The 63,568-nt window shown below is 37.6% G+C and overlaps 5 protein-coding genes across 8 annotated transcripts in view; 3 read left to right on the forward strand and 2 right to left on the reverse strand.

Moving 5' to 3' along the window:
* The first annotated feature begins 8,453 nt into the window (after window positions 1-8,453).
* On the forward strand, window positions 8,454-12,053 carry LOC117704057 (olfactory receptor 1J21-like). The gene is made up of 2 exons (XM_034496025.2): window positions 8,454-8,587; window positions 10,758-12,053. The coding sequence occupies exons 1-2, from the start codon at window positions 8,555-8,557 to the stop codon at window positions 11,700-11,702; spliced, it is 978 nt and encodes a 325-aa protein (XP_034351916.2). The 5' UTR covers window positions 8,454-8,554; the 3' UTR covers window positions 11,703-12,053.
* Window positions 12,054-14,694: 2,641 nt separating this feature from the next.
* LOC117703788 (olfactory receptor 1J21) lies at window positions 14,695-21,731 on the forward strand. The gene is made up of 3 exons (XM_076928623.1): window positions 14,695-15,012; window positions 16,474-16,708; window positions 17,253-21,731. Exon 3 carries the CDS (start codon window positions 17,266-17,268, stop codon window positions 18,202-18,204), a length of 939 nt encoding a protein of 312 aa, XP_076784738.1. The 5' UTR covers window positions 14,695-15,012; window positions 16,474-16,708; window positions 17,253-17,265; the 3' UTR covers window positions 18,205-21,731.
* A 10,669-nt stretch (window positions 21,732-32,400) lies between these two features.
* On the reverse strand, window positions 32,401-34,395 carry LOC117704032 (olfactory receptor 1J1). The gene has a single exon (XM_034495991.2). It carries the CDS (start codon window positions 34,208-34,210, stop codon window positions 33,269-33,271), a length of 942 nt encoding a protein of 313 aa, XP_034351882.1. The 5' UTR covers window positions 34,211-34,395; the 3' UTR covers window positions 32,401-33,268.
* Window positions 34,396-59,524: 25,129 nt separating this feature from the next.
* On the forward strand, window positions 59,525-60,463 carry LOC117703614 (olfactory receptor 1J4-like). The gene has a single exon (XM_034495355.1). The coding sequence runs from the start codon at window positions 59,525-59,527 to the stop codon at window positions 60,461-60,463; it is 939 nt and encodes a 312-aa protein (XP_034351246.1).
* Window positions 60,464-63,450: 2,987 nt separating this feature from the next.
* LOC117703615 (olfactory receptor 1N1-like) overlaps window positions 63,451-63,568 on the reverse strand; it is a 3,612-nt gene continuing 3,494 nt past the window's right edge. For all 4 annotated transcript variants that reach the window (XM_076928624.1, XM_034495356.2, XM_076928625.1 and 1 more), the window contains one exon: window positions 63,451-63,568. This exon is cut by the window's right edge and continues 1,414 nt beyond it. The gene's annotated coding sequence lies outside the window, so the exon portion shown is untranslated.

Below are 63,568 nucleotides of genomic sequence, written 5' to 3' on the forward strand. Positions count from 1 at the left end.
GAGTTGGCATCTCTAATCTTGATATTATCAAATCTTGTATTCTCTGGACACCCATGTGGGAAGAGCAGTGAATCTTCTGAAGTATGTGTAATCTCATTTCCTCTGGTATATTGAGTTTATAATCTGCAGTTCTTTACCACCTGCCATAACATGAGGACATGGGCAAATTTCTAGTCTAAGTTATATCGTCTTTTGAATACTTAGGGTGGTCAGAAAGCATAGGCTCCCCTGGATATAGGGAAATCAAAGGCAAGGATTGTTGCCCTCTGAAATTGGGTCCCTCCATCTCTGTTGTCCTGAGTAATGAATGATGACCAGCTTCTTCGGCCCCCATAGAGCCCTTAGTAGAGAGAGGATTTTTTTAAATTTTTGATAGTCCTTCCTTTTTCTGTTATAAGGCCTCCTTTGCTATAAGTAGGCCCATGAATATGAGTGGTAGTAATGGCATTGCATCTTTTCTTGGCCCTAATGCCTTGGTTAGAGCTATCAGTTTAGCTTTCTAGGAGGACATTTCTGCCAGGAGTGGCTCCACCCATATGTGTTTGAGACCACCTCTGACCCAGCATACCTCTGTCTGTCTTGAATAAAGCTGCTGTCATTGGCAAACCATATCTCTGTATCCATCAAGGGAGTATCCTGAAGATCTGGTGTGGTTCAATGAATGTGGTCCAAAATGTTTGACCCATCAAGGTCTGGGTCAGGCAGAAGGGAAGCTGGGAGCATCTAAGAGGAGAGACTAGTAATGAGTTATTCTGGCATTGGTGATGGTCAGGCTTTGGCCCAGTAACATTTTCTCAGCATCTTTAACCACAGGGGCCATGGGTTCAGTGATGTGCAAACATGGGGGTGGGGGGCAGCCTCTGGCACCTGAGTTTCAGATCTCTTATCCACAAAGAAATGAAAGGGTTAAGTCACTTATGGCAACCCCAAAGCTAGTGTAGACATTTCTTTCTGGCCTTGTAGAGTCACCTTATCCCAGATCTAGGGAGGTTCTTGTCATTAGCAGCGTAGGGACTTCTTAGTGGAGGCTTGATAGTTCAAATTTCTCCAAGAGATCCTGAGTCTCTTCTGGCATTTTTGTTTGGAAGTCATTTATAAACTGCTGAAAATACTTTATCTTCAGATTTTAGCAAGAAAAAGGTTAAGTTTTATTAATGATAAGTTAGCTGGTGGGCTTCCCCTTTATTTTTTAGGTTTACCCTGAGCATTTTTTAAGCTTGGGAACTTCTGATCTTTAGGGCCCCCTTAACTATTTTTCTAGAAGCCATTTGTTGTTGATATTTCCTACACAAGTAGGCCACTGGCCGAGTGCCAGGACCTGAGTAAGCACATTGGTTTCTAGAAGCTATTTGTTTTAGATGTTTCCTACAATCCTCTGGTTTGGCCATGGCTGCCAATAGGATCTTTGCCTGGTCTCAAATCTGTTACCTCTACTCTTTTACCTGTCTTTTCTACATTTTCTCTTTTATTAAACATTTTCTCTGCCAGTATCATTAAGTTAATCTCTCAACCTTCCATCTGGAGGTTGTTTTTTTTTTTTTTTTAATGTCTCTATGACCCTTTCTAAGAAAGCTATAGAACTTTATTTTTATTTCTACGACTGATATCTTGTTTATCTTTGGCCAAATTGGTGGGCTGTCTTACAGCCACTTTGAAATTTGCCAACAGAGACTGGGGGTAAGACTTAGGGTTGTTCTTATCTTTAGTAGTGTTTAGTAGTACCTTTAGTAGGAGCCCCCTATAGGGCCTCTGTCTGGAGTCTCTCTCTCTCTCTCTCTCTCTCTCTCTCTCTCTCTCTCTCTCTCTCTCTCTCTCTCTCAAGAGATTCTGCAAAAGATGTTGGTAGTCATCCCAGGTGGGATGGTCTCTAAAATATTTACTAAAAAGAGAGTTTTGAGTTCTCCAATTATGAAGGTCACTAGAGGCAAAAGGCCAGTAGTGATGAAGTTGGTTTCTTCTATCATCGAGCTGCCCTGCTGCCCACAAAGGGCTCAGGCTGAGGCTCAGGTGGCAGGCCCTGGCAGCTTTGTGTCACTGCAGCAGAATTTTTCTCCCTGTGACTGCAGTGGGGCTGCTTGTGGCAGAGGTGCTTTTCTGCCTGAGGGGTTGAATAAGGAGGGGCTGCCAGTTGTCTGGAGAGAAAAAGTTTTCTTAATGGTCCCCTAGTTTTAACATAGTGGAGTTGAATGTATCTGTCCTATGTTAAATGTCCATCATAAAGTCGCCTCATAACATAGACAACAAAGACAAAATGTAAGAGAAAATTCCAAGCACTTTGCACTGCAACATGCTACCTTTAAAACAACCAGAAAGTGGTGCTCATATACAAGAAAAAAAAACTCATCCAGTCCTCTTTGTCAGGGAGAAACAAAAGTAATCAGATCAGTGGGGTGCCCTTGGCTCTCTGAGCTTATTCCCACCCTAGACCAGGACTCAAAACTTCTTTTTTTTACTGAGCGGCCATAGGCCCCTAGCACATCTTTCTTAACAGCACCCGGCCATAGATACAGATTTAAGGTGGCCAATGGGTGGGTAGGGAGACAGAGGTAAGACTTTTAGAATTCCTGGGAAGGGACTGAGGAAGAAGGAAGAAGAGATTCTACCATGATGAGGGCATAGCAGAGGACCACACTGGAAAGGTGCAAGGGGAAGAAACAGCCAACATGTAGATACAGGAGAAAAACAGCCTCAGGAGGGCTGCTCAGCAGGGTTCAGAGCAGCAAAGATAAATTAATAGATTTAGTAAGTGTTAACTCAGTAATATCAAAGGGGAGTGTGTGTTAGCCACGTGGAGTTAGGGAGTGGCCGAGCTGTTGAGCTGCTTAGGGCATATTAAAAATAAGGCTGTATGTGTGTCTTTTATTCATGGATCCAAAACATTTGGGCTAGTGGTGAGAAGCATGCACATACCACCAGGGAGTTTAGAGTGGATTAACTATCTGCCACTACAGGATAGAGCCCACAGCTTATAGGCTTTCTGGGGTCCGTGCAGACATGGAGACTGGGGCAAAGGGGTGTGTTTCACTGTGTATATCAGGTTAGAGCTGGCCTATTAGGAGACAGGCAGAACTGTGGGGTGGGGTACAGTGTGCTCCTCCAAAACTGCTCTTTGTGTAACATTTTATCTGTGAAGTAATTTTATAAAGAATTTTTGTCAAAGAAGGTATAAAAAGGCTGAGAGAAAAAAATAAAGTGTGTCTTTTGGAGCTCTCTCTCTCCATCCACCAAATGTATATATGTCTGTCTATATTTATGTCCAATATGTATATGTGTATATATGTATATGTGATGTAGGTATATATGATGTATATGTGTATATATGTATGTATATATGTATACCCATAAGAATGTCAGTATATGTGTATGTACATAGGTATGTGTTTGCACTTGTAAAATTGATGCAACAGGTAGTTGGGCCTGGCTAGTGTGTGTGTGTGTGACCTTCTTTCTATACTTTTCTTTCTTGCTGGCCTCATAAGAGTTAATAGAGGTAAGAGTTTCTTACCAGGCATTTCTGCCAGATCCGGATAACTACATTTTCTTCCACCAGCAATGCTGACCCCATAAACCATATGCTGCTGTCAGCAGCACCACATTGGCTGCTGTTAGCACTGACCTAATCACCAGCACCACACTTAGCTGCTTTCCTCATTTACCTAGATGTTGAAACGGGTTTTCAACAATAAAAAAATGGGACCTTATGAATCTGAAAAGTTTCTGTAAGGCAAAGAACACTGTCATCAGGACAATACATCAGTCTACAGAATGGGAAAGGATTTCCACCAACTCCATATCCAACAGAGGGCTAATATACAGAATATAAAGAAGTCAAAAATTAGGCATCAACAAACTAAATAAACTTAATTTAAAAATGGCATACAGATTTAAAATGAGAATTCTCAACAGAGGAATCTCCAAATGTTGAGGCATTGTCTTAGTCAGGGTTTTACTGCTGTGAACAGACAACATGCCCAAAGCAACTCTTATGAAGACAGCATTTAATTGGGGCTGGTTTACAGGTTCAGAAGTTCAGTCCAGTACCAAGGCAGCAGCATGGCATCTTCCAGGCAGACATGGTGCTGGAGGAGCTGTAGAGTTCAACATCTTCATCATAAAGCTCTTTTAAGAAGACTAGCTTTTGGGCAGCTATGATGAGGGTATTAAAGCCCACACCAATTGTGGCACACCTACTCCAGCAAGGCAAAACCTCCTAATAGTGTCACTCTCTGGGCCAAGCATATTCAAACCATCACAGGCACATTTTAAAATATTCAGCATTCTTAAGCATAAGGGAAATGCAGATCAATCTACTTTAAGATTCCACCTTACATATATCAGAATGGCTAAGACTGAAAATACACATGACAGCTCATACTGGTGAAGATATGGAGTAAGGGGAACACTGCAAACGTGTACAGTCACTATGGAAATCAATATGGAGTTTCCTTGGAAAATTGGGACTCTATCTGCCTCAAGGCCCAGTTATACCACTCCTGGACATATATCCAAAAGATGTCCCATTCTACCAAAAGGACACTTGCTCAATATGTTCATAATAGCTTTATTTATAATAGCCAGAAACTGGAAACAATCTAAATGTCTCTCAATGAAAGAATATATAAAGATAATATGGTATATTTATATAATACAGTATTTTTCCCTTGTTAAAGACAATGACAACATGAAATTTGCAGGCAAATGGATGAAATTAGAAAAAAATCTTTAGTGACATAACCAGACCCAGAAAGACAAACTTGGTGTGTACTGACTTGTATCTGGATCTTAGCTGTTAAGTAAAGGATAAGCATGCTACAATCCACAGATCCACAGATACTAAGTAAAAAGAGGGCTCCAGGAGTGATCCATGGATCTCTCTGGGAAGGGAAAGTACATTGGACTTTCTGGCTGCTTGGAGATGGGAACAGGAAGGTTTATGTGATGGTGGAAAGAATGGAGAGATATAAAAAATAGAGAGATAGATAGTACTCAGAGAGGCAGCTGAAATTGGGGTAAGAAGTAGAAACCTAGTACAGTGGAAATACCCTGGAAACTAGGAGAGTGACCCTAGTGAAATACCCTAGTAATGGGGGATACAGAGCCAAAATTGAGTACCTTCTATGACAAGGTCAGTCTCCCAGGGTAGAACAGGAACGTTGACCCAGGCTGATAACATTTAACCTTTAATATGTTGTGCCTGAAAGATGCACTGGTGTAATGATGGCAAAGAACTTGTGTGAGTTGCCAACCAAATACTCGTTCCTCTTGAGGCCATGTATGGCATTTCATGGATGGCCAGGAACCAGAGGCTGGTCTATCCACAGACCCAGGATGCATCCGGATATGTCTGGCAAGAGAAAGTCAATAAAATGATTCCTAATGATATTCTGCTATAGTAGTAATTCTGTGCCTAGACCAGTTCTCTTCAGAGAGGCATCATCCAGCAACTGATAGGAGCATATGCAAAGTCCCACCACCAACCACTAGGTGGTGCCAGGAGAACCCAATAGAAGAAAGTAGGGAAGGATTCCAGGAGGAACGGAGTACACTACAAAAGAGCAATGCTCTAAGTAGGGTTCAACTAAGTAGGGTTCATAGAGTCTCACACACACTGTACCAATCAACACAGAGCCTGTATGGGTTTGAGCTAAGTCCTCTGCATATACCTTGTTGTGTAGCTTGGTGTTCTTTTGGGACCCATAACTGTGGGAGTGGAGTATACCTCTGGCTCCTTTCTTTGCTATGCTTTGGACCATCTTTTTTCTACTGGGTCACCTTGTCCAATGGTGCTATGAAGGTCTGTGCCCAGTCTTAGTCAGTCTTATTCTAACTCGTTGCTGCTCCAACTTCAGTTGATGTCTCTGGGAGGCCTGTTCTTTTCTTAAGTGAAACTGAGGAGGAGTGTGTAGCTTATCTTTGCCTAATTTGTACAGTTTTTCTTCCACCCTTATCCACACCTTTTCCACCCTTTCAATCCCAACACTAGATAAGAGAGAAAAAAGGATAGAGAGGAAAATAAAGAGGTCCCTGAATAAAGTGAGGAGTCAAAAGGGGATATCATTGTCATTATATTCCTGCTCTTTAGAGGCAACAAATTCCTTGGGGCAAGTTTGATCTTCACCACCAGAAAGTATAAATTCTTCTTATTGTTTCTTCTTTGTACATGACTACTTAGCAACCCAGAGTCAACAGCAACCAACCAACAGCTTCCAAACAACCCACACTGAATGACCAAAACCAACCAATTCTGCCCCTTGGAGCTCTAGCATTTATATATCCTCTGAAATGTCACCAGAATCCTGACCATAACACAACCACAGAAACTATCATGTCCTTGTTAGGGCAAAAAGAAAATCACAGTCAGCTGCTGTAGAAAATCTGAAACAGCCCTATATCCCACCCCTGGGTTTAAAACAAAAGCATATTCTTTTTGAGACACTTTCTAGGAGTCAGGTGTGTAATGATGAAACTGAATATCTTCTGCCTAGTCACTCCATGTCAGAAACTCATTGAAGTGGACCATGTATGAAAGGTTTGTACTTTCTATAATAAACACATGTCCACAGAAGGATCTGCTGATGCTCTGGGTGAAGCAGAGAAGGGTTATGTGGTCCAAATGAGTGGCGTGTACAACAAGCATTATCTTTCCCCATGGAGCAACGTGTCTTGCTGTCAAGTACTGGGTATGTTTGTTATAAACCAAAGAGATCTGGACAAAGTACAAGTCTATTCAAAGATGCATTGTGGATTCCAGCCTGGTTACTATATTTAAAAAGAGTAGAGAAAGATTCCTGGGCTAAGAGATACTACTGTGTATTGGCATTTGGAGCCCAAACATTAGTAGAAATCTAAAGCTTTTCAATCTTTCTAAAGAAGATGGCATCTGCCAATATGTTCTTGGAAAGCCCTCAAACAAAGAAGGTTCAAAGGCATCCAAGATTCAGAGTTTTGTTACTCCACAGAGCCTACAACACAAACATCAATGTATTTCTCTGAAGAAACAATGTACTAAAAAGAAGAAGAGGAGGCTGAGGCAATACATACTGTAGGACATGATTAAAATCACCTCACATCATGGCATCCAGGAAGTAGATCCAGCAAAAGAGGGAGGGAGGGAGAGAAGACATAAATCCAAGGATTGGATCATATTATTCAAAGGAATTTATCCAGTGTCTTATTCTTCAAATTATGCACCTCCTCCACTTTCTATCACTTCTTAAGGCTTATTAACATTGTGATTTCATTCACTAATAGACTCAGAGCCATTATGATACAATTGTATCTCAATCATTGGCTCAGTAAGCTGAAGACAAAGCCATAAACAATTAGTTTAAGGAGATATTTCATATCCAAACATATACAACAATAGTGAAGTTTAGGGCTAGAACATAAATTTCAGTATGGGGCACAAATTCCATGTGAAAAAAACCATACAAGGGGGTTTTGTTGTTTTATTTTGTTTTACTGCAATTTATGCTTGTTATGGCCTGTAATTGATTCCTCCAATTTATTATGCCATGAGTCCCATGAGGAACTATTGACAGTTGGTGGCTTTGTGGGGAGGGTAGATCAGGGTTAAGTTATGTGAGTTAAGTGTGTTGATTCTGCTGTCCCACTAGGCTCCAGTGGATAGTGTCACACACAGGAGTACATGGACAACACAAATTAGAACTGGGTTATAAAAATAAAAATAGAGGGCACAAAGTAGGAAATGGTGGGAGTGAATCTTGGAGTAGTTAGAGCAGAGGAGTGGATGGGGGCACCAATATAATCAAAATACGTGGTGTGTATTATTAAAGTCTCAACTCATCAATAAAAATATTGTGTGTGAGTAAAATATCACACCTTATAGAACCTAGATTTCCATTTTCTGCTGATATGAACTGGGGATGTAAGGACTGATTTGGATAGCTATTCCTGGATATGCAAGAACTGTATCCATGAAACACTAATCCCACTGATTTTGATGAAATGACTGAGATTTATAGGGACTGGCTCTATTCCCCTTGGTCTGAGTGATGATGATACATAAGCATCTCACCCTTTTAATTCAGGGTGATGATTTTAATTTATTTCTCTCATTGTTACAGTGCCATGGGGTTCCAGTGTTTGGTTATCACACTCAGCTACAAGTTTAGTTCATTACAGACTCTCAGTCATATTTCCTCCAAAATAAATAAGATGCTAAAGAGATTTGTGGACCATAAAGTTCCTAGTGGCTTCCTTGATGGTTTTACCTTTATTCCTCCATGGATAAACAAACTCTCCTTTACTACTTGTATAGGTAATTGTGTTCCCCAAGGAGACAATGGAAACTTAACAATTATAACACACCTTTAATTTAGACTCAAGATGGAAGTCTGATCCCCTGGGGTCCTCTCTGTCTTTTGTAGTATTAGAGTTTATAGCAAATTCTCAAGAGCTGCAGGCAAATGTTTATCAGTATATCTAATCTTGTTTTGTTCTGAGCTGATGAGGCTTCTGACTGCCACCATGAAATGTTTTGTGCCTTAGAGACCTTACTTATTATACTGTCTCTCATGCCTTCTAGAGAGAAATGGAGGGACCTTCTTACTCCTTGAAGTTGAAGGTATCGGTTTTTATTATCTAAGGGAGTATGTCAAAGCAGGAGTAGGGGGAGAATTTGCACTCAGTCATATGAGAGTATGTGCTTGAGTGTGTAAGTCTATTATCCTTAGGCTCTACTTTTCCACACCACAGTCCTATCTACAGTTTTTTTTTATCGTGAGTTGAGTATTTATCTATAGTTTGAGAGGGTAGGATAGCACAGTATCTCCATGTAGACTAATTTATCTCATATTCATACAGTATTTAATTTAGGAGAAAAGAGGGATGCATAGTTTGTTTGTCTTCAACCTCAATTAAGTCTTGCTATGTTTCTTTCAAATTTTATGGCAAATCTCTAACTGTATTCATTTCCTCTGACACACTCAGGTATACCAATGAGTATATTGTATTGAAACTGCTGAAACAATCTGTTGTTTACCTCCCTTTTATACTTGGTTTTGCTGTAATTCTCTTTTACTCACTAAACAGTATAGTGTTTAAAGCAAGCTCCTTCTTTTCTCAAATATTTTCTTGCGTGTAGAAATGCTTTGAGCAGAGAATTAAAATCTTCTATTTGAGCATAAAAGGTCGTATACACCCTGGTTCTTTAGTAATACTCCTGCTACATAGATTTTTTTCTAGACTGACCATGGTCTTGACTTTCCTGTTCCTCTAGTTCTCAAACCTTGCCCTCTCCAAACACTTAACTATCATGACTGTATTCACATAATGTTAAAATTAGTCTTCTTTGTCAACTGCAGTTTCTTCTGTTTGGCTGTCTATCAAAATCATAAATACATGCCACTAAATTCCATTTCTGAGAATTTAGCATATATATGATATACTTATCATATATATATACATATATATATATATACATATATATATATATATATATATATATATATATATATATATAATGTTAAAAGGTATTAAGTACTGCTATATATTATAATATCGGGAATAACAATACTAAATAAAACTCAGTGTCCAAACAATTGCTAACTAGTACTTCATTATGATAAACTAACTATTACAAACATAGTGATGGGTGATATAAGTCTCTGGTAAGAAAACCAAATTAGACAATTTAGGATAGTGGACTGAACAATGCAGAGGTTTTTAAATATATCTTCAACCACTATAGCAGTAGTAATGAGAACGTTAACCACCAACCCCACCAATGAGCAACTAGTTCAAAGTTGAGACTTTCTCAGCATTCAAACACAAAGACATTCAAATTGATTTTTTATGGAACATGGATCTGTGTTTTAATAGACAGATCAACATGTTTTATTTACTACTATTTGTGATTGCTCACATGAATAGTTCCAATTTCAACTGATAAAGAGAAGAGCAATAGTAAATGAAATGTTAGAAATATAACAACAAACAAATCATTTAAGACTCCTTAGCAAAAGAAATCTGGATTAAAACCTGTGAAAATGGAGAAGGTTATGTGATGACACTAGACAGACACCAAGTACTTCCTCAGGAGATTTCAGGTATAGCTAGAAAAGCCAGATGTTTCCTGGCATTCTACAAACCTAAAAAGGCATCATTAGCTTTTGGTTGAGAGAACACAGAAGAAAACTTGAAACAGGGACGTTTTTAAACATATCTCATGAAAACTTCTCTAGAGTGACAGAAAGCTGGAAATGTTGGAGTGGGGAAGATGTGAAGGGCATGTACAAGGCATATCATCTGATATTTCAAGATATTAACATAGATCTGTGCCTTTAAGTCTCTGAGTCATACATTGGAGCATCATAGCTACTCAATAGGTTCTTTGAGTTCCAGTACAGCATCAGATATAAAACATCAGTTGATATGATTCTAGAACTAAGATGTTCATCAAATGGCTAGCAAACTATTCTATATCATTGAATAGCTTTGCTATTAATTGATGACCGATCTGACTTTTCACCTCAGTCTGTATCTCAAAATACCATTATGGATTCTTAGACTTCTCAAAGCTGATGGTTTTTTTTATCTGATAATTGTTATAATACTTCCAGGTTTCTCAAAAATACGTTGAACTGGTTTCTAAGTCACCAACCTCCATTTAACATTCTAAAAGTTTGATATTTTTAGAAAATGTGAATACGCTAATTAAAAACACTGGCAGCATTATGCCTTAATGACAATGCCTCCCATTCTCACATTGCTGTTATTTTTTTCATATTGAACAGAAGATGAAAAACACAAGGAACCAGAGCAGTGCATCTGAGTTCATCCTCCTGGGGCTCCCCATCCGACCAGGGGAGCAAGGCATGTACTTTGCCCTGTTTCTGGCTACATACCTGACAACTGTGCTGGGGAACCTGCTCATCATCCTGCTCATCAGGCTGGACTCTCACCTCCACACCCCCATGTACTTCTTCCTCAGCCACTTGGCCTTCACAGACATCTCTTTCTCATCAGTCACAACTCCAAAGATGCTCATGAATATGCTGACACACAGTCAATCCATCTCATATGCTGGGTGCATTTCCCAGGTGTATTTTTTCTTATTTTTTGCTGATCTCGACAGCTTTCTTCTGACCTCCATGGCCTATGACAGATATGTGGCCATCTGCCACCCCCTCCACTACACCAGGATCATGAGTCAAAGTGTCTGTTTCTTACTAGTCATTGCATCCTGGTTTTTATCTTTTGCTGGTGCCCTTGTGCACACTCTTCTTCTAGCTCGTCTCTCTTTTCTTAGAGGTAACACTCTCCACCACTTCTTTTGTGACCTGTCTGCCTTAATTAAGCTGTCTAGCTCAGATACCTCTGTCAATGAGCTGGTCATCCTCGTTGTAGGATCACTGGTCATTACTGTGCCATTCATATGCATCCTAGTTTCATATGGACGTATTGGAGCCACTATTCTGAAAACTCCCTCCATCAAGGGAATCTGCAAAGCCTTTTCCACGTGTGGCTCTCACCTCTCTGTGGTTTCTCTATACTATGGAGCTATTATTGGGCTATATTTTGTCCCCTCATCAAATGACACTAATGACAAGGATGTCATTGTGGCTGTGATGTACACTATGGTCACACCCATGCTGAATCCCTTTATTTACAGTCTGAGGAATCGGGATATGAAAGGAACACTGAGAAATACACTTGCAAGAGCAAATTTTTCCATGTAATTAGCTTTTTCTGCTGTACTAAGGGAAGTTGCAATCTCCCCATTATCTCAAGAGTTCTTTCCTCTGGGAAATGCTGTTTTTTAGTGATTTGGAGCATTGTCTGGCACACTTTACAATACATGTAGCTTTTAATTGCCACTTTTCTTTCTCTCATTTTCTTTCTTCCCTTTTTTTGTCTTGATGATCCTGATAGTCTTGCACAAGTTTTCTTTGCAAACATATCAACACATTTTCCTTTTTATACAGAACCCTTTTCCCAGAATTGCAATTTAATATCCTCATTAATTTCCTTGTTTTATCTTTAATGCGTTAAATCCTTTTGTAGCAAAAATTGATTTCTCTTTTCTTAAATATGCCAATGTTTCTTAAGGTTGGTTAATTCATGATGTTACTTGTGTTTAATTTTATAATTTATCTATATTTTTTAAAAAAATTAATTCAAACTGTAGCTATCTTTTTATTTTAACCAATTTCCACCTATTTATTTTTAATTTCAATTTACATCAACTGGTGTATGAGTACTGCATACCTTGTATTGTTCCTTTACATGTATAGAGTTCATATGTTCAAATCATGTAGGTTATGTTTATTTCCTCATTTTACATGTTTATGGCAAAAATACTCAGAATTCTTTTTCTTAACATAAAAACACAAAATTTTCTTCTCATCATACAGAATCACCATCCTACCATGTAATGAGAAGCAATTTTTCAATTGAACTATTCTTTACCCATTGACCAACTTCCCTCTGATTCTGTCCTTCTATGTCTACCTTCTGTTCCGTTCCAAACAGGTTTTAGCTGTATTAGTGTGAACTTAGCTAGTACATAACTTTTTCTCTCTAAGTGTCTGAGCCTGTTCTCATATTGAAACAAGCTTGGCTTTCTGTAGAAGGCCACAACAGAAAAACCAGGATCAAAATGGTAAAGAAAACCCCTTTTGGAGATATCTAGGTCCTGGGAAGGTGAATTCCGGTGAAACAGTAGTGAGAGATATTTCAAAATCATTCCAAAGAATGTTGTGCTTGTGCATACTCTGTGCCTCATGAAGTTCAGCCTCTTCAGATGTGAGCTGAGGAGTGGCTGGCAGATTGCCAGAAAATGTAGGCACTCTGAATTGATTCAAACATTATGAGATGTACATTAATCCAACTTTCGTGTATAAATTTTAAAATGAAAAAGATAATTCTCTGCCCTTCACACAAATCCATTGATTTCTATGCTCATTTATATAATGCATCTTGAATTTTAGTCCTTGTGAAACTACATTTACTCAGGGCAATGGCATTTAACTTCATTTCTATGAGCATATTGCTGCAACACACTTATTTTTGTTAAACTATTAAATCATCTCTATCACATGGCATGGGTGAGAGGAAGACACAAAGAGACTGGTGCACAACTGCATGTCCCACCTGCAGTACAACGTATTTGGTAGAGAGTTGGGAGAGAAAGAGAAGTGGAATGATTTGAGCACTATGAATAGAAGCAGAACTGAAGACACAATGGGGAGAGAAATAGCCTGATTTGAGTAGCCCACTCTGCCACTTGAGGCCATGGGTGAAATCCTGGCCCATGCTGAGAGCCATGTCTGGGTCCACAGTTATGCAACAGTGGGGCTTTGTGTTGATGTCTATGCCTCACTTGTATTACCACCAAAAGCCATGGGGACATCTCTGGTCTGGGCTGACACTTAGGACTATGTCAATGTCCAAAGACTGTGCAGAGGTGACCCTTCTCCTTGGTAGCTGCAGCACTCAGAAGAATGGGTCCTGTATCATACCTGGGTATCACAGAAGAGCTGATCCTCATGGCAGGTGGGCTGGTGAGCTGACTTCAAGAGTGGGAGTGTGGAAGGGCTGTCCCCCACCCCTTGTTTGTCATGTAGTAGTATAGTTGAGGGAAATATGCTTCCCATTGCCACCTCAAGGGATTTGTCCTTGAGGTCATAAGAGTGAAAGAGCTGTCCCTGACCCTCACAAGCTACAGCACTTAGGAAAGCAGGTCCAAACCTTATCTTGACAGCATAATAGAGCTGGCTCTGGTGATGTGGGTGTAGGTGAGTTGGCCTGAGGATATGAGAGCAGAAGAGCTGGTTCAGCCTATTGCTAGTCATGACATTGGCTGAGCTAGATGGAACAGTGTTGGAGATCTTGCCCTGGTGATGTGAGTGCCAGAGAACTAGCCAACTAACCAACTCAGCAACCACCCAGGCCCATAACTAGAGCTTTTAGTGGATCCACCCCAACATCTACACCATCTATGAACTGGTGGATCTAATCCTACAGATCTAAAGCTGCATGATCTCTATGTCATAGGGAAATGGCAGGATGTCTGAGAGGAGTCCCAGTGAGAATCCAATATTGATAGTGTAGCAGATGCCAGAGACCTTGAATCAGACCAATGACTCATTTCAATGAACATTTGCAAGTAAAAATGTGTGGACAAAGGTAAATTTTGTCACACTGTGATATGCTACAGCTTTCGCAACCAGAATTTTTTTATTTTTAATTATTTTTTGGGTTTTTTTTGGGGGGGGAAGTTGCAAAGGAGAAAGGTGGATATGAAGTGACAGGAAGATGAGTGAGATTGGGTTACATGATGGGAAATTCATAAAGAATTAATAAAAAGTTAAAATACATTGAACCACAACAGTGTACAAAGCAGTGGGTTTCATTGTGACTTTGTCTTACACACATATAGACTTGATCAAGTCAGCCTGCTCTGTCCTCCCCTTTTACCATCTTTACTCTATCTCTTTGCTCTCTTCCCTAGGAGACTGTCTTTGATTTTCAGGATATCTTTTTCTTTCAGTTTTCACATATGAAAGAAAACACAATACTAGGCTTTCTGCTTATATTTTTTTCATAGCAGGAAAAACTCAAATTTCATAGTTTCCCCCTGCAAATGGCACGTAATAATCTTTGTACATAGCCTGTGCAAGTTACCTTACTCTGATTATCATAATTGCTCCAAGGATGAACTCTCTTGTGTCTTCTTCAGCAAACAGTTCTACCCCAGGAGAAAGCTGAGGTAATGATGCAACCATATGATGTATATAATGATGCATGCTTAATCAGGAGCCAGGCATAGGGGAATGCCACGTCATTATGATTTGGAACATTATAACCCACATCAATTTCTCAGAGCCATGAATAACCATATATGCATATATCTGTCACAGAAGGCTACATGCTGAAAACCTGTTGTTCGCAGTGGAGTATTGAGCTCCTCAAAGACTCTTCCAGTCTCACTATATTCTCTACATTTCATAAAGAAATGGAAGAAGCTTCCACAGCTTGTAGATCAAGGTATCTCTGCTTATCATCCAACACTCATGTCAGATTAGAAATAGAAGTTACAAGAAGTGGAATGATTGTGTAACCTTGGATGGCCAATCCTATTCATGACATACTATGATAGACAGATCCTTGTATAACTTATTTTGTTCACCTATCCAAATTTGAAAGAGTAAGGAGACATCAAATTTGTACTCAAGTAGACTCTCTCTCATTTCAAATCTAATTTTGAGATGAAAAGCTAGGGCATATACCCTTTTGCTTTTCTTCAATTTCCATCATCTTTTTGGGCATGTTTTAACAGATTTTTCACTGAATCAGTATAATTTCATTCTTCTGTGCTTCAATAATTTATACAATAATTATAATAATTTCAATAATTTATTCAATAATTTAGAAAGTGGAATCATTTTATACCTAACTTAGTATTCTATTTGGATTCCTATTGGTTCTGTTTTAATCACTACCAACATCTCCTAAAAACCTTTACTTAGAATTTTACTCTGTGCTTTTTCTGGGAGTATAATGAAGATTTTTAATGTGGCAAAAAGATCCTCATTATTCAGGCTCCCATAGCGTTCTCTAATCCATAGCTTTTCCAGTTAACTAGAACCTTGAATTTTCTTTGTTCTTCAAGTTCCTCATTCTGTGCTCTTCAAACATATTTTAAATAACATTCATGAGATAAAGTTTTACATCAAAAATTGCATTAAAAACACACAAAATGGAGTTCCTTGTCATCTTGTTTTTTCATAACTGGACAACTTTCATTTTTAGAAATTCATTCTGTATACATGTTTTATATATATATATATATATATATATATATATATATATATATATATATATTAGTGTGCAAGAGAATTTAATAACTTTAAAATGTTACTTATTGACATGTAACAAACTATTAGAAACAACTCAAATATCTAGCAGATAACTATCATTTTAATTGAGATATATTTGTTTTTATTATTATAAAAAAATTAAAATAAATTATAGTCCAACTCCATAACAGCATTACTTAAAAGACTTTTACTATGGTAGGATAAATAATATGTGAATTTTAAACATACTTCATTCAAGTTAAAATAATTTTTATTTTATATTTATTTTACTGTAATCTTTAGTTAACTCTTCAAATAATAGTAGATAGGATGATTATGTAATTTTCAAAAACACCACATTCAGAATGGATAATTCTTTTGAGAGTATATGGAGTCTGCATTTTAGTAGAGGCTTCACAAGTTTTCTTCCCCAAATATAAAAGAATTGTAACAGAAAGTAGGCCTAAAGCAAACAGATTTGCATGAGAAAGAAGAGTAATTATATTTTCAAATTATAAGAAATTATTAGAATACAACAAAAATTAGTTAAGAATTATTACTTTGAAACCAAGCTTATGAATCACAGTTAAGAGTATTTTTTATTTGTTTATGTCAGACAGATATTAAACATCAAACTTTTCTTTGGTAGATTTTTGATGTGACTGGAAAAGTAAAACAAGTCTGGATTTCTACAGACTGGAATAAGAATGATCCAGCTTGAGCTGAAGGACTATGTACAGAGGACTCTGTAAGTGTGTATTGGAAGAGGTATAAACTTCCTTTTCCATGTATCTGGTACAAGGTCCTGTAAGAAGGGAGACAGAAAACTCAACTGTTGGATGAGAAAGAACTGTCTTAAAAGAAGAATTGATGGAATATCTCAGGTATGTCACCATCTTATGAGATTCCCAAGACTTGCCTTGCTATATTTACCATTCACATCAAATATCTAGATTCTGGTATTTTGGAGCTTCAAACACTTAATAGTTACTCTCATATTAAGTATATGGAAATAAAGCATATCTGAGAGGTGTTCTGGTAGTCTCAACTATAATTTAGGTCACACCTACAAGCCATGAGAATTCATCTGCTAGATTTCAATTTATTACTTACAAACTTGGCCTTATGCTCTCATTTGAAATCTAAGATTATTTTCATGGATTTTTGTTTCCTATGATCTTGAAGACATATGATGATTACTCTGGTGCTTTCTAATTTTTTGCACAAAGAAATTTGAGTTGGTTTCTAGGCAGACAAATAGTACATTTTAGTGGATGTTTTGCCACAATATCATTAACCCAACAATGTGGCAAGAACCTTGAAATATTTCTGTTAGAGAATACAAGCTGACTAGTTAAAAACATGCTATTATGATGTAATACATGTAATGTCCTCTGCTTCTTCCATATCATAATTTTTCATCTCTAGCTAAATACAGAGAATGATGAAGTCTAATCAGAGCACTGTGTCTGAGTTCATCCTCCTAGGGCTCCCCATCCAGCCAGAGGATCAAGCTCTGTACTCTGCCCTGTTCCTAGTCATGTACCTGACCACAGTCCTGGGGAACCTGCTCATCATCCTGCTCATCAGGCTGGACTCTCACCTCCACACCCCCATGTACTTCTTCCTCAGTCACTTGGCCTTCACAGACATCTCCTTCTCATCAGTCACAGCTCCAAAGATGCTCACGAATATGCTGACACATAGTCAGTCCATCTCATATGCTGGGTGCATTTCCCAAATATATTTTTTCTTATTGTTTGGGTGTATTGACAACTTTCTTCTGACTTCCATGGCCTATGACAGGTATGTGGCCATCTGCCACCCTCTGCATTATACCACCATCATGAGTCCGAGTCTCTGTGTTCTGCTAGTGATGGTGTCCTGGGTATTTTCCTCTACTAATAGCCTTGTACATACTCTTCTCTTTGCTCGTCTCTCTCTTTTTAGAGACAACACTGTCCACCATTTCTTCTGTGATCTCTCTGCCTTGCTGAAGCTATCCAGCTCAGACACTACTATCAATGAACTAGTCATTCTCACTTTAGCAGTGGCAGTTATCACTGTACCATTCATATGCATCCTGGTTTCTTATGGCCACATAGGGGCCACTATTCTAAGAACTCCATCTATCAAAGGTATCTGCAAAGCCTTGTCCACATGTGGTTCTCATCTCTGTGTAGTTTCTCTGTATTATGGAGCCATTATTGGGTTATATTTTTTTCCCTCCTCCAATAATACTAATGATAAAGATGTCATAGTGGCTGTGATGTACACTGTGGTCACACCCATGCTGAATCCCTTTATCTATAGTCTGAGGAATCAGGATATGAAAGGAGCACTGAGAAATACACTCAGCAGGAGACTGCGTTCACAGTGATGGGTGTAGTCTTCCCTCATTCTTTATCTGAGAACTTCTCAGTCTTGCACTTAATGCTATGACTTGGTGCTTTTCATTGTGTCTTTAGGTTGTAATTTTTCATCCTGTTTTATCTCAGCCCTGCATTTTGTTTCTCTTTAATGGTTTTGTTCATCTTTGGAGAAGGTTTTTATTTTTTTATTTTTTTTTCTGAACACTTCCACACTATTTTCTTTTCACACAGTACCATAACTTTATGTACATAATTTTTTTCTCATTCCAATCATTCACCTTTTATTATCTAATCTTATGGCCATCTATACAAAGTATTGTTTTCTTCTCAAGTAAACAAACACTCCTTTGTTTGTTTTTATGAGGAACACCAATTCAAAGTCTAGTTTGTTTTTGTTTTTAAATACTTTCAGTTGGTACAAAAATTCGTACATAATACTGTCAGTCTGGAAATCAGTTTGAGTGTTTCTCAAAGACTTGAAATAAATCTTCCATATGACCCAGCTATACCCCTCAGGGGAATATACAAAAAGGACTTCATATCTTACTACAAAGACACTTTCACATTCATGGTCATTGATGCTATATTCATAGTAGCTAGGAAATAGAAACCACATAGAAATCTATCTACTGACAAATGGAAAATGAAAAAGAATGTGGTACACATACACAATGCAATATTCATTAGTTGTAAAAGAAAAAAAAAACATGATATTTACAGGTAAATATATAAAAGTAAATGTGCAAAAAAATATACTGAATGAGGTAACCCAAGTTACAAAAGATAAATGCTTCATGTTATCTTTCATATGAGGTTTCATATTCTAGATTTACAAATTGTGTTTTGCGTGTTTGGCATATATTACAAATGGAAACTAAGTAACTAGAAATGGCCTAGTAAATAGAAAATCTATTTTAGTACTATTTACTAGTAAATAGAAATCTTAGGATGCATTTAGGGAAAGGGATATTAGAATATAGGTGATGTGAAAGTCATGGGGTGGAATACTTGGAACAGAATTCTTCAAACACATAGTGGAGTGAGTGATAAGTATGGGGAAATTGATGCCAGGAGTATATTTAGGCTAAATGAAGTGTGCACAAAAGGTACTTGGGAACATGTGATCTTGCAATCCAAGTTTATTCTAATAAGAAGGGATAGTTGAACATATGTAATATGAAAGATCGGGGAGAATAGTTAGAGATAAAGGGCTAAGGGAGAAGAAAGGAAAAGAGGGGTGAGAATATGTCAATTAAAACAAAAGATGTATGGTAGAGGAAAGAATGTGAGAACTAAAAATTGGAGAGGAGCAACTGTGTAATGCTCTACTCTGAACATGATGTGGCTATTGCAAACAAGAACTCACAGCAACTATGGTTAGCAATACAAGGCCTTACAAGATCAAGAGAGTAGAAAATCTTGTATAGAAGGTGAGAAGCTCATATGGTGCACTCCTTGCTGGTGAGCCGTTGGCAGTTTATGGTTACTAGAGAAGAGAGAGTCGCTTTTCTTCAGGAGTATGGCCACTAAAGGGTTCAGCATTTTTCACTAGGCAACCCCATGTCCACACACAAAAGGGAACATTATTTGATCTCAGTGGGATAAAAATAAAACTAATAAAAAACTACAAAAGAGAGGCATGGGGGAAGACATGATAGGGGAGTCCTAGTGCAAGTTGGAAGGGGTAAATATGATCAAATGCATTGCTTATATTTATGACATTTTCATGAAAGTTAAAATTTAAAATTACAATAAAAAACTGACACATAATGTCAAGTTTCCATGTATGTGTAATTTAGGTAATATTTAAATAAAGGTAAGTTCAATGTTTCTTCATTATTCATCTTGCTTCATAGGAAACATTAATGCTACTTTATCTTTTGCTTTCTTTGATGCATGCAACACATAGTTATTATGTTTGGCCACTGTGCTGCTTACCTTTTGTCAACTTGACACAAACCCAGACTTGTCTGGGAAGAGGAAATCTTAATTAAGAAAATAAGAGTAACCTGCAGGCAAGTTTGTGGAGTATTGTCTTGATTCATTAGTGATGTAGGAAGGCCCAGCCCACTGTTGGTGGGACCATTCTTGGATGGGTGGTCCTGAGTTCTATAAGAATGCAAGGTGAGGAAGACATGATGAGTAAACCATTAAACAGCACCCACCCATGGTGTTTGCATCAGCTCCCACCTCTATATTCTTGTTTGACCTTCTTGAATTCCTACCATTACTTCCCTCATTTATGGACTGTTACCTGGAAGTGTAAGATAAAACAGGCCCTTTCCTTTCCAGGTTGTTTTTGGTCCTAGTCTTACCACAGGAGTGGAAACCCTAACCAGGACAATGGCCTTACTATCTAGACTTCACAGCTCCTGAGTAACTTTTCTCCAGCTCTCCTTCCCTCACATTCTAGATGTTTACCATTTCTTAGCATGCATTTTCAGCTATTTTTAAATTATTTTACATGCCTTTATTTATTTAGTGTGTATTCTTATATCTGGAAGTCAAGCATTTTGGAATTGCTGCTGTCCTTTTATTGTGTGGGCCCTGGGGCTAAGACTTAGGGTATCAGGATTGATGGAAAGTGTCTTTCCTCTAATTAACCATCTTACTGGATGTATTTTAAGCTGTCTTGTTGCTGCTGTTCTTGCTATTTTAAGAGACATAATAACCAAGCACATGACTTTCCCTCACCCCCTTAAACACAATTAGCTGGTCACAAATTGGAATTGATTTTATGTAAAGTACTGTACGATGATGTACATGACTGGAAAGTTTAATTAACACATAATAGAGAAGCAAAGTGACATTATGATTTACCACTGAAAATGTGAACTGAAATGGATCATGTAGTTCTGATGTCAGATCACTTGTGTCTAACAGATGATGTAGATTAAAAGGGTCATGGAAATATCATTAAGGTTGAAATAAAAGTATAGTAATAAGATAAAAAGTTAGGCATAGCAAAACACATAAACACAAAATATACATTTTATAGACGACTCTACCAAACCTAAGGTTTATATATTGAAACTATTTATGTCTAATAATTAATGCTAAATGAAGTCATTGGTACCTCACTAGATATTCATGATGTCATAACAACAGTGCACTGATCAAAAGAATTGAGGGATAATTTGCTTGTTCTCTCTCTCTCTCTCTCTCTCTCTCTCTCTCTCTCTCTCTCTCTCTCTCTCTCTCTCTCTCTCTCTTTCTCTCTCTCTTTCTGTCCTTCCCTCCTTCCCTATCTGCTTCCCTACCTACATAATCTTTATTTTGATCTCCCTTGATCTTTATGTCCTTCTGCTTTCTGTCATATGAACATATAGAAAGAAAGCAGTTATTAACATTTGTAAATCATGAAGAAACTCTATCACTGTAGACTTCTAGATTTAGGCCTCTATGTAATTGAATTTCTTCTGCTTATGACTCTCAGTTTCATGTATATTGTTATAGCATTCTCAATCAAAGAAGTCATGTGTGTAGATGAATAGATCTATGTATTTTAGAGATTATTACATGTCAAAATAAAAAGTTTATTGAGGAATAAACTAAGTTAAATGGATAACATTTAAATACAGCACCACTATTTTTGTCTTTAAAAAAACCACACTACCCTTACTACTGTACCCAGCAGACCCATTTGATCTCTCTAGCACCTAGAGGGTTTCCATAAAATTTCAATTCATGGTTTAGATAAAACTGTGGTCAACAAGAGCTACCTCAAACCCTTTTATTTTCTTTTTTTTATATATAACTATTTTTCTATTTATTTGAAACACAGTAAAAAATGGTACACTTTGGAAATTCAGTGACACAAAGTATACTGCCATTAACTTGAAAAATATTATACAGTTTTAAAAAAGTAAATGAAAAAAAATTTTCTTCTGTCAAACTTTTTTCAAATACCATGACACAAACTGACAATGTTTTGGCTTCAGTTTGATCCTCTGTGTGTGTGTGTGTGTGTGTGTGTGTGTGTGTGTGTGTGTGTGTGTGTGTATTCACTATGGTAAATACTGAGACAACTAAATTGTTAAATCCAGGAAAGAAAAGGGAAGCATTGCTACAAATCAGACTTCTCTTAAAAATCCATCTCCAACTGCCAACATTTTTTCAAAGGAAAAGTAATTTTTCTACATTGGAATATCAGTGGGTATGTAAACCACACTTAAGTGTAGATCCCATGCCTAGAAGTAGATGACCAACACAAAATGAACTCAATGGTGTTTTGTAGATTTTTTAAAAATATTACTTTGTTTTATCTTACTGTTCTTTTGCTTATATACTATAGTTTCCAATTTTTTATTTTTATATTGTATTTTTCTGTTTGTGTTTCTTTTTGTAATTTTGGTTTGCATTTTTACTTATCTGATTGTTTTCTTTGAGGGGGCATGGATTTTGATGGGTATCAAGGTGAGGAGAATCTGGAAGGACATGAGGAACACAGTGATCAAATATGTTTTAAAGTTTCAATAGAAAAAATAAGCTAGTCACCAAAATAAAAGATAATCTTGAAACTAAAACTATTTTTTTGGTTTTGTAGTCAACAATTTTCAAACAGTTTTTGGGTTTTATTTTTTGTGGATTTCATACCAGATACAAGATATTCTAAGTATATCTACCTCAGCTCACCTCTCGATATCTTCCTCAAGCCTTCATCCAACATATCCCCACCCAACTTTATGATGTCTTTTTAACATTCTTGAAATAGTATGAGTTTCTGAAACAAGACACTTAGGTTATAAAAGTAAACATGCAGCTTGGTTCATTACCAACTATGAGCCACAGTTCCCCCAGGAGAACTAGAAAGCAAAAATCTTCATGAGGTGCCATGTCTGGAATCATTGTCTGTGGTTATACTATAATTTTTTAAAGACAAACTTGCCCATGTCTGTGCTAACATGGGGTGGGGACTACTGGTGGAACCAGAGACAGTGTAACAATTATATCCTGTTTGCTCTAATTTGTGACAGTTTATTGATACATTGTCCCACAGATTCTCTCAAAGTTGTTGAAAAATTAGAACTCACACCAATTTCTCTGGAGCTTTTACCCAAAGAATATTGATACATTGATCTAGAATTGTTTGTTTGTGAGGTTACTGCTCTTCTGCTTGTCACAATGCAATAGAGACCTTAGAAGGTCTCTAAGGACCTTCACAATGAAGGTCCTTAGAGACACCTTTGGTTTTTACTATATTCCATGTATTCCAGAAAAATAAACCAGAAGATTCCTCACGTCGCATGTTGCTCAAGGTATTCATCATCTTAGATGACATGTGAAAGTAAGTGTTAAATGTAGACTTGGTGGTATGGTTGTATGTGTTTGTGTGTTTCTTTGTCTTCAGTGTTAAGTATCACCAGCATATCTCCTTCCTACAATATGACAATGACTTTGTAGACTACTTTATCTTTTTTCCCTTTAATTAAAAACAGATTTTTCATCACATACAATATATCCTAATAACTCTTTCTCTCCCTCTCTCTCTCTCCCTCCCACCCCCCCTCTCTCTCTCCCCTCCTCTTCCTTCCAGTTCCTCCCAATTATGCCCCCAGAAACATCAGAATCCACTGTCTTTCTGTCTCTCATTTAGAAAATAATAAACTTCTATGATACAATAGCAAAACATAATAAAATACACTATAATCAGATACAGTAAAAACCACAACAAAGTTGAATAAGGCAAATCAATACAAGGAAAAGAGCCCTAAGAGAAGTCCTATGACTCATACAACTACTTGTACACATCCTCAAGAATCCCAAAGTTACTAAATTGAAAAATGTAAATAGACAAGCTCATGTATGGCACAGACCCACATAGGTGCCTGTACTTGCAGTATCAGTCTCTGAATTCATGTAAGCTTTGCTCATGACATGTACAGGGCCTTGTTCTCCAGGTGTTCTTCCTCTCTAACATTCACTCTGCCCCATCTTCCAGTGTTTCCTGAGGTTTGGGAGGAAGGATTTGTTGGAGATATCTCATTTAGAGTTACACATTTCAAGGTTTCTCTCCTTGCCTGATGTCTGGCTCTGTGCTTCCATATATGTTCCCATTTCCTGCAAGAGGAGGTTTCTCTGGTGATGGTTGAACAAAGCACTGATTTATGAGATAGTAGAATATCATTAGGAGTCATTTTTCATTAAGTTATTCACTTTGGATCCTGGTCACAACCTCCATCTCCTTCGTTTCCCCTCACACAGCTCTTCCCTCCATCCCCACTCCTATCTCCTCTGAGAAGAGGTGGTTCTCCCCCAGGCACCTCAATCACTGCAGGACTAGGTACATCCTCTCCTACTGAGGCCAGACAAGGCAGCTCAGTTAGGGGAACAGGATTCACTGTCCTGGCCAGCAGGGCATTAAACAGGAGTCTGGGGAGATCACCTAAAAGAGAAGATGGGGAGGCAGGCAAACACAAAGTGCCACAGCTTTTCTATAGGCTGATCAAACCATAATTTTACTTTTTCCACACAGGGGTTATATACACAAAAAATGGAGATTACAGTTAAGTGACTGGATGAATCTCAGAAGAGACTTTGAACTTTGAATTTTTAAGTTTGGTGAAGTTGCTATAGATTATAGGGACTTGGGAAGTTGGACTAAATGTACTTTTTAAAATGTTATGTCTAGGTATGAGCCCCAATAGACTCATGTGTTTGACCAACCCTATGGGGGTCAGGGAGTGGAATGTAATGATTTGAATATGCTTGGCTCAGGAAGTGGCACTATTTAGAGGTGTGCCCTTGTTGGAGTAGGTGTGTCACTGTAGGCATGAGCTTAAGATCCTCATCCTAGATGCCTGGAAGTCACTCTTCTACTAGCAGCCTTCAGATGAAGATGTAGAACTCTCAACTTCTGCACCATGCCTGCCTGAATGCTGTCATGTCCTTGTCTTGATGATATTTGACTGAACTTTTGAGCCTGTAAGCTAGCCCCAATTAAATGTCTTTTGTAAGACTTGCATTGGTCATGGTGTCTGCTCACAGCAGTAAAACCCTAACTAAGACACTAAGATCCTATCTGTAAGCACATCATAGCATCAGTAATAGTCTTAGGCCTTGGTGTCTCCCCATAAGATGTATCCCCAATAGGGCCTATCACTAGACTGCCTTTCCTCAATCTAACTTCCATTTTTGTCCCTGTAATTATTTTAGACAAGAACACATCTGGGTCAGAAATTTTGCCTGTGGGTTGGTAACATAGTCCCTCCTCTTGAGACCCTGTCTATCTACTGAAGGTGGACCCTTTGTGTTCCTTCTCCTCATTGTTGGGTGCTTCATGTAAGGTCACTTCCATTGAGTCCTGAGAGTCTCTCAACTCCTTGGTCTCTGATACTTTCTAGAGAGTCTCCCCCACCTCCCACTTTCTGAGACTGCATATTTCCATTCCTTCTGCTGAATTTCTGGGCTTCTCTTCTGTCTTCTCCATACCTAATCCTGTTCCCCCTTTTCCCCTCCTGCTATCCTCTCCCACCCAAGTCACTCTCTTCCTCTGCCTCCCATGATTATTTTCCTTACTCTTCTAAGTGGGATTGAAGCATCCTCACTTGGCCTGTCTGCTTGTTAAACTTCTTAAATTCTGTGGGTTGTATCCTAGGCATTCTGTACATTTTTGGCCAATATCCATTTTTTAGTAAGTAGATAAAAGGGTCTTGGTTACCGCACTCAGGATGATGTTTTCTAGTTCTACCCATTTGCCTGCAAAACTCATGATGTCTTCCCTCTTAATAGCTGAATAGTATTCAACTGTGTAGATGAACCTCATTTTTGTATCCATTCTTTGGTTGAGGGACATCTGAGTTGTTTCTAGCTTTTGAGTATTACAAATAAGGGTTCTATAAACATTGTGAAGGGTATGTCCTTGTGATATGATGGGGCATCTTTTGGGTATATGCCCAAGAGTGGTATAGTTGCGTCTTCAGTAGGTTTATTTCCAATTTTCTAAGGTAAAGCCAGATTAATTTCCAGAATGGTTGTACCACTTTGAAATCCCACCAGCAATGGAGGAGTATACCTCATTTTCCACATCCTCACCAGCATCTGCTGTCATCTGAGTTTTTGATCTTAGCCATTCTGATTGGTATAAGGTAGAATCTTGGGGTCCTTTTAATTTGCATTTCTGTGATGACTAATGACTTTGAACATTTAAGAAGGTATTTTTTGTTTTAGGATGAAATATTCTGTAGATATCAGTTAAATCCATTTTGTTCATAACTTCTATTATTTCACTGTGTCTCTATTTAGTTTCTCTTTCAACTACCTATCCATTGGTGATAGTGAGGTGTTGAAGTCTCCCACTATTATTGTATGAGGTTCAATATGTGTTTTGAGATTTAGTAAAGTTTTTTTCATGAATGTAGGTGCCCTTGCATTAGGTAACTTTTGATAGAAGGTCTATTTTATTGGATATTAGAATGGTAACTCCCACTTTTTTCTTGGGACCATTTGCTTTGGAAACTTTTTTCTAGTCTTTTACTCTGAGGTAGTGTCTATCATTGTCACACACTTGTACAACTACTCTAAATGTCAATCTGCTGATTTCTCAGAAAATTGGAAATACTTTTACCTAAAGACCCTGCTATACCACTCCTGGGCATATACACAAAAGATGTTTTAACATATCACAAGGACACATGCTCCCCTATGTTTATAATAGCTTCATTCATAATTTTCAGAAACTTGAAGCAACCTAGATGTCCTTCAACTGAAAAATGGATACAAAGAATGTGAATCATTTATACAATGGGATACTATTCAGCTACTAAAAACAAGAAAATAATGAATTTTGCAGGGAAATGGATTAAAAAAAAGAAAACATAATCCTGAGGGAAGTAACCCAGTTCTAAAAGAACAGGCATGGTATATACTCACTCGTAAGTTGACATTACCCATAAGTACAGGATACCCACAATACACTCTACAGACACAAAGTATCTAAACAAGAAGAAAGGCCCAAGCAAGGATGCTTGAATTTCACTTAAAAGGAGAAATAAAATAGTCATAGGAGGCAGATGGAGGGAGGGAATTGGATAGAAGAGGGGATAAGTAGGAGAATGGGGTTTATTAGTTACTTGAAGATTTTATACATTATATTTTGATCATATTTACCCCTCATTTACCTCCCTCCAGAACTACCATTCATTCTATTCCTATCAATTTCACATCCTCATTTAAAAAAATCCAGTCTATTTATTGCTGACTTGAATATACACTTAGAGATGTGGCTAGCCACTAGAATAGTGGTTCTCAACATTCCTAATGCTGTGGCCCTTTAATACAATTTCCCATGTTGTTATGACCACAACCATAAAATTATCTTCACAGCTGCTTCTTAACCAAAAATGTTCTACTTAGTCAGTTATAATGTAAATATCTGTGTTTTGTGATAGTCTTACATTTGACCATCAAAGGGATCTCAATCTATATGTACTAGAAGGTGTGTGTGTGTGTGTGTGTGTGTGTGTGTGTGTGTGTGTGTGTGTATCAGGGGCCACCTGCTTAAAGAAAACTAACTCTCCCTCTCTTGAAAGCTGCCTATTGCTATCCTTTTCCCCTCTTTGTGGGGATTTTGAGTAATTGAGCTTGCACAGGTCTTACTCATGCTTTTATAAATGGTATGGTTTCAGAGGTGCAATAGTCTGGTTGTGTCACTATTTCATTGTAGTCATCAACCATCACTGATTCTCACAATTTCACTCTGTCTTTCATGATGGCTTCTCAGTCTTAGGGGGAGGGGTGTATTATAAATATCCCATAGGCTGTGTTGGGGATTGCTTCTAACACTTTGTCTTAATTCAGCTCATACAATCACACTGGAATCTTCATGTCCAGATGCTGAGGGTCCAATTCTCCAATTTGTTTTTGATTGATCAATAATAAAGAATCAGTGTCCAATGGTTGAGCAGAGTGAAAGAGGCAGAACACTTAGGATTCTCAGGCAAGAAACACAAGGGAGAAAAATGGGGATTTTGCCATGAGAGGGATGTAAGAGAACCCATACCGTGACAGGGAAGCAGATAGATCAGAATTAAGAGCCTGCCAACATATAAGAGTCAGGGAAGCACCCCAGGGTCTACTCTGCTACTTGGGGCAAAAAAAGATAAAATATGGATTTAGAAAGTATTAACTAAGGAATACAGGAGAGAAGTGTGTGCTAGGAAAGGTGGTTTGGAAATACCCAGACATTGAGATAGTCAAGACATATGGAAATTAAGCTGATGTGTGTATGTCTTTAATAAATGTATCTAGAGATCTATGGTGAGTGGCTAGAAGTACAATCACCCACTGGGAGCTCAGTGCATATTAACAATTCACCACTACAGATATCATGCAACATGGTAGACAAGAACTCATTATTAAAAATTATTTAGAGATTCTTGGATGGAACACACACACACACACACCATTATGGAAGATTAGGAACTGGGGAGAATTTGCTTCTTAACACACTACAGATTTGGCTTAAGCCATGTGGTGATTTCTTCTTGTGGTTCAAAACTGTATGAACAGTTTGGGCTCAGAAATGCTGAGAACACATGCTTTGAAAAATGAAAGGCTGCTCAAAAGTCTGGCAGAGACAAACAGTAGAAGCTGCCTGCCTCCGGCAACCAGATAAAGAATAGATATGAATGAAATTTAATTGAATTGTTTTAAAGGATAAAGTGGAGCATACTGATAGTTGTTTAAATGGTTTTAAGTTTACATGGAATAATAAAATCCAGGCCTTTGATCTCAAATGTAGGAAACAATAGCATACAGATAGAAAGGAGATTAAATAAAAAATGCTTTAAAGAAAAATTGGAAAAGTCAATGCAAGGGCAAATACTTGGATACTTTTGAACATGGTCTACATGGGAATTCTAGGATTTTTCAGCCTGATATTACTAATTTAGAGCCTGGAAATGGGCTTATATAGTAAATAGAAGGGAATTTAGTTAAAGTTAAATATATAGATGAATAAATATTTTGAAACTTTTGATCTCAAATTGTAGGTCAAGAGCAGGGGTTAATAGAAAAAACTTATCACAGACAGATAATAGAAGCTTATGTTAATTCAAATTATATAAAGAGAAAGGGGACATATATACCCACAAAGATATTAATCTCCATAAAAGAAAGTTTTTAAGTATGCAGATGAATAAATAACTTAGGCCTTGGTTTCATGTAGGTCTGGAAGGTGATGGTGGGGGAGTACTATCTCAACAGGTAGGTTCACCTGGCCTTTCAGTCAGAATTTCAGTCAAGACCTGAGCCTTCTATGCATAAGAGATGGATAACAAATGCTAAAGCTAGCTTTCTTAAGTCTAACCAAATTTTCTAATTTTCATACCACTCCACAACCCTTTAAATTTTTTTTGGTCCTGTCTATTCAGCAGGAAAAAGTTGTGGAGAGTTGTCATAGCAATCACTTGGGTTTGGGTGTCTCATTATGGTTATTTTATAAATTATAGATAGGTTGTCATTTTAATGGATAATTTGGAGATGGTCATAATTTGGTGATGAACTACTAATTTTATTCTTAAGCAAAGCATTGTAGAGCCACAATCTTACATTTGTAGAAATCTTTATAATTGGTACAAACTGAAGTTATAATTTTTACATTGGTAGAGAATTTATAGATTGATGCAGATTTAAGGTTTTTATTGGTATAAAATTCTTTTGTATAACAAAAGTTGAAATTAATACTGTTATTCTTAGATAGGCATTGTGCCAGGGCAACTCATTTAAGAATACAAGGTTCAAATTCAGTCCTTGTAGTAACTGCTATTACAAGTTGTTTAGGATGATTAAGTAACAAAACTTAAGGCCCAGATAGTAAACTCGTGGTTATATTAGATTTTGATCTAATTATATTAAGGTGCTTTCTACAATATTTAAATAAAAATGGGTAAGATTAGTCAAGGTTTAACAATTCAATACTTTACAAAAATACTCTTCAAAAACATCAGAAATATACAGTATATGACATTTAATATTAATTCATTATTAAAGATTATTTGACTAGAGACATGTCTGCTCCTGACAGTACTCCCTTCATGGTTCAAAGAAGAAATTGAGCAACAAAACCTCCATATGGAGTTGCTCCAGTTATGGCAATATACCTACTGGATAAGAACTGCCCTAATTAATCTACAAACAAAAAAATCACTCAGAAATCTATGTGTCCAGATGCTGAGGGTTCCTGTCCCCAGTTGATTTTTGATTGATGAATAAAGAGCCAGTGGCCAATGGTTGGGCAGAGTGAAAGAGGGAGAACTCAGAATTCTTAGGCAAGAGACACAGGGGGAGAAGAAGAGTGGATTCTGCCATGAGAGGGGTGTAAGATGGACCAGGCCATAACGGGGAAGCAGGTAGATCCGAATTAAGAGCCTGCCAACATGTAAGAGTCAGGGATGCAGCCCCAGGGGCCACTCCCCAACTCAGGTCTGGGGAAGTAAAGATAAAATGTATATTTAGAAAGTATTAAACAAGGAATGCCAGAGGGGAGTGTGTGTGTTAGTTTCAGGGAGGTTTGGGAGTGTCCAATGATTGTGAGAGTCAAGGCATATCATCAACCTGACCTGTGTATATCTTTCATTCAGGAATACAGAGAACTCTGGTGGGTGGCTAGAAGTATGAACAACTCGCAGGATCTCACTGAGAATTGATAATTCTTCACTACAGGCTGCACTGCACAGTCTTATTTTCTGCACTCTGACTAGTTATGAGTCTCTATGTTAACCCCAATCTATTGCAAAAAGACAATTCTGTACAATTTTGAAAGATATGCTAATTCAATCTTCTTGTAATATGAAAGTTAAAAAGTGAAGTGTAAGAAGTAAATATATTTAATAAGAATAATCTATAACAATTAATACCTAGAGTGTTGACTATGTATTACTCAGGAGAATAAGATTTCTTTGTGCTGTTTTTTTTCAAGCTTTGCTTATTTGGGGATGTAACTCATTCATGGATTATTGCCTAGCTCATATAAGAATCAGAGGTAGAATCTCTAGCAGAGAAGAGGAAAAAGACTTAATTTTAAAAGATAATGTAAATTTTACTTGTTTGAGAAATTTCCTCTTATGCTGAATAAAATGTATTTGTGCATAAATATATATTTAATAATATGTACTATGAATATAAATATGTAATTAATATATAATAAACTCCTCTAATTCTTGTGTGACTTTTAAAAATTAAAAAAAAGAAGTCATTTTTACCACAATGACTAGCCTAGAGATTTTCTTTCTTCTCATTGGCTCTCCCTCTCTAAATGCAAGACTTGAAATAGAGAAAGAAATTGTAAAATGATAACAGATTACTTCTAATTCCCTCACTTTTCTAAGGTTTGACTTTAGTTGGGAGTCCAGTTTCATGGCATGGAGCACATCAAGGAGAAAGAAGTCAAAAAGCAAGTAAAACAATGCTTCTTTGATAGCTACTGCATTAAAGAGAACTTTTACTTCTTAAGAATGATTGGTGGTTAATCTGGTTAAGAAAAGCTGTGGGTGTAACTCCAGTAGAGTATTTGCCACCATATCTAAGACCCTAGATTCAGTCCCCAATGCCACTTAAACCCAAATGAGAATAAACATTAACAAATGGTTGCCTTCCCTGCACTACTTCTTGATCAGGGATATTCAGCCTCCTAGAATGCCTCTTCATAGCCCTATGATATGGCCCAGACAGTTTTTCTTACTATTTCCCTCAAGAGCTCCCAATTTCAGTACTAGATTTCATGTTACCACCTCATGCTTTTTCCTGGAACCTCATTGAGCTTCCCAACAGTCTTTGTGGACAAGCATTCATGTTCTCTTGGCATCCTTACTTATAACCTCCTTGTGCTCTTCAAGCATACTTTAAAATTTTATTACTCTCATTTTAAAGTAAAAGTTATGCTTGAACACGACTCCATCATACCCTGTACCGCCCTCTTACCATCTCTTTTTGGCCATTGCTCTTTTATAAAAGAAACATATCAAGCTGTTTAAGTGTTTCTTTTGAGGCCTCTGTTATTTAGCTGGGCATAAGGAGGAAGTCACCTCCTTCCCTGTTGGGAGGAGTTGGGGCTTATAGCACAGCTTTATCTAGAGAAATCACAAGACTGTTTTTTCTTCAATGTTCAAGTATTTTTACTTGTACATTAGATTGAGATAGTCAAGACTCAGATGATGAATAACTTGGCATTTACCATCAATTCTTCAATTTGAATGTTACAATCTTTAGTCATATTGGTATATAGGTCAATCCTGTCTTATGATGCTCCATTCTGATCAGCACCAGAAAATGAAAATTAGTATGTCTGAAAATTTCCTATTTAAGGTGCAAGTAAAATACACATTGCTGAGAATATTTTTTTATCCTGTTCTACCAGAATATGTTAATAATTCCTTCTTGGACTTGTATAGAATTCCATATAACTGTTATAGACCTTGCTCCAAAGAATTGCTTTGGAATACGAAAGTTCAAGCCTTCTTTTTACTAACTTTATGGTCGTGAGGTGTTTGTTACATCTCTGAACTCAAGCTTTCCTAAACAACCATTAAATGTTGTTGTCTAGATGAAATTTGATGATTTTATTGCATATTAAATTGTTAGACAAAACACCAGACAACTGTGGTGGCATTTGACGCAAAATATCTTCATACGCATGTGAAGTGTTGACTGTATTCCCAAGGAAAAGAAAGCTGTACACTGATTATTAGGCAATTGGAATTAAAATTCTTGGAGAATTGTAAAAAAAAATCAAAGTTCTTAGGTATCTGGGTGCTTAAATACATAAAAGTAGAAATTTTCAAGTAATCATAGAAAATCTAGGCACATTTTATAATAAATTTAAAATTGGAGGAAGAACTAATCACAACAGCTCCCATTTAATGATACCAGCCCTAATACTTCCCAGTTCCAACATCCAATAAACTAATATAACAAAATCATAAAATACCTGTTTTGGTATTCTCACAGGTACAGAAATAATGTCAGAAAAACATTTTGAGTGAGGGCAGTAGAAGAAAAACTAATGAGATATATTTTTAATAATCTGAATTTATGTTACTGAGGACAAAACATAGTATGGAAGCAAAATAATCATCAGTTGGAAAACTCTGTCTTCTTACTCAAGAGTTTTCTTAAAGCCCCTTTCATGTCTTTATTTCTCAGGCTGTAAATGAAAGGGTTCAGCATGGGAGTGACCACTGTGTACATCACTGAAGCAACTATGTTATTGCTGATTGTACTGTTGGATGGGGGAAGAAAATAGAGACCAATAATTGACCCATAATAGAGAGCCACCACTGAGAGATGGGACCCACAAGTGGACAAGGCCTTGCAGATACCCTTGGTTGTAGGAACCTGGAGGATGGTGAAACCAATATGGCCATAAGAGATGATGATGCATAGAAATGGAAGCATAATGGCGGCCAAACCTGCTGTGAAGATTACCAATTGGTTGAGTGATGTGTCAGAACAGGACAACTTGAGCAGGGCACCCAGGTCACAGAAGAAGTGTGGGACAGTGTGGTCAGCACAGAAGGAAAGCTGATCTAGGAGGAGAGTGTGCAAAAGAGCACAAGCAGAAGCTATGACCCAGGACACAGCTACTAGCATGGTGCAACGGCTCTGACTCATGAGGGTGGTGTAATGGAGTGGGTGACAGATGGCTATGTACCTGTCATAGGCCATTGAAGTGATAAGAAAACTGTCCAAGTCAGCAAAGAATATAAAGAAATATGTCTGTGAAACACACTCCTCATAGGTAATGAGTATGTGCTGGTTCTTTACTTTTGTTAACATCTTCGGGACAGTGACAGATGAAAAGGAAATGTCAGTGAAGGCCAAGTGGCTGAGGAAGAAGTACATGGGGGTGTGAAGGCGAGAGTCCAGCCTGATGAGCAGGATGATGAGCAGGTTCCCCAGTACTGTAGTAAGGTACATTGTCAGGAACAGGAAAAAGAAGATGCTCTCCTGCTCTGGTCTGATGGGAAGCCCCAGAAGAAGCAATTCAGATACACTGCTATGGTTCTTGAGCCTCATGCTTGTGTAGCAGCTGGCTACACCTACTGCTTGGGAAGGCTGAAGAAATAAATGATTGTGACATATGATGATAAAGATGTTTATTAGACCTAGGGAATATCTTCCTTTACGTGTTTTTCTTTTATATTTTCCATATGTCTTGCTGCAAATATTGTGGGGGATAAAAATATAGATTTAGCTATAAAGCCACGTTCTTTCTCAGTCTGATCTCAGTCTCTGTAAACAAAATAGTTACAGCCAACATTTACTAAATGTTTTCCTTATATATGATTCTAGCATTATGTGTGCACTAACACATTCAATACTTGTAAATAGATGACCTATATATACACTGTTACCTATAAAAAAGATATGGTTAAAGAAAAATAGTCTTATAGCCAATGAAGTACAACAAAGAGAAGAGGAGTTGTGAACCAATGAGTTTTGACTCTAAGTTTGCTCTGAAGCACAACAATTACTTGGTGTCGAAAATCTAATTACCCTTTATAATTCTGCTTATAATGGTTTTCTTACTTCTGTAAGTCCTGTGTTTCTATGCTTATAGTTAGTAATTAATTGGTTACTAACTGTGGTCTAAACAGAAAACACAATTAATGCATACATAATACCAATAAACTGCTTGATGAGACAGCTGTCACATCCAAGTAAAATCACTAGCGTAGCTTCAGTAAAATGCTTATATCATACCTAGTTCAGCAGTTAGGCTTGACTTTCCTAAAAGTATCTTTTCCAATTGCAAAGAACCACAATGAAAAAATCCAAAAGAAAATTTTAAAACAAATTTTAATACTTTAGTATCTCAAAAATAACCAAGATTTATTTTCTAACATATGTAAATATAAAAATCTATACCTTTAAAGAAGAAAAGGGTTTATGATAGTGTATAAGAGAATATTATTATACCACAGTTATTATAAGAAACAAAGGTAGTTACAAAGGTAAACCAAAAAAGCAGTGGAGGGGAAGAGGGAGCCTAAGCCAAAACAGGCTTTTAATAAAGAATTTGTAATGGATAAAAATTGTCTTATAGATCAGTGTGTAAATAAAGAATGGACTTCTCTATAAGTGGTTCTGAGACAGTTTTCTATCCATATAGCATACAGACAGTATTTTTTTTTTACCTCACATCATACAAAATTCACAGATGGGTTAAAAGATTAAATAGAGAAGCAAAATTTCAGAGGTCTAGAGAAAAGTAGCCTGGTTTCCTCTGCTATGACCAAATGAAAGGAAGAGTATATTTATGAACCAACATAGTTCACTCAGAGAAAATTCATGTCAAAGGATAAGTCCAATGATGTCAGTAAGTAACCAACAGGGTCTATATGTCATTTGGAAGCAGATTCAGAGTATGTGAAACACTCCCATTTAGTCTGCCAGAAACATGTGAGTGACATAGTCTGTTACTTTGTCCTAACGGCTAAACACTGTTCTGCACAGATTCTCAGATCTAGGGCTCAAATCTTACTGCAGAATCTTAACTAATTATAAAAAATGAGTAATGGGGCATTCTTTCTGTTTCTTTCAATTCTTCAGAGGAGTCCATTTTTACCCTCAAAGAAACATGCAAAATCATGCCCTGTGTTCTGTAGTTTCCACTACAGCCTTGAGACTTCCATATCCCAATCCCAAACACCACATCCAGTAGGATGTTTTTATGCAAAATTATTTTAGCAACATAAAAAGATTTTAAAGTTCCAAGTGAAGATTAAGGTTAGAGCAAATATTCCTTAGAGAGAAGCAGGCTTATAACCACATTGTTTCTGAGATGGAATAGATGAAAGTGGTGGAGGGCACCACGAATGAAAGAAAATGGAACTGCGTTTCCCAATGTATGCAGAGTGGAGAGGAAGGAAGAGGTTACAGGCAGAAAGAAAGCAGAGGCTACAGACAGGACAAATTTGCCATCTTAGTTTGGCTCAGATGATTGCCACAGAACTGAGCTGTAAAACAGTTGCACTGATGATAAAAGTATAACAAACACATAATTTACAATAATTTCTATTAAAGTCCTATTCACTTGTTTCAGAAAGAACACTGGTACTTTTTCTTGCATTATATTACAGCAATAGACTGTAGTGAACCTGTGATTCAATTCCAGGACTGTTTATATTCTTTCATCAAAAGCCTCCAGCAAACACATCCACAAGTATGATCATAATTGCCACCTGAAAATACTAAAGAACTTCAGTAAATGTTCAAAGAATTTAAGATTCAGCCACAAATCTGATTTCAAGACTGTTGCCTTGATGATGATATTAATACTAATAAATTGGGTTAGCAACCTTACTCATTAATCGTATAATCTGTTTACTTAGTATATATAGACCAGCTTGTATGATGTATAGTCTCCATCATAGCTTAACATGACTACAAAAATATGTGAGAACCAGAGAGATAGCTCATAGAATAGGATCACTGGGGCTGCCCTTCCAGAGGACCTGGGTTTGAATCCCAGAAGCAACATAAATGTTCACAGCTGTCTGTAACCCTAGTTTCATGGGATCCAACCTCATTGTTTAACTTCTTTAGGCACATGATACATAGATATACATACAGTCTATATATATATATATATATATATATATATATATATATATATATATATATGTATAATTTTAAAATATACAAATTTTAGCTTAACCAATTGACAAATAAGGCTGAAAGAGTACAAGTCATTTACATAAACCCATATACCATGGAAAAGACTGAAAATCATTTAATCCAAAACTTGTCTAATTAAAAAAAATCCATGCTGCCAAGCATTATACTTGATCACTTCTAGAACAGCATACACTGATTAAGAATAGAAACTCCTTTTAAATAAGGGCATTGTATTGATGCATTTGAGGTAATCATAGAGTTTAAGATGTCCACTACTTGACTTATAAATTTTGATGACTGAGAGCTGAAATTTCCTGGTATCCAGACTAAAGGAGATAATATTCCAGTCAATCAAAAAAAACATTTTTATTAACTTTTATTCGTATGTGTACATCTATTTGTATGTGTGTCACATGATCACAGTGTCTATGAGAATCAGAAGAGGGTGTTTGGTTCTTTGTAGCTTGAGTTATAGATAGTTGTGAGCCACCTCATGTTGGTCCTGGGAACCAAACTCAAGTCATCTGGAAAGTCAATAAGAGCTTTTAACTTCAGAACCACCCCTACAGCCTCATGACAAGTTTTCGTAATGGGCTACCTAGTTTCCATCAATAAGTTTAAAGACAATATAAATTCACTGGAAGTAATATGTAGTCACCAAAGTAAATATGTGAAAAGTTGTGGTAAATGTAAGTCACTATATGTTGGTATGTTTTAATTATGCAAAAATCCAGATTATTAATTATTGATGTTCTTACAACTGGGATGTAGATGAAATATTTAAGAACAAGTGGAAAATGGTAAAAATGTTATGACAGAAAATATAAACTTCAAAGAATCATGTTTACTGAAGTTACTTGAGAGTCAGAAAATTTTTCTTGTTTGATTATATTAATCATGCACAAGATTTTATAACCAATCATTAACACAACAACATATATTTTAAATTTAAATTTAACTGGAATTACAGATGATTATGAGCTAAAAAGATAGATTATGATCTATCTTTTTAACCCCAACTTCTTCCACAGGTCTGTATGACTAGTTACAGATAACACACACACACACACACACACACACACACACACACACACACACACATTGTAATGTTCTTTGGTAGAACATCCAAATACTGCCCTTACCAAGCTCAGTGACAGATAATCAAATGTTGCCAATTCCACGAATTTGTTATTTATGTTCTTCAAAAGACTTAGAGCCAGAGTGGACAGAGAAGTCATAATATCATGTCTAACATGAGGAAGAGGCACACTCTCTTTTCACCAGCTCCAAGGCAGTAACAGAAGGATTTCTCTTTTACAGTTGGTTTGTGAACCCAGGAGAGCACTGACACAGTTTCTGGTGAGAAACAATTTGGGAGCAATCACTGTGTTCTTCTTAGTATTCCCTGTGGACATGAACATTTGCTAGATACAAAGATAACCAGTTTCTTTGGGAATATAGATATGTATCTAATCATTTTCAGATTAATTTAGTCAATAATTTTTTATCCATTTGTTTATTTACACATATCCATCATAACAATTCTTGAGGTGGATATTTGTCAAGATTTTACTGAGCTTGAGAATGGTTCAAAAAACTCTCAAGTGAGTTTTCAAATCCAGACACATCAACTTCAGAGTGAAAGGGTAGATACCGTTATAACACAGTAACTCCCCTTTAACCATGGGCTCTAGAGCACATGAGATCATTCTTCCTACGTTTAATCTGGAACTGGGAGGAGAACTGCTACTAGTCTATAAGGGATCACAAACACTTGCCAAAAAACAGAATTTTTCTTACTAGAGAAACATTTGAATAAATGTAAATAGTTTTCTCTCTTTTTTACCTTCAATTGTTAACATATTTTAATGATGCATAGATTTAATTCTCAGGAATTAATACATAAATATGCATATTGAAGACTACATGCTTAATTTTTCTCCATAATTTTTATTTTTATTCATAAATCATCCCAATTGCAGCTTCTCTCCCTCCTTTTCTCCCAGCCCCACCCTTTCTAATCCCTTTCTACATTACCCCGTTCACATTTTCTCAGAAAAGGGGAAGCCCCATTTGGGTACTACTGAACCCTGGACAGGATTAAGCACCTGCTGGCCCATTGAGGCCCAGCCAAGCAGACCAGTTAGGGGAAGGGGATCCAATGGCATATAACAGAGTCAGAGACAGCCCCAGCTCCAATTGTTAGGGAACCCACATGAAGATCAAGCTACACATTTGCTACAAATGAATGGGGCTTAGGTCCAGCCCCTGAAGTCTCTTTTGTTGGTGGTTCAGTCCCTATGAGGCTCCATGGGCCCAGGTAGGTTGATTCTGTAGTTGCTCGTGTAGTGTCCTTGACTACTCTGGCTGGCTCTTCCAAAGGATTCCCCTAGTTCTTCCTGATGTTTGGCTATGGGTCTTTCCATCTGTTTCCATCTGGCATTGGATAAACTCTCTCAGTAAAAAGTTATGCTAGATTCATCTCTGCAAGCATAGCACAGTATCATTAATAGTGTCAGGTGTTGGCTCTTGCTCATGGTATGGGTCTCGAAGTTGGTCCAGACATTGGTTCGATATTCCCTGAGACCATGTTCCATCTTTATTCATGCACATCTTACAGGAAAGACAAATTTGAAGATTTTGTATGGGTTGATATTCCCCTCCTTCCAGTCTAAGTCCTACCTGGCTACAGAACATGGCCACTTCAGTCTCTATATCCCATGCTGGAAGGAATCTCAGCTAGGGTCACCCACATAGATACCACATAGCATCTCTCATCCCAGGTCTCCAGATGTTCCCAGAGATGCCTCCCCACCAACATCCATTTTCACTCTCAGCCCTCCCATGACTCCCTCCTGCTATGTCTGATTGCTAGCCTCACACCCTTCCTTACCCATTCGACCATCCAGTTCCCTCTCTTCATCCACATATTAGGATATTTTATTTTTCTTTCTGATTGCCATTCACACATCCTCCCATGAGACCTCATTATTACTCAGTTTCTTTGGGTTTATGAGTTGTATTATGGTTATCCTGAACTTTATGGCTAATGTCCAATTATAAGGTTGTACATATAATATGTGTCGGTCTGGGTCTGTGTTACCTCACTGAGGATGTTTCATTGAGTTGCCTGCAAAATGCATGATGTCTTTATTTTTTAGTAACTTAGTAGTAATCCATTTTGTATGTGTGCCACATTTTCCTTTATACATTCTTCAGTTGAGAGACATCTATTTTTGCCATTATGAATAAAGATGCTATGAACATAGTTGAGTAAGTATCCCTGTGATAAAGTGAGGAATGTTTTGGGTATATTCTCAGAAGTGTTATAGCTGGGTCTCAGGGTAGAACTATTCCCCATTGTCTGAGAAACTGCCAAACTGATTCCAAAGTGGTTGTACAAATTTGCACTCCCACCAACCATGGAGAAGTGTTCACCTTGCTCCACATACTTGTTAGCACATGCTGTCACTTGAGGTTTTAATCTTAGCCATTCTCATGGGTGTAAGATAGAATCTCAGAGTGGTTTTGAATTACATTTCCCTGATGTCTAAAGAATGTTGAATATTTCTTTAAGTGTTTCTTTGTCATTCCAAGTTCTACTGTTGAGAATTCTCAGCTTAGTTCTTTACATCATTTATTTATTTACTCATTCATTCATTCATTCATTCACTTTATATCCTGATTGCTAACCCCCATCCTGGTCCTCCATCATGCAGATCCTCCCCTCATTTCAGCCTTCTCTTCTCCTCTGAGAAGGAAGATGACCTGAGTTTCACCCCCCCCCCTTAGTAAATCAAGTCACTAGGATAGGCACATCATCTCCCACTGAGGCCAAACAAAATGGCCAAGTTAGGGAAAAAGGATCCACAAGCAGGCAACAGGGTCAATGACATGCCCCATTCCAGTTGCTGGAAGCCCACATGAAGACCAAGCTGCACATCTGCTACATATTGTGCAAGGGGTGTAGATCCAGCCCATGTATGCTCTTTAGTTGGTTGATTTTTTTTTTGGACTTCCTGTGGTGTCCTTGTCCTCTTTGGGTCTCCTCAGTACTTCTCTAATCTTTACCTCAAGACATCCAGAGGTCCATCTAATGTTTGGCCAAGTGTAGGTCTCTACATCTGCTTCCATAGGCTGCTGGGTAAAGCCTGGGTAGAACTGTCAGAGGACAGTTATGATAGGCTCCTGTCTGCAAGCATAACACAGTATCATTAATAATGTCAGAGATTGTTTCCAGCACATGGTTTGGGTGTCAATTTGGGTTGGTCATTGTCTGGCCATTCCCTCTGTCTCTCCCCTGTCTTAATCCCTGCATATCTTGTAAGTAGAACATATTTGGGCCAAAGGTTTTGTGAGAAGGTAGTTGTCCTTATCTCTCTACTGGGTGTCCTGTCTGGTCACAGGAAGTAGTCACTTCAGGATCCACATCCCACATTGCTAGGAATCTTGGCTAGTGTTGCTCCAACAGACACCCTGTTTGCATGAGTATGTTGGCTTTCTGTTGTTTCTTTTGATTTTGAAGTCCAGCTTCAATCTATGGTAGAATTGAGATGAAAATTTGGTTGATTATTTCTTTGATAAATATAACCATCCCTCCCCTTCTGCTTTGATTAATTTTGGTTGAAAATCAATTTTATTATATATTATAATGGCTACTCCAGATTGCTTTTGAAGTTTGTTTCCTTGAAAACCTTTTGTCCAGCTCTTCTCTATGAGGTAATATTTATCTTTATTGCTGAGATATGTGTTTGGCTCTTTGTTTGTTTGTTTTTGTTTTTTATGTAACATAATGATAGATCCTATTTTTGCATTTATCCTGTTAGCCTATGTCTTTTTACTGGTGAATTGAATTCATTGATGTTGAGAAATATTAATGACCAATGATTATTAATTCCTGTTGTTGAGATGGTGGTTGTGATGATTTAAATATGCTTTGCTTTTGAAGTGGCACTATTTGAAGGTGTAGCCTTGTTGGAGTAGGTGTGGCTTTGTTGGAGGAAGTGTGTAACTGTAGACATGAAATTTAAGACCCTCATCCTAGCTACCTGGAAGTCAGTCTTCTCCTAGTGGCCTTTAAATGAAGATGTAGAGTTCTCAGGTCCTCCTGCTACAAGTTCAGTAGACTGAACCTCTGAACCTGTAAGCCAGCCCAAATTAAATGTTGTCTTCATAAGAGTTGCCTTGGTAGGAAGCAACAATTATTTTTACTTAATATCTCTTAACATCAATAGACTCAATTCTCCAGTAAAAAGATGTAGACTATCAGACTGGATATATCAAGAGGACCAAGAATTTTGCTGCATACAGGAAACACACCTCAATGATAAAGACAGATACTAACTCAGAGTAAAAGAATGGAAAACAAATTTTTTAAAGCAAATGGTCCCAGGAAACAAGCTAGAGTAGCCATCCTAATATCAAATAAAATCGACTTTCAACCAAAAGTACTAAAAAAAAAAAAAAGATAACGAAGGACACATCAGACTTATGAAAGGAAAAATGTACCAAGATGAACTCTCAATTCTGAACATCTATGCCCAAATGCAAAAACACACATCTACATAAAAGAAACTTTATTAAGCTAAAAGGACACATTTCACCTCACACAATAATACTGGTGGGGTTTCAACACCCACTCTCAGCAATGGACAGATCTAAATGAAACAGAAACTAAACAGAGAAACAATGAAATTAACAGAAGTTAGGAAGCAAATGGATTTAACAGATATCAATAGAACATTTCATTCTAAAACAAAAGAATATATCTTTTTCTTATGGGAACTTCTTCATATAATTGATCACAAAACAGGCTTCAACAGATACAAAAAGATTGAAAAAATCCCTTGCATTCTATCAGATCACCATGGACTAAGGATGGTCTTGAATAATGACAAAAACAATGGAAGGCCCACATACACATGGAAACTGAACGATGTTCTACTCAATGATGACTTGGTCAAGGAAGAAATAAAGAAATTAAAGACTTTTTAGAATGCAATGAAAATGAGGACACATCATACCAAAACTTGTGGGACTCCATGAAAGCAGTGCTAAGAGGAACACTCATAGCTCTAAGTGCCTACAAAAAGAAACTGGAGAGAGCATACACTAACAACTTGACAGCATACTTGAAAGCTCTAGAACAAAAAGAAGCAAATATACCCAAAAGGATTAGATGGGAGCAAATAATCAATCTCAAGGCTGAAATCAACCATGTAGAAATAGAAAGAACTATACAAAATATCAACAAAAGCAGGAGCTGGTTTTTTGAAAAAATCAACAAGATATATAAACCCTTAGCCAGACTAACCAGAAGGCACAGAGACAGTATCCAAGTTAATAAAATCAGAACTGAAAAGAAAGACATAACAACAGAAACTGAAAAAGTTTTAAAAATCATCAGATCCTACTACAAAGGCCTATACTCAACAAAACTGAATAATCTGGATGAGATGGACAATTTTCTAGGCAGATACCAGGTACCAAAGTTAAATCAGAAGAAAATAAACCAACTAAAAAGTCACACAACACCTAAAGAAATAGCAGCAGTCATTAACAGTCTCCTCACCAAAAAAAGCCCAGGACCATATGGTTTTAGTGCAGAATTCTGTCACTCCTTCAAGGAAGACCTAATACTGAACCTCTGAACCTGTAAGCCAGCCCAAATTAAATGTTGTCTTCATAAGAGTTGCCTTGGTAGGAAGCAACAATTATTTTTATTTAATATCTCTTAACATCAATAGACTTAATTCTTTTCAAACAATTCCACAAAATAGAAACACAAGGAGTACTACTCAATTCATTCTACAAAACTACAATCACGCTTAAACCTAAACCTCACAAAGACCCAACAAAGAGAACTTCAGACCAATCTTCCTTATGAATATCAATGCAAAAATACTCAATAAAATTTTTTCAAACTGAATCCAAGAACAAATCAAAACAATCATCCACCATGATCAAGTAGCCTTTACTCCAGGAATTCAGGGATGGTTCAATATTCAGAAATCAATCAATATAATCCACTGTATAAACAAACTCAAAGAAACAAAACTACATGATCATCTCACTAGATGCTGAGAAAGCATTTGACAAAATTCAACATCCCTTCATGTTAAAAGTCTTGGAGCCAGGCGGTGGTGGCGAGCACCTTTAATCCCAGCACTTGGGAGGCAGAGGCAGGTGGATTTCTGAGTTCGAGGCCAGCCTGGTCTACAGAGTGAGTTCCAGGTCAGCCAGGCTTACACAGAGAAACCCTGTCTCGAAAAACCAAAAAATAAAAATAAAATAAAATAAAAAAGTCTTGGAAAGATCAGAAATTCAAGGCCCATACCTAAACATAGTAAAAGCAATATACAGCAAGCCAGTAGCCAACAGCAAACTAAATGGAGAGAAACTTGAAGCAATCCCACTAAGATCAGGGACTAAACAAGGCTGCACACTCTCACCTTACCTATTGAATATAGTAATGGAAGTCCTAGGGATACAAATAGGAAAGGAAGAAGTCAAAATTTCACTATTTGCAGATGATATGATAGTATACTTAAGTGACTCAAAAACTTCCACCAGAGAACTCCTAAACCTGATAAACAACTTCAGCAAAGTGGCTGGATATAAAATCAACTCAAACAAATCAGTAGCCATCCTATACTCAAAGGATGAACAGGCTGAGAAAGAAATTAGGGAAATGACAACTTTCACAATAGTCACAAATAATATAAAATATATTGGAGTGAATCTAACCAAGCAAATGAAAGATCTGTATGACAAGAACTTTAAGTCTCTGAAGAAAGAAATAGAAGAAGATCTCAGAAGATGGAAAGATCTCCCATGCTCCTGGATTGGCAGGATTAACTTAGTAAAAATGGCCATCTTGCCAAAAGCAATCTATAGATTCAATGCAATCCCCATCAAAATTCCAAATCAATTATTCATAGAGATAGAAAGAGCAATTTGCTAATTCATTTGGAATAACAAAAATCCAGGATAGTGAGAACTATTCTCAACAATAAAAGAACTTCTGGAGGAATCACCATCTTTGACCTCAAACTGTACTACACAGTGATAGAGATAACACTGCATGGTATTGGAACAGAGACAGGCAGAAAGATCACTGGAATAGAATTGAAGATCCAGAAATGAACCCACACACCCATGGTCACTTGATCTTTGACAAAGGAAATAAAAACATCCAGTGGGAAAAGGACAGCATTTTCAACAAATGGTGCTGGTTCAACTAGAGGACAACATGTAGAAGAATGCAAATTGATCCATTCTTATGTCCTTGTACAAAGCTCAAGTCCATGTGGATAAAGAACCTCCACATAAAACCAGGTACACTGAAACTAATAGAAGAGAAGGTGGGGAAGAACCTTGAATACTTGGGCACAGGAGAAAAGTTCCTGAACAGAACACCAATGACTTATGCTCTAAGATCAAGAATTGACAAATGGGACATTATAAAATTGCAAAGCTTCTGTAAGGGAAAGGATACTGTCAATAGGACCAAAATGGCAACCAACAGACTGGGAAAAGATCTTTAACAATCCCACATCCAATAGAGGGCTAATATCCAATATTTACAAAGAACTCAAGAAATTAGACTCCAGACAATCAAATAACTCTATTTGCCTTTTCCATTTTCTTTTACAGTTGTGTCAATGTTTTCCATGGTATCTTCTGCACATGAATTTCTCTCTTCTATCTCTTGTATTCTGTTGGTGATGCTTGCATCTATGACTCCTGATCTCTTTCCTAGGTTTTCTATCTCCAGTGTAGTCTCCCTTTGAGATTTCTTTATTGTTTCTACTTCCTTTTTTAGATCCTGGATGGTTGTGTTTAATTCCTCCACCTGTTTGATTGTGTTTTCTTGCAATTCTTTAAGGGATTTTTGTGTTTCCTCTTTAAGGGATTCTACCAGTTTACCTGTGTTCTCCTGTACTTCTTTAAGGGAGTTATTTATATCCTTCTTAAAGTCCTCTATCATCATCATGAGAAGTGATTTTAATTCTGAATTCTGCTTTTCCGGTGTGATGAAGTGTCCAGGGTTTTCTATGGTGGGAGAACTGGGTTCTGATGATGCCAAGTAACTTTGCTTGCTGTTGCTTACATTCTTGCTCTTTCCTCTTGCCATCTGGTTAACTTTAGTGCTACCTGCACTCACTGTCTCTGGCTTGAGCCTGTCTTTCCAGTTATCTTGCTTGTGTCAGAACTCCTCAGAGTCCAGATGTCTCTGTTATCCTGTGATCCTTTGTTCTAGTTGCTCTGAGTGCAGTGGCTCCTCTAGGATGTCTCAGGATATGGTGTCTCCACAGTAGCAAACCAGCTAGGTGTCTGCTGCTCTGAGCTTAGCAGCTCCTCTAGAATGTCTCAGGGTATGGTGTCCACTGCTCTGAGTGCAGTGGCTCCTCTAGGATGTCTCAGTATATGGTGTCTTCATGGGAGCAGACCAGCTAGGTATCTGCCCCAGCCACAAGGACCAAGTGAGGGGTGGAAGGGGCATAGCTGTCTCCTTAGAGGTCTTCCAGAGTCTGACATATTCAGAGGATGCTCACAGATAACCATTGAACTGTTCAAGGGGTTCCCAATGGAGGAGTTAGAGAGAAGATTGAAGGAGCTGAAAAGATTTGAGTCTCCATGAGGAGAGCAACAATACTCCAGAGCTCCCAGGGACTAAACCACCAGCCTGGGAGCACAAAGGGAGGGACCCATGACTCCAGCTGTATATGTAGGTGAGGATGGCCTTGTGGAGCATAGGTGGGAAAAAAAGATCCTTGGTCTTATGAAGGCTGGATGCCAAGTGTGGGAGAATTCGAGAGTGGGGAGGTGGGGGTGGTGGGGAGTAGGTGGGGGCACATCCTTATAGAAGCAGGAGGAGAGGGGATGGGATAGAGGGGTTTCTGGGTGGCAGAGTGTGGGGAAATGGGGTAAGGAGATAACATCTGAAATGTAAATAAAATATCCAATAAAAAAATTGAAAAAAAAAGAGTTGCCTTGGTCACTGTGTCTGTTCACAGCAATAAAACCCTAAGTAATTCAGTCCTGTTAGGGTGTGTGTGTGTGTGTGTGTGTGTGTGTGTGTGTGTGTGTACACACTATCTCTCCCCTCATTTTTTCACTTGTGTGGAATCATTTATTTCCTGTGTTTTCTTATATGTAGGTAACCTTCTTGTTTTGGAGTTTTCTTCCAAGTGTTCTGTCATGCTAGATTTTTTTTTTTATAGATATTGTCAAGTTTAGTATTGTCTTGCAATATCTTGTTTTCTCCATTCATAGAGATTAAGAGTTTTGCTGAGTACAGTAGGTTAGGTTGGATCTGTGGTTTCTTAAAGGCTATAAGACATAATCTATCCAGGCTTTTCTAGCTTTACAGTCTCTGTTGACGAGTCAGGTATAATTCTGATAGGTCTGCCTTTGTTCCTTGCAGCTCTTAATAATCTTTGTTCTGTAGATTTTGTGTTATGATTATGACACAGAAGGACGTTCTTTTCTGGTACAATCTAATTGGTGTTCTGTATGCTTCTTATATATTTATATATTTATATATTTATATTTATATATTTATTAAATATTTATGTATTTATTCTTATATATTTATATCTCTTTTTTAGGTTAGTGAAATTTTCTTCTATAATTTTGTTGAAAATATTTTTCAGTCATTTAAGCTGTGAGTCTTCACCTCTTCCTATTATTCTTAGTTTGGGTCATTTTATGGTATCCCTGATCTCCTGGATGTTTTATTCAGGAACTTTTTTTATTTACCATTTTCTTTGACTAATGTATGAGTTTTATCTTTCATATCTCTACTCCTGAGATGCTCTTTTTTATCTCTCATATTCTGATGGTGATACTTGCATCTATTGTTACTGTGCTCTTTCCTATGTTTTCTATCCTCAGGATGCCCTCAGATTGTGTTTTGTTATTGTTTCTATTTCCATTCTCAAGTCTTGAACAGTTTTATTCATTTATTTCACCTGTTTAATTCTATTTTCTTGTCTTTCTCTAAGGGATTAATTAGTTTTCTCTTTAAATGCCTCTACTATTTGATTATATTTTCCTGTATTTCTTTGAGGGATTTATTCAGGTTTTTTTTTTCTTCAAAGGCATCTATCATCCTTATAAAGTTGGATTTGAATCATTTTCTTGTGCTTCTCTTAGCTGTGTTAAGATATTCAAGGCTTAATGAATTGGGATAGCTTTTCTCTAAAAGTGCCACATTGCATGGTTTTTATTTGTGTTCTTACTCAGGCCTTTAGCCATCTGGTTGTCTCTGGATGTTTCTTGTAGAGCAGGTATGAAGAAGGTAGGTCTACTCTGAATGTTCTTTTTGAAGCAAGCCTCCTGTGGGCAGCCTTGGAATGGCTGTTCTTGGTGTAGCAGGCCTAGATGTTCCTTGTTTGGTAAGCCTGATAGAGACCAGCAGAATGGTGGCCAGACAGCTGACTTCCAAGGAGAGCCCACAGCTGTCTTAGGGCAGCCTGTGCATGTCCCAGGTTCCAGCAAGCGAATTGAGAGAAAGGTATCAAACTTGGTTGTTCCTTGTTTTTCAGGCCTGATGATGAATGAAACAGCCATGGCCAAACAACGGAGCTTCAGGGAGAATCCACTTCTGGCTTGGGACATCTGGGCCTACATACTTAATTTCCTAAAAATTAAATTCTTTTTTGAGAATTTTATATATATGATTATATATGATTTTATATATGATTATATATGATTTTATATATGATTACTGTATATCATTTCCATCTCCTTTTACTTCGTTTCAATTCCTCTCATGGCTCCTACCTGGTTAACTGTCAAATTCATGAGCTCTTCATATTTGATAATTGTTGCACACATTATGTATCATAATACATATACAACTGACTGACATAGCATGTACATGTGATCAAAGATAACCACTTGATATTAGATAAGATATGGGAGGGCTTGTTCTTGGACAAAACTGATTCTTCCTTTCTCAGCTGCTATTAACTTTCTGTAGCTCCAAATCTAAGAGTGTGGCCTTGCAAAATCCCCTACCATGTTGCCATATGTGATAGCTTGATTAAGAATGGCACCCATAGAAACATATATTTGAATCCTTTGTCATTAGGGAGTAGTGCTACTTGACAATGATTAGAAGGCATGGCCTTTTTGAGTAGGTGTGGCTTTGTTGAAAGAAGTCTCAAGAAGAGTAGACTTTGAAGTTTCAAGTGCTCTAGCCTGGTCTAATGTCTCTCTCCTCCTATTGTTGCTAGTCTGGATGTAAAACTCTTAGCTCTTCTTCAAAACCATCTCTGCCTATTTGCTACCATGTTTCCCACCATAATAATAGACTAAACCTCTGAAACTGAAAAGCTGCACTAATTAAGTATTTTTCTTTATAATTGTTGTGATAATCATGCTGTCTTTTCACAGCAGTATAACTTAAACTAAGACAGAAATTTTTACCAGGGACTGGAGAATTTTTGTGATAGGCCTGATCATGTTTCCCCTTGAAGTAATTTGGACTTTGGGTCATTAGAAAAGCAGTAGAATGCTTCAAAGTTGCTTAACAGGCAATACTAATAAAAATAGTGGTGTTGGGAGGGATTTGAACTGTGGAAAAATGGCTCTAGTGGGCCAGATCTGGGATAGGACCCAGAGGCTAGATATCCTGGAGACCTAGGATTTAAAATGATTTCTAATAATATTTTCCTATATTCATAGATTGGTATCTAGCCCAATTGCCATTAGACAGGCTTCATCTAGCAATTGATGGAAATATTTTCAGAGACTCCAAGTCAAACATTAGGTGGAAGAGAGGAAAGAAAGTTTATAGGAGCCAAAAACTTCTACAGAATCAATTAACCTGGCTCATAGGAACTCACAGAGACTGAATTGGCAACCAGGGAGCCTCAGTGGTACTGACCTAGGACATCTGCCCACATGTTACAGTTGTGTAGCTAAGTCTTCTTATGGGACTCTGAACAGTAGGAACAGATGATGTCTCTTATCTTGTTGCCTGCTTTTGGGATCATTTCCTCCTACAGGTTTGCCTCGTCTAGCCTTAATAGGAGAGAAGGTGCATAGTCTTACTATAATTTAATATGTCACGGCTTGTTGATATTCATGGGAGGCCTCCACTTTTCCAAAGAAAAGTAGAGAAAGAGGGGATATTGGGAAGGAGAGACTTTATTTTTTATTATATATATATATATATATATATATATAATAAAAATATATTATATATTTTTATTATATATAATATTTATTATATATGTGTATATATACATATATATAATAAAAAGGAGAAGGGGAGTTAAGAAATATAGTGTTCAATTCCATACTGAACTGCTAATGATCCAATACCATTGAAGTGTTCCTTACATATATATATATATATATATATATATATATATATATATATATATATTCAGATTCTGACATAAAGCACTTGGATGTGGATTAACAGATTCTGTGGGATCAAATTGTGTGATTCTACTTAGCAGTTCTGACCAAACATTAAATATCAACTGAAATGTTTAAATGATCGGTTAAATGTTACAATGCTGAGGGTTTTTAAAGGCTTCCCCAGTGGAGGTGTTGGAGCTCTGAAGGGAAAGGTATTCTGACAGTCAAGAGCCAAGGAATTCTGCAAAGTCATACCACACAACAAACCTCACATTTACTGGGGGAGACATAAGAGGGTGGCTGCCTCTGTTAGGGTGAGAAGCAACAGGAAACTGAGCAGGAGACAGACTTATATTGGCTTTCTTATGGTCGAGCTTTCCAGGGTGATGATTGCTAAAATTTCAAGCTAAGCCCAGTGTTTGGTGGGATTTTTGTGCTCAGAGATTAGTTTTCATGTTCAGGGATTTGTGGGTTTGTATAGCTTTTCAAACCCAGAAGTGGGCTTGGACCTTTTACCCTATATTCTTCTTTTCTGTTTATTATTAATTATCAATTTGGGGTTGGGAAAGGTGGCAACATTATCATTAGACTACTTCCTGCTGATTTGGGGCATCATATTCCTTGGGGTAAAGTTGACCTTCACCATCAAGGCATAGTTGGGCTACACACTTCTATATCTGTAGACAGGGTTTTTTTAATCTTGTAATAGCATTTAATTAAAAGCATTGTTAGAAATCTTCTATTGAAGAAATCTAGATAAGAAGTTTATGAGGCTGGGTGTCCCTAGTAGGATTAGAAAAAGGATAAGGGGAGTTAAGAAAGACAGTAACAATTTCATACTGGACTGTTAATGATCCATCAACACTGAACTGTTCCTTAAATATTTAGAGGTCCATCTGTAGTTGTCAGATCTTGTATCTAACTCTACATGATTTGCTAATATAGAAGCAACATTCCTCTCTGAGAAAGGGACAAAGTCCACCTTTCTCTGCTGTTAGTAAATCTAATCTTCACCAACTTTTATAGTACGGCAGCACCCAGAAAGTCTGTTTGGTCCTGAAGGGTCTGAGCCACACGTTGGAGATCCTGGATAAAGAGAGGTTATGGAGATTGTCAATCCTGCTGCTCCAGTGGCAACACTAGCAGTTTTTCCCAGGACTGTAAACATGGATAAGACCTGAGTCACTCATTTGTCATGCAGCAGAAATATAAGCACTTCATTAGGAATCAGCAAGGATTCTCTACCCTGTATCACTCCTAATTATTGAAAAAGAAACACCAGGGCACATGTCCCAGGCCACCCAGAAGGTAGACAGCAATAAACTTGAGTGCCACTGATAACTGAGGCATTGTGAACATTTGGATACAACATTTGAAAGGCAGGGCTCAAGGGCAAAATTACTATAATCCAAGGAGTCCAGTGTTTCCATAAAACATGTCCCTGAAGAGTTAAAACAGTCTGTGACATTTGGATACAACATTTGAAAGGCAGGGCTCAAGGGCAAAATTACTATAATCCAAGGAGTCCAGTGTTTCCATAAAACATGTCCCTGAAGAGTTAAAACAGTCTGTGATACCAAAGACAGGGATGTCAGAGAGATAAGAGGTGATAGTAGTATTTGGCTCACAGCAGTTAATGAACAGCAAGAATAGAAAATCTAATAGTCCAATGTGTGAGGCCACAAATGATAGTAGTGAGTTTGACCCAGCAGGGACACACAACCAACATTCTCCAAAGCAGTCAGGCAGTGTGTTATTAAGAAGCTGATATGCATTTAGGACAGCCAAGACTTGTCCTGTGGTATTTGCAGGGTAAATATGAGCAACTTCATATGTTTCTAGTCACTTACTACAATAATCTTCCTTTTAGTTATAGAGAAAGCAGGCACAGAAGTAAGCCCAGAAGAAGAGATGGCTAAGGAACTTATAGAAAACTGAATCAGTCTTTGACAGCCTGATTTAGAGCAATTTCCCAATCCTTTCAGGAAAGGCTGTTGGTTAAAGGGGATGAACTCTTGAATGATAGATGACCATATGTAAGAGCTACCCTGAATGTGTATAGATATGAAGAAGTAGAGGGAGGAAAGATCAAATTTAGGTATGAAATTTTTTCAGATCATTTGTTTGTGCAGTGGCAGGAAGTTGCAACCATTGAAAATTGCGGATGTCAGTTTAGACACTGAGCTGTACAGAGGTCAAACTGTTTATAATAACAGAGCAAGGCTTTAATAAAATCCAAGTTCACAGAAGAAGAGACGAAGGGTCACAGACATTAGTGCAGCTCCTGGGAAGAGAAGGCAAGGAAACAGAAAGTGTTTCAACAGAATAAGAGGAGCAAGTGTCTTAATAACTTCAGAGTTGCCTACATGGTGGAACCCTGGAAGGCTTAACAAGATTGAAAAACCTTATCAAGTAGGTGAGGAGAGAAGAGATAGAGCAGGTGAAGGGAAGAAATGGCCAAAGAGTCAAACTCTAGAATTTGGAACCAAATATGGAGGGTGGAAGAAGTCAGCAGAAACAAACATTCACACACATCTTGAGAAAGTCAAGTCTCTTTCAGCTCACCATAGCAGCTTCCCCGGCTCCCAAAGCCTGAGAACCTCCAGATCTCTGCTTCAAATGTAATCAGGCTGGTCACTGGGCCGAGGTCTGTCCAAAGCCTTGCAAACCATTCTGATCATGCCCAAGGTGACATCAAGAGGGACACTGGGGCATTGATTGTCCCCATGTACCTTGAATCATGAAGAATCAGGCCCAGACTCCCCTCTAGCCAACCCTCTAGGTCTGGCTATGGATGACTGAGGAGACCCCAGGTTCCTTTGGTCTAACTACCACAATCTCTGACAGGGAGCCCCAAGTAACCATCACAGCATTAAGGCAATCTTATTGCTTCCTTCTGGACACCAGAACCACTACTTTCAATCAAGATGGAGTTTGGGGGACCCACCTCTCCTTCTTGTTTTTCTATGGTCTGAGAATAGGGACAGGCTTACCTGACTCACCAAATGCCACCACTTATCTGTATATTTAGTGTATCCCCTTTAACTACTACTTCCTTATAGTATCAACATACATGTCTTTTTCCCTTACTGAGATGGAACTTCTTAGCTAAAATGGGATCCTCTATTTCCTTTTCTTTCCCTATCTGCTTGCCCCCCAGGTTTACTATTCATCCTCTTTTTCTTCTCTTCAACACTACACAATCTGAAACACTTTTTCCCTTATTGATATTCCAGGAGGATCTACAAATATGGGGGACCCCAAAATTATTTTTAGCAAAATACAATTCCCCTCTCATTATTCAATTACAAAACCCCACCAAATATATCACCTAGATTTAATTAACACCCTTTCTTTAAAGCCTCAAGAGATTTAAGCCTCTTACCTCCAACCTTTACAGAAAAAAAATCTTCTACACCTCACATCTTTCACCTCTACCACTCCCATACTCACAGTTGAACAACCCAATGCAAGTCAGCAGTGGCTCCCCATCACCCAGTTGTACCCAACCCCTATACTCTCCTGTTCTCAAAGACCTACCATTCCTCTGTCCTAGACCTCAACCATGCTTTCTTTTCTATTCCTCTGGACTTCCAGTGACAAAATATCTTTGCCTTTACTTGAACTGACTTAAACACACTTTTCATACTTTTCTACTCAGCTCACTTGGACCATCCTACCCTAGGGGTTCCAGAACAGCCCAAATCTACCTCGCCAGGGCTCTGACTTATTTATTTATCCTCTTTGCCTCTTCTAAAATCCAAGTTTGTACAATACACAGATGAGCTTCTCCTTTGCAGTCCATTCCTACATATTACCCAAGCTGATAGCTCTTCCTTATTAAAACTTTCAGTTTAGCATGGGGTATAAGGTTTTACCTTTTAAGGTCCAGCTGTCTACTCCTCAGGAAACTTACCTGAGTCTAGATATTAGTCTAATTCACAAGGCCTAGATAGAAAACATCTAATCCAGTCGATTTCAGTCCTTACCACCAAGCATAAACTTCCTGGGTATGGGCGCTGACATTACGCTCTTTTTTTCCTTTTTTCTCTCTTCTTGCCCACTTATATGAGGTAGCTCTTGCCCCCCACACACACACAAATACTTCCTTGCACCATGTTTAATACTGTTCATAAGCTCCAGTATCCCCTTCTCCAACCTCTAGCCCTACATCTTCCAGACTTAAGTCATCACTTCTCTCTTTGTGTTAAAGAAAATGATAAAACCTCTGGGGTCTGGGTTGGCAACTGTGACTTTTATTTGTGCCCATTGCATACTTGTTGAAAAACTTAGACTTTACCATTCAAAGATGAGCCACTTCTCTGCATGCTCTGTCTTACAGATAACTTCTTAGCTATAAGTCAAAGAAGGTAACCTTTGGGCCACTTATTACTGTCTTCTCTTCCCAGTCTTACATATACTTAATTAGGGGAGGAGTTTTCCAGGTGGAGATTGGTAGGATTTCAAGCCAAATGGGGAATGATGGGATTTCAAGCTCAGGGATTGGGGAGAGTTTGTGCTCTGGGATTAGCAAGTTTTAAGGCTCAAAATCAGTGTACTTTGGTAGGTTTCCAAACCTGGAAGTGAGCTCAAAACTTTTACCCTATAGGTAGGCTGAACCATTGTGTAAGACAGCATAGAAACATGACAAATGCTTGTTTTATGAGTGGGGCAAAGAGAAATGCTGTGGAATAACTGCACTTTCCTCATCTCTCTGTGGTGTCTCTATATTATGGGGCTATTTGGGTGGTACCTTTTTCCAGCATTAAGCAGTGTGATGGACAAGGACTTCATTGTAGCTGTCATGTAAACAGCTATCACACCCATGTTAAACCTCTTCATTTGTACTTTTAGAAACAGGAATAAAAAAGAAGAACTTGGGATATTTTTGTCAAGTAAGAGTTTTTACATGATTACATCTGAATATTTTTTTACCAAAACACTATTTTTATTTATATCATGTATTTGACTTCAAATCTGACTGTTTTAGAAAAACTTTTTGTCCTCAAGCTCTTAGACAGTAATAAGTTTGATGTAACTAATTGATTAGAATTAACAGTGTTACACTGTATAAATAATTTTCAATAATTTCATGTTTATTTTATTAATAAATGGTAACTGTACTTATATATGAAGTACATTGATATTTCAATATATGAATGCAATGTGCACAATCAAATCAGTAATTTTTAGCTCTTTATCAGTTCTCTTTGTGAGTTATGATAGACTATGTAAAGATTATTGTGTTGTGAAACTTACTATTGCCATGTGACTGTGCCTTGGCATGTATTAGCCTACCTTCTTAGAAACACTTCCCATATTTCTAGCAATTACTGGATGGTGAGTTTATATAAAATCTTTTGATCAGCAAATCTAAACTAAATGTATTTTTATTTCAACTCTATCTATCAAATTTTTGCCAACTATACTTCAGACAGGATTTAATATTTTGAATACATGAAGATTTGCAAAGATGAAACAATACAAACCAAAACTATCACTCAGTAAAACACACAGTTCTCAAGAGAACACACATAAATTGTCAATAAATATTCTTAAAAGTGTGATGGTATATAGAGACATGGAAATAAAAAGTAACCATGTTAAATTATTATAGAAAAATGGAGTCTTCACACCTGTGTTTCTGAATCCAGTGAATTAGAAGGTTAATACATAGGTTTATGATGTTCCTCTTTGCTTTCAATAAGGAGTTTGGACCATGAGGGTACACTGGATCTCCTAGAGGTGAGTTGAGAATTTCCCGAGAACTGGATAGCCTGAGCATAAAACTAAGAGCATGGATATCACTGAGGGGTCTGTGTGTGTGTGTGTGTGTGTGTGTGTGTGTGTGTGTGTGTGTCCAGGTGCTCAGAAATTCACTGTGCTCTTAATACAATAATTTCTTATTTCTAGTTCCTAGAGACAGGGATGTAGCAATCATCACTGACCAGTAATCACTAACCAATAACTCCATTGTATTTCACTTCAAAGACTTAGGAATTAAAGAAGAAATACTGCGATAATTGACTACATAGCCTATCTGTAAGCCTGAAATCATTGCTTATGTTTGTAGGTATCATGATGTGTGTTTATTTAGAGTAGGTAGCTAATGACCAGTTTAGTTTAATCTTTCTCTTCAACATTTTTATTTTAAATGGCACTGAAATTGTATTTGGAGAATATATCTAGTTAGGAAGTTCAGCTTACTAAACATATCCCTTCTTTCCCAGATTCTTGATAGAATACATTAATTTCTTGCCTCCATTCCTTACTACAGTCTGATACTTAGTTATCCATAAGGGTGCTCTAGAAATTTTTTTTAGAATGGAGAAATTGCTTTTAGGTAATAAAAATAAAAAGCACTTACAGAGAATATAGAAAAATGCTTTTTGGTTTTTATTTATTATTGCAGGATTCAATACAATATATTTTAATTATATTCTGACAAATGATACTAGAAAATAGAAGAAAATAGTAACTATGTGCAAACAACTGCCAAGATATCATTAGCATCACCATGCTATATTTTATATTAAACTTTCCTTTTAACTGATGTTTTAATTTCATCTTATATTGAGCTTCTAACTTTTAAGTTAGCCATTGCATGTTCATCAAAAATATTATTAAAATGTTTACTGAAATATTTACTAATTTTTAAGCAGTGTAAATAATACTGGGAATGGAGGATCTAGTCAGGGATGGGGAGCAAGAGATGGGGTGTGTGTGAGAGAAGCCAATCAAAATGAAGTATGCATAAAAATGACATAAGGGAATCTGATTTTGTAAGTGAATTTTAAAAAAAATAATAAAAATTTTAAAAGTGAGTCCTCCACAAATTCAACAGTTACCTATAAGTTATAATGTAGTGATAAACTATAGCCAAGCCTGGTGCACATTTTTTTTCTGTTTTCTCTTTTTCCATGCTGGTCTGAGTGCACCATGCTCCACTCAGCCATAATGCTTCATCCTTCAGACCACAGAGCCAAGCAGCCTCAAAACACTTGAGAGCAGTGAGAATCTGGGAATCAGGCAAGGCATTCTTGCCTTCTTTACCACTCGAGATTCTTGTTACTATTATTTGGCTACTCTTTGGTAAGGGCCAAAGGGACATGGTGTACTGATGCAGGATCAGAGGATGATCAAACTAGAAAAAAAAGTGTAAAGGAAAACAAAACTTTGACACTTAAGTCAGCTCTTCTGGAATTTGCTGTGCTTGAGAACTGCAATGAGATCCTGATGTCTCACCTCGCTCGCTCTTTCCATATGTGTAGCAGGCTCTGGGCATTGATTTGGGCTTAAAATGAGCTTTCTTTCTTTCTTGCCTGCCTCCTTCTTTCCCTCCTTCTTTCCTTCCTTCCTTCCCTCCTCCTTCCTTTCCTTCTTTCTATTCTAAATGCTGCCCACTCCTAATACCCTCTCCATGAAGAAATCCTCCCACATTCCACATCCCACATCCCTTTCTCCTCTGAGAGGGTGCCCTCCTCAGGTATCCCCCCTACCCCGAAGCATGAAGTCTCTGCAGTATTAGGCACATTCTCTCCCACTGTGGCCAGATAAGGCAGCCCTGTTGGGAATGAATACCACAGTCAGGCTACAGGTGTAGGGAGGGCCTTTTATCCAGTTGTTGGGGGGGGGACATGTAGATTAAGTTGCACGCCTGCTAGATATGTGTCGGGGCCTCATTCTAGCCCATATATGTTATTTAGTTGGTAGCTCAGACTCTGGGAGCTCCCTGATATCCAGGTTTGATACCTCTGTTGGTCCTCCTGTGGGGTTCCCATGCCCTTCAGGGCCTTCAGTCTTTCCCCCAGCTCTTCCATAAGAATCCCTGACCTTTATCCAATGTTTGACTGTTGGTATCTATGTCTATCACAATCAGCTGCTGGTAGAGACTCTCAGAGAACAGTTATGCTAGGCCCCTGTTTGTAGCATAACAGGGTATCATTAATAATGTTGGGGATCAGTGCTTAACCATGAGATTGGTTTCAAGTTCGGTCAGTTATTGGTTGGCCATTCCTTTAATCTCTGCTCTGCCTTGGTCCTGAATTCCTTTTAGACAGGATGAATTTGGGGTCAAAAGTTTTGTGAGTGGGTTGGTGTCCTTATCCCTCCACTGGGGTTTCTGCCTGACTATAAGAGGTGGCCTCTTCAGGTTCCCTGTACCCACTGTTAGGTGTCCCAGCTTAAGACATTGACTCCTGGGAGGCTCCCTGGGAGAGGGGAGAAAGAGGGGAATGTAGGGCCAGAATCAGATGTGGGGAGAGACATGAGAGAGGGCCAGTAGAATGATTGAAAAACTGGAGCTGCGGTGTGTGTGTGTGTGTGTGTGTGGTCTTTAAAATGAGCTTTTAAAAAATCAGGACACAGGTCATGAACTCTATTTCCTACATCCGTACAGCATTTCAAGATCATGCTTTAGAGCATTTCCAAGAAAAAATGAAAGCCTTAGGGGAAGGAGATACACACAGAGAGAGAGAGAGAGAGAGAGAGAGAGAGAGAGAGAGAGAGAGAGAGAGACTCCTGATGAGAGGGTTACTCAGTAAATGAATAGGCCCAGATGCTGAAGCCCAAAGAAGCTAGAAAGAGGTACAGCACTGGCTCTATTTTTTTTTTTGGAATCTCTTAAATAGATACAAAACAAACAAAAACAATCTTTCTATATTGAGTTATGTATTTTCATGGGGTCAAGAGAGGTCATTGAATCAGGAAGATGAGAAAATTATCTAAAAAATACTAGTAAGTAGTATTTCCGCTTGATATTATAGTTAGCAGATATGCCTCTTTTCTCACCCACTTCATGCATAACAAAAACCTTGGCAATTTGTATTCTGCAGTGGCCATTTGGTTTTGCCTTTCTGGGAATTGAACTCAGGACCTCATGCATGCAGGATGAGTAATTTACCAGTATCCATCCCCAGAAGTTTATTTTTGAGCCAGTCTTATTGAAGTCCTCATTACTGAACACTTTGAAATATCCACCTTAACTATTTTAACTATTAATGTAAATTAGGTCACATTTCAATTTGTAGGGGCAAAATCCACTCCTAAAACAGTGTAGGTGCTTTCTGACTGTGCAGCTGCAAATCATCATGTGGTCCAAGTTGACTTGTCCCCAGATACTGTTGAATGCCAATGATGCTACTTATTAAACTCCCTTATTTTTGGCAAACTCTCTCATTTCAGGTGCAACCCAGTTTAAAGGGCTGAGTAATAGAAGCATATAATATTCATAAAAATATGAATGATACATTTATTCCCCTGCTATAAATCAATATCTGTTTGTTTCCCCATTCTTTGATTTCCCCTATTGACAGCAAATAGAAGAATAACATGAGAAAGAATAACCAGAGTACTGTGTCTGAGTTCATTCTCCTGGGGCTTCCCATCCGGCCAGAAGAACAAGGTATGTACTTTGCCCTATTCTTCGCCATGTACTTGACCACAGTGCTGGGGAACCTGCTCATCATCCTGCTCATCAGGCTGGACTCTCACCTCCACACCCCCATGTACTTCTTCCTCAGCCACTTGGCCTTCACAGACATCTCTTTCTCATCTGTCACTGTACCCAAGATGCTGAGAAACATGCATACTCAGGATCTATCCACTCCCTATGCAGAATGTATAGCACAGATGTATTTTTTCATATTATTCACTGATCTGGACAACTTTCTCCTCACTTCAATGGCATATGATCGGTATGTGGCCATCTGTCATCCCTTGCACTACACCACCATCATGAGAGAGGAGCTGTGCATTTTACTGGTGGCTATTTCCTGGATCCTATCCTGTGTCAGTGCCCTATCTCACACCCTCCTTCTGGCTCGGTTGTCTTTCTTTGCTGACAACACCATTCCTCATTTCTTCTGTGATCTTGCTGCCTTGTTGAAGCTCTCATGCTCAGACATCTCCCTCAATGAACTGGTCATTTTTACAGCAGGCACAACAGTCATTACTCTGCCATTAATATGCATCTTGATCTCTTATGGCCACATTGGGGCTACCATTCTGAAAGTTTCATCTAACAAAGGGATCTGGAAAGCTTTGTCCACATGTGGCTCCCAACTCTCTGTGGTGTCTCTGTATTATGGTACAATTATTGGACTTTATCTTATACCTTCATCTAGCACTTCTAGTGACAAGGGCATAGTTGCTTCTGTGATGTACACGGTGGTCACTCCATTGCTGAACCCCTTCATTTATAGCATAAGGAACAGAGACATGAAGGATGCTTTGAAGAAGCTCTTCAACAGGGCAGCAATCTCAACTTAATGACTTATTTCATATCTTCATGATAACCTATGTATTACATATCTCCAAATACCACACCTCTGATTGTGGTCTTATTATGGGGCATGTACTCAGTAAATATTTCATTTCTCAAACTGTATTCTGGCATACTTATTTTTGTTTTCCTTGCATCCCATTAATATAAAAGGGGGATTCTGTGTTAATGTCAATTTATTTTGCCTTTAGATTTGGAAAATTCAGTGTTGGAGTTTTGAAGGGTGGGCAGGATTGCTATACAACAAGACAAATGACAGTTTAGACATAGGGTTGGAATAAACCTGGGATATTACAATAGCATGCTAATGTCAAGGAAATTTAAAAGGTTTTGTGTTGCTAAAGCACAGATGTATGAGAGTTAAGAGGGCACCATCTTTGAATATTGGTAGGTAAATAAGTGTTAGAGTAATTTAAGTCACTCCTCTTATTTCCTGGAAATATATTTGTTCATAAGAATTGTTAAAAGATTCTAACATTGGTGTATAAAGTTCACAGAACTGGGAATTTTAGATAAGTATTATATCTTTCCTTTGCCTCCAATTCAATACTTTTCTCATTTACAAAACAAATAGTTATAGTAAGGGTGATCTGGGAGGAGAAAATATTTTGTGCTTTCTCTAACACTTTCTCTAACAACTCACTGTTGTGAGTTCAGCTACTCCACTTCAGCCCTCAAGTCTTCTTGATTTGAGAACAGTGACAAAGAAAACCTCTCCATAATTTTCCTGATTAAGCTAGGCATGGCATCATGTTACCAGAAAACTCAGTCTCAACCAGTTCCATATGCATATAAATTATATATATATATATATATATATATATATATATATATATATATAATTTTAAAGAAAGAAGCTGTAAATAAAATGAGATTATCACATATATACATTAATGTATTTATCGTTAAGTCTAAAGAGTTAGAGTGGTACTTCACTCATCTTGTAGCTAGCAGCCATTTAGCACATTGCCTATTTTATATCAGGCAGTGTGTCTGTGTCTACCCACATGGAACTAGAACAAGACAAACCTCTGACAGAGTACAAGCAACACCTTACTATGAAAATAAAATGTTCATATTTTTTGCATGATGCTGTGTTACAAGCCATGTGTTAAAAGCTTCTCATATATGTTGATCATCATAACAATTCTATAAAAAACATACCATTACATGTATTTTATAAGGGACATTTTATAAGTTAAGGTTTAGTTCAATAACATAATTACAAGAGTATCACAAAAAAGACTTAGGAAATGCTGCTTAGAAAAAATTTAAATGTATGAAAAAATTTAAAGATGAAGGAAGTTTTCAACTGTTTGAAGGGTGTGCAGAATTTGTATGCATGGGACAAATGACAGTCTAGACAAAGGGATAGAATAAACTAGATGTGTTACAAAAACATGGTAAGTTCAAGGAAATCAAAAAGGGTTTGTGTTGCTAAAACACAGATGTGTAAGAGTCAAGAGGACATCATATATTAATCTAGTGCAGGATGCAAGATGCCATATTAAGGAATTTAGGTTCTTGGATAACCAATGCATATATCTGTCATTTGACCATTGTCAATTGTACATTGGGTAACAGACAGTAAGTGCTTGGGTGAATATCATGATATGAGGATGGAAAGAGAATAATTTGGCGTCATACCACACAGGTCATAGTAATGAAGGAAAGCAGTAACGGAATATCTGAGAAATGTTTTTGATTTTTGGCTTTGTGGAGAGATATTTAAGAATAGAATCCTAGGTGGCTGGGATAATTTTGATTATGTTGAATAACCTTAAGGAATTTGAGGAGTAACTTGAAGACTTCCTGCTTATACAATATGGATCCTAAGCAAATAAAACGTAGATAACTTAAATAGGAAAGATGAATAAGCAAACTGTTCAGCATTCATTTGATCCCAGAGAAAATCTCTTTGTATGATCAAGGTGCAATACATTATTATGTATTGTGGTATAAATCATTGAATTGCCAACAACACATTAGGAATGGGTAAGTTTAAGGAGATATAAGTTTGAAGTTTGGGGCCAGGGATAAAGTATATGTATTGAGAAAGAAATATATTTAGAATTTTTAATGCAATTGTAACTAGCTTGGCTAGGTGGAATCTAAGATTGATGGACAGTTGACCATGAAGAAGCAGTCATGGCTCTTGGTGGTCCTCTGTCTACTGAACTGACCTAAATACTTACTGCTGCAGAAACATTTGGGAAACTAAAGTGAAAACACACTCTGATCCCTTAATTGGTTTGATTGTTTAGGTAGATAGTAGACAATGGTCAAGACAAGTGTAAGAACCATAATCCATATTTTAAAATTTTAACACTTAGATCTCTTTTGAAGGAAAAAAAGCCCAGTTTAGATCTGAAGACACATTTACAATTAAGTAAGAAAAGAGGTTTCAATATTCTCATTTGGTGGACAATACAAGGCTACTGGGGTTGAACTTTTTTTTACTTGTTTTAGGAGTGTTTTTCTTTTGCTGTTTTAAAATATCTTATATTTATAATCATTTTCACTTATATGCATGTGTGCCTATGTATGAGCATACATATATGCATGTATGTGTCCATAAAGGCCATGAGAGGGTATTATATCTCCTGGAGCTCCAGGAGATATACAGGTAGTTGTGAGCTGTCTGTCCTGGGTGCTGAGAAGTGAACCTGGGCCCCCTGAAAGAAGAACAAGTGGTCTTCTCTACTGACCCATCTCTCCAGTCTCAGCATTGAACATATATGGGCAGCAATAGGCAGAAGCAGTGTGAAAAAAATCTAACAACATTCCTGTAGAAACTGCAGAAAGTCATTTAGCTAGCACAGAAATATAAATGTTGAATTAAGTGAAGGAAAATTCTTTACTTATTTTGGATTTCTTGGAGTGTAACATCTATCCGTTATTTTCTCTTAACTTCCACTTATTCTCATGAACAAGACAAATATGTCCAATAATGAACTGACAATCTAGAATGAAATGTCATGAAAGTAGAGACTTTTACTTAGGTATAAGCACATTGTAAATATTCTGTGAATCCTTGTTGAACAAATGGATTTTAGAAAACAGTTTGTTACTTCTGGGTTGTTGTGCATTTA

This window comes from Arvicanthis niloticus, chromosome 2 (genome assembly GCF_011762505.2).
Source record: "Arvicanthis niloticus isolate mArvNil1 chromosome 2, mArvNil1.pat.X, whole genome shotgun sequence".
Lineage (NCBI taxonomy): Eukaryota > Metazoa > Chordata > Mammalia > Rodentia > Muridae > Arvicanthis > Arvicanthis niloticus.

Bases quoted from the DNA above. Each gene is read 5' to 3' on its own strand.
- LOC117704057 (XM_034496025.2), top strand. From the start codon at position 8,555: ATGGAGGGACCTTCTTACTCCTTGAAGTTGAAG. The intron at 8,588-10,757 runs GTATCGGTTTTT...CATATTGAACAG, and splicing joins CTTACTCCTTGAAGTTGAAG to AAGATGAAAAACACAAGGAA.
- LOC117703788 (XM_076928623.1), top strand. From the start codon at position 17,266: ATGATGAAGTCTAATCAGAGCACTGTGTCTGAGTTCATCCTCCTAGGG.
- LOC117704032 (XM_034495991.2), bottom strand. From the start codon at position 34,210: ATGAGGCTCAAGAACCATAGCAGTGTATCTGAATTGCTTCTTCTGGGG.
- LOC117703614 (XM_034495355.1), top strand. From the start codon at position 59,525: ATGAGAAAGAATAACCAGAGTACTGTGTCTGAGTTCATTCTCCTGGGG.